This window comes from Tiliqua scincoides, chromosome 8 (genome assembly GCF_035046505.1).
Source record: "Tiliqua scincoides isolate rTilSci1 chromosome 8, rTilSci1.hap2, whole genome shotgun sequence".
NCBI lineage: Eukaryota > Metazoa > Chordata > Lepidosauria > Squamata > Scincidae > Tiliqua > Tiliqua scincoides.
Window position 1 is genome coordinate 8,542,560 of NC_089828.1, and position 69,583 is coordinate 8,612,142.

The window sequence follows — 69,583 nt, forward strand, 5'->3', positions numbered from 1 at the left end:
TAAACGCAGCCACGTGGTTTCGCTTGCTTTCCATAGGGCTGAATAGGGGCCTCCTTCTCGGGTGTTTTTTGGGGGCTGCATTGGGACCATTCAGGTGTCGTTGGATTCCTCTCAGCCAGCCCTTTCTGATGGACTATGGCAAGTATGCCTACTTGCGAGTAAACGCGCGATACGGCTCACTTTCACTTTCCATAGAGCTCCATGCATTTTTTCCTTCCGGTTTTTTTGCCATAACTTTTGAAGGAAAGGAGCGAACTCAACGGGGTTTTTTGCATTGTGTTCTACTGGTCATTCCGCATCCAACGGTGTGTGGCATGACGTGGTAGCTCCTAAAGGCGTGATTTTAGTGCATCACCCCCCCCCGAGTGCGTCACCCTGTGTGGCCTGCACCCCCCTAGCAACGCCACTGCTGAGCAAGCTGTGAAAGTGTGTGTCCCTTTTTGAAGGGAGCTTTTTAACTATCTGGCATCATGTTAATCAGAGGTGCTCATGTAGAGCCCCCACTCTGACCATGCACTGTAGCCTCCAGGGTCCCTGTCATCCCCCCCACTCTTGCCAGGGCCAAGGTGGCTGATGACCCAAGAGCTGAGCATTCATTCAAACAACTCTTGTCACATTACACCTGCCCCACTCCTGCCCTTTAAGCTTTCCAACCTTCACCCCACTTGAGCTAAAGCTGCTTGGACTGAAAAACAGCTCTTCTCTGAAGGGATGCTCTCTTTCTAGCTTGTCTCCTGGGACAAAAAGGCGCACAAGCTCTGCCAGCCTGTGTGCAGTGCTGAAAGCGAAGCCCCTGAACGCCTGTCCCCTTGGCAGGCCCACCTTCACCTCCTTGGCAGGCAGAGTTCTCTTGTGCCTCTGGAGGCTGCATCTTCTCGGTGAGGCCCCAGGCCAGTCTGGCCTCTGTGGTGTTGCTGAAAGGCTCCACCTGCTGCCAGCCACTTAAGAGATGAGCAGATGAAACTGGTGAGTCAGACTCCCTAACACACAAACCCTTATTTTGTAGAGAGCAAAATGCCAACCGGCTGTGACTACCGCCTGGGGAGCAGCTGGTGCCAGCAGCCTCTGCTTCTTCAGTCTGGGCAGAGGCTGCCTTTCCAAGAGGCGGGAGGGGGCAGAAGGTTACCACTGTTATGGGCTCAGGATTGAGTCCACCTAGCAGCTGCCCTGTGTGAGCCCCACTGAAGCCAACTGGGGTGGCTTCTGCACCCCCACGCAGGAGACAGGCTAGATAGCCAGAGCAGTCCTTGGAAGTTCCGTCCACGCTTGTTTGGGTTGTTTAGCCTCACTTCACTGAAATGAAGCGACAGCAGCGCATGTGACCACTAGAATGGGAAGCGGGGCGCCAGGCTGGGGCAGCTCTTGCTTGCATCCTGACTAAGGGCATGAGCTCCTGACCTCCCTACTTTTGCCTACTTCCGTTCTCACCAGGATTGAGAGGGCACCTTATTCTGTTCCAGAGGGGTTGTTGGGTTTGCCCATTGCAACAAAGGTAACCAAGAGTCTTGGCAGGATCTGAAAGGCTGCCAGACTGTGGTGGCTGAGTTTCTTGGGCTCTAGTCAAGGGTCAGCCAGATCCAGCAGTGCTCGGGGCCCCAACCTGGCTGAGCCCTATTCGCTGCGGTACCCAGGGAGCAAGGGGTGATGTTGGTTGAGAACTTGGCTGCTACACCAGACATCCCCGTCTGTAAATGGAAGTGCCCCCTGGAGCCTTGTCATGAGATTCCTAGCAGATGCTTGCATTGGCTGGTAGGGAGGAGGCGCTGCCATGTGGAAACAGGAGGGGGGAGCCTGAGCAGGGCTTTGCCACGGGCCCTCCAGTCAGCTGCTGTTGCCACTGACTCTGCTGCACAAAAGCTGTGCAACAAAAGTCTGTGACCCTTCAGGGTGCTGCCAGACTTCTGGGTGCTCAAATGCAGTGGTGGCCCATCTAGCAAAAGGGCTGCTCTTCCTGGGCCGGGCCTCCAGCTGGGACAAAATGAAGCCCCCTCTCCAGTTGCCATTGTCAGCCCTGCAATGACAAGAGGGAGAGGAGCTATTTCAGGGTCATGCTGCATCTGGCATGCAGCTTGCCTTTTTTTGGAAGCTGAATCAAAGTGCTGACAGGGCAGGAGCTGGGCGCCCCAGCCTCCACAGCCAGCCATGCGGCAGCTGGGAGAGGGGCCGCTGAAGCCTACCTGGGCTGGCAAAGCTGTCATTCCTGGGTGGGTGGGGCAGGCTGGCCTTCCCCCTGCAGGAAGGGCCTGGGCCAGGAGCCAGCAGGGGACACTCCAGAAGATGGCAGGTAACACCTGGTAAACTGCCTGCAGTCAGAGCATTGCTCTTGCGGGGGGGGGGGAGGGGGGGGTGTGGTGAGGGAGGGAGGGACTGTGTGGTCACCACAACAATGGGAGCACAAGGTAATGGTACTTGTTTCACTGCCTCTGCTCCCAGCTCTCGCTCCTGTAAAATGGGCATGTGTTTCCTCCAAGAGTGCTGAGAGATGTTGAGCGTCTGTCTGGTTCAGACTTTAACAGCCGTGCTTCAGCAAATGCACAAAGTGGGGCTAAAAGCAGGTGTCGGTGTCAGACAGGGAGCAGGGCAGGAGGTCATTTCAGGGATACTAAAATACGCCACCATGCTTAGCCGGGACATGAAGTGTGGCTGCATCCGCTGAATGTGCTCCTTTGATTTGGGAGGACCCGAAGGGCAGCTGGATTGCACTACAGCAGCTCCCACTTAGCAGGAGTACCTAGAGTGTGGGAGGAGCGCCTGGTGGCCGGTAGTGCCTTTCTGCCTGCAGGTGGATGGTGGCTGAACTCCTGTGCCGGCTTTCCCTGTGGAAGCCTGTGCTTCGAAGCAGTTGTTGATGGGCATCTGTGTGTTTGCATGAATTCCCTTCTCAGTCAAAGAAGAGTTCTGTGCGGTCGCCACAACAATGGTGCAGCTGGAGCAGAGAGGGGCAGTGCTGTTTCACTGCCTAGCCCGCTTGAGGGAGTCCAGCATGTTTTTGAGGCCAATTTGAAGGCAGAGTGCCTTGCCCAACACCAAACCACCCTTGGCCTGTCCCAAAAGAAAGTGCTGAGCAACAGCGCCACCTGAAGCTTGTAAAAGGAAATGGTTCCAATGCTACTGCAGCACAATCAGGCCAGAGGCACATGCGTGGTCTCACTTTTCCTGTGGACACCTGCCCCATTTGCAGGAGGCTGGACCTGCACATGGAAAATGATGATGCTTAGGAGCAGCTGGAGATGGGGCTGAATGATCTGTGAAATCCCTCACCATTGGATGTAGGAAGCTGCTTTCCACTGGTCCAAGGAGCGCCAGAGTTCTAGAGAGAAGTCTTCCCAGAACTAACTGCTGCCTGAGATTGGGAGCTGTGGCCTTTCTACATGCAATGCTGTCTCCCAAGCTACTCTGCCAGTCTTTGACCTCTCTCAAGCCGTAATCTCACCATCTATGCTGCATGGGAAGTGCCTCTGGGCAGGAGATACACCATATTTGCTTGCGCAGTGCAGCCGTCACAGGTCTATCTCTTCTTGTATTGCTGGAAATGCAGTGCTTCAACAGTCTGTCAGGGACTCAAGAGCTGTTGACACACAGATGCATGAACTAGGCTGATGAGCTGCATCTTCCGTGATCCTGAACCATCTTCAAGCCACCCATTTGTCTGGTCAGTTGCTTCTCACTGGCCACTAAAAGTTGCAACAATATGTGCTTAGAAAAGAATTTTAATATTTTTTTCTCTTTGAATGTTTCAGTGTTGGCTGTTCAAGAGAGGTAACTCACTTGGATTCAGGGACTTATTCCCAGATAAGTGTGTGTAGGATTGCAGCCTGAGCCACCTTGAGGCATTGGCAAGAAGGCAGAATATGAATGTCCAACTCAGGACACAATCCTAACCCTTTATGTCAGTGCTTTCCAGCTCTGACATAAGGGCAATGCAGCTCTGAGGTAAGGGAACAAACATTCCCTTAGTTTGAGGAGGCCTCTGTGAGTGACACCTAACTGCAGGATGCAGCACATGTCCCACTGGCACCTCTTATGCCAGTGCTGGAAAGCAATGACATAAGGGGTTAGGATTGTGGCCTCATTAAACTCTAGGAGAGAGGAGGGCCATGGGAGGGAGGTTTGGGGAGATTTCTTTCTAGACAGCTTTATAAGTGGGTGCTTGTGGGCTGGGCAGGCCTTCACCTGTCCTTCCTTCCAGCACCATACATGTCACATGGGCTGGCTAATGCAATAGGAGTGTGGCTGACCCTTGTGCTCAAAAGCCCTGCACCTCCGCTGCCCACCTTGCATAGCCAGCTCAGGGTAGTTCTGGGAAAGGTGCAATGGTGCTGCTGCCGGGAGGAGAGCAGGTCCCTGTCAGTTCAGCTTGGTCTGGTCCAGGCCAGCCTGGCTGAGAAAATGCAATGAACTTCAGCAGTGCTTGCAGCGCTCTTGCTCTGGAGGTGAATGATTGATGGAGCCTGCTGTTTATGGCTTTCCGGCCATGGAGAGGAAGTGGAGCAGGCGGAGGAGGCTCAAGATCAAATGTATTGGGCAGCCTCGGAGAGGTCATCTTAGGTGCCACCTCAAGTTCAGAAACGTGGATTCATAACTTCTTTATGCCTTAAAACAATCACACTCTTGTGCATGCTGGGGCTAGGGAGGCATCAAGATGTGGTAGAGTATCTTGTGGTTACCCTATCAACAGCAGAAGATGGCAAGCAGAATAAGCAGATAAGCAGCAAACTTTGTTTTCTAAATCATTTTTTCTCTGAGATTGCAGAATCTGAATTTTTCTGGTGCCAAATGTTTGTTGCTTGAAATGTATTGCCTCACTGTAAGGGACTGAGGCAGCTTATGGGCAACGACAACTTTGAAAATCAACAACTGGAGCATCAGAATGGAAAATAGTGTAACCGGGCCACCCGATGAAGTATTTTTTTTGGCAAAACGGAAGCAAGAGGGCACACGGCAGAGTGGAGACTGGAGGGAGCCACCACTGAGAAGGCTCTCACGTCTTGCCACTTGTCAAATCTCCAAAGGGTGGTGTGTGTGAGAGAGGCTTCCCATAGGGTGGTATGGGGTGGGTGGATGTGTGGAAAAGAGGAAGCTGCTTTATACTGTCAGGCCCTTAGAACAGCCTGGTTGCTGAATCGGGCCTGAGGGGACATCCTGCCTCCCAAAGTGGCACACAAGCAGGAGAGAAAGGCAGCCTCCTCTCCCACTGCTGAGCCCCTGCAACTTGCTAATAGAGCCACCTGGTTCCATATCAGCAGTGCTGACTGACGGATGCTCTCTGGAGCCTGAGGCAGAGACAGACCTTTCCCAGCCCCATCTGGGTATGAAGCCAGGGCTGTTCGGAACATGGAGCAGGCACCTTGGCCCTACTCTGTACGAGGGGATTTTTCGTGGCCCTGTTGATAAACCTGCCACATGAAGCTGCTGGTGTGTGGCCCCTGACTCTCTGCTCTGTACCCCACATGCACTGGCAGTGGGAAGCAGCTGGGTGTCCAGCAGCTGGGAGTCAAGCCACACAGGCACCAAAAGAAGCCTTGAGTAGCTCCAAAAGGACAGTTCCTCGGTCGTCAGACTCTCAGCCAAGTCTAGGCACAACACATCACAGCCTTGGGCCAGAGCAGCAGCCTGATCCAGCCTAAAAGTGTCATTGAGTCAACCCTCCAGGAAACCGGAATGCTGCGAGTCAAACAGGTTGGACAGCACTCTGAGAAACAGCTAGAGAACTCAAAGTAAGTTCAAAACATTGTGGCTGTATGACCCATAAACAGATGTTACTTCTGGGGGGGGGCTTGTGGGAGGAGTCCATCACTCAGAGGCACAGCACCTGCACTGTAGAGGGAAGATCCCGGGTTCATTTCCTTGCAGTAGCCCAAGTCGGGGGGGGGGGCTTAGCCTGAAATCCCAGCAATCTGCTGCTAGTCAGTGCAGACCAGGCTGAGCTCAACAGATCAGGGCCTGAGCCAGGGCAGGCAACGTCATCCGCTTACATGTGAGCGGTAGTAAATTCAAGCTGGAAAAGGTAAATGGAAAATCCTTGAGAAAACCCGATTGAACAGATCAAATTAATGGGGAGGGCCATTAAGCATTTCAGTTACACATCTGTGAAGAGGGGGAAGCAAGGGCTTGATGGGATTCTGACGTTCATTTACGGACTGATCAGAAGAGCTTGTAGGCAGGCAATTGGGAATGGCTGAAATAATTCTGAGCAGTGCTGTGGAAGATGCTGGGCTGCTCTCCTTGGGCTGTGGTCTCCTGGGAAAGCAGAGAAAAGTGACTTTCTTGTGACTGACATCAACCCTTGTTGCACTGGTAGCTTCTAGTGGATTTGTGTTGAGTCTCATTGATCCAGATTGACTTGGCTGTTCTACTCTAATTGAATCCAACCAACATTGCAGACCAGGCGCCCTTAAATGAGCAAGGGGATTAATTTGTGCAACATGCAGCATGGGGAAGCCACCATGGAGGCCCACAAGCCAGCCACACGTTGCATCTGAGCAGTTCAATGGAGACATGGAGGACAGACAAATGTCTACTGCCTGGCTCCTACTAAGTGAGGGGGCCTAAAATGCCTGCACACACCTCTTCCCCAGTTCCAATTTGGAACGAACATGCCACATGGAGCATGTTTTTAAGCATGTTTACTCAAAAATAAGTTCAGTGGGGCTTGCTCTCTGGTAAATGTGCTTAGGATCACAGCCTTCAGTAGGCTCATGGCTGGGTACTGAGGAAATCAGCTGTAGAGAAGGGGGGATTGTAGTCATTGCAGTGTGTCTGCAGGATGAGAGAGGCTGCCCCATTCTGCTTTCTGGTACAATTCTGACAGGTCCCAAGGGGCCCTGGTTGTCCTTTGCACGAAGGCAGCCTCGCCTGAGCACAACTGGTGTCTAGCAAAAGAAACAAAGGTTGTGTTCTTGCTGGTTGACAAATAATTCCTTCAAATATTGGGAGTGACTTTGCGAAGTCATCTGCCCCGCCCTTTGTTCCTGCCTTCTAAAACAACAATTTGCCTGCTTTTGTGGAACAAACCCAGCTGGTTTCCAGTTCTGAACTGGAAATACTTGCCTTTCCACTGTTGCTTCCCTGAGGAGCTGCTGCTCTGAAGACAGGCAGCTGCTTGACGGGCTGAAGGGACCTTCCCGTCACTGGCTTGTGCAGATTGCAGGCTCTTTCAGTAAAGCCCTCTAGAGATTCCCTCTAAAGGAGGCCAACAAACCAAGACTTGGGTGTCCTTCCAGGGGAACCTGCTGAAGGGGTGTGCCTGCTGCCCACCCTTTTCAGTAGGAAAAGGGGGCTTTTCCTGCAGCCTGGCAAGAGCACCCCTCCCACCTTTGCTGAGCTAGGGATCAGGGGCAGGGAAGAGGCCCTTGTGCCTAGCAAGAGGGACACTCCAGCAGCGAGTGTGAAGAGTGACCACAGCTACTCTCCTGGCCTCAGACAGAGTTAAGTGGCAGCAGACAGCTGTTGCCACCATGAGGAGCTGCACCAGGAATGCTCCCCACCTCATCCCACACTCGCGCACGCCCCTGGCATATGTTAGGGAGAGCAGATGAGCAGACAGGTCCATGAGGAATGGCTGCTGCCTCCTCCTGCCTGACAGGGCTCATTTGTGCGCAGTCCCCTTCCACACAACTCTTCAGGGTGCCACAGGTCCCCTCCTCTTCTCCACCCACTTGCTCTTGGCTTCTCATGGAAGGACTTCCAGGAGCCTCTCCCTGTGGCCCAGCTCCTGCTGACTCTGCCCTCATATCATCGAGGGACAGGCAGGCATGTCAGGGTCAGCTGCACACTGAATAGGGTGGGGGCTGCAGCCTCAGGTGCTCTGCATGTGGCTCAAGAACACTTTTCCTCCTTCCCTTAGCATTTCAGTGGAGTCACCACAGGCAGAAAAGTTTCTTTTGTAGCAAAATTGGCTGCCCACCTTGGAAAGGTCTCCGGCTGCCATTTTAGGATGCCCGCTTGCTCCTCACACTGACGTCAAGCTGGGCTTGCAACAGTTCCAAGAAAGAGACTCGGCCAGGCTCTGGCCAAGTTTGCAACACCTGGACATTTCCACTTGCTCTGATTTGCTGTGCCGGTGCCCACCAAGTCTGAGGAAAGCATGCCAGTGCTGCATGCTTGGAGGAGAGAGTTGGCTTCCAGGTGCTTCTTCAGGTTGACACTGGGAGGCAGCGTGTGGCCAGGTCCTTCCTCTTGGCACAGGGCAGCTGCTAGTCTCATTTGAGGGGACAAACTCTGCCCAGGTGGTCATTCAGGGAAGCCAGCCTGCCTCTTGTGGGATGTCTGAGGAGACTTTGGGCTGCAGCCCTGCAGAAACCAGGAATCCAGGTGTTCCTTGACCCATTCAAGACAAAGTGGGCTAGGAAGAGCTCTGGCAGAAAGCCTTGCAGTAGCAGTCAAAGCCCACCAGTGCCTGCTCTTCCTTGTTCACTGGTAGGTCTCTTGCACTCAGAACAGCTGCACAACAGGCAGAAGTGCAAGCAGGGACTTTTTCCTTGCATTGCTCCATTTCTAGCAACCATCAGATGCACTGAAACCCCACTTCAGTCTCCTCCCTGCCTCCTACTCCCTATAGGCTTGACAGTGGAATCACACACACACACACACACACACATATGCCCGGGTGGAAGGGTGTCACGATGACAGCATGTGCATTTGGGCATGGCCAAAGCAATCAATGTGCATGGGGCGCAGGGCTAGCGTTGAAAGCCACCTGCAGCCTTCAAGGGGGTGGGCTGGTTCTGAGTGCACGGAGAGCAGCTGTGCTGCTTGCCAGGTCACTTCTGTCCAAGGGCACTCCTCTGTTCTTAGACAGTAAGAACATGAACAGTCCTGCTGGGTTGCAACCAAATGAGCAGAGAAATTGCTTCCAGCCCCCAAGCAAAGGACCTGCTGACAGGAAGTGGTGGTGGTGCAAGCGCATTCCTTTGTCAATCCTAGAAAAACATTATTTTATGTGCAGCCGAGAGCAACCCATCCTTGGCCCTTCCTTTCCTGACTCATCCAGCTATTTAATATCACCCCCCCCCCCGGAAGAGATTGCTAAAGGCCTGACTTGTGAAAATGGTGTTGGCCTTGTTGTGCAATTTGACAGAGAGCCTGCTAGTTCCATGCAGTGGCAGCTATGCATGAAGTAGCAGGAGCGCCTTCCCCTTAACAAGGCTGAGCCCTTCCTCATTCTAGCCTTTGCCTGCTCCATGCACATGGGGAGATGGGCAGAGGAGCAAGGCTGTGCCATTGGAGGGGGGCATCCCCTTGATGGCCCAGGTGATTCTGGGGGTGTGACTCTCAGATTTGCACAGTACTGGCTGTTTCTGGGGTGCTATTGATGGTTGTCGCCCAACAGAAGGTACAAGTGACTGCTTCATTTTCTTGGGGGAATTTACATAACACTGTGAATTGCTAACCTTCTGGGTCCTGTTTGCCTGTGAGCTGCCTTCATTGTCCAATGGAAATGTGCCCACGGGTCCATTTTCTTGTTCTCAGAAGAGCACTGTCCTTGTTACAGACTGAAGGAACTCTACACATCCTTAGAGGTCCTAAGCCATAAACCTCTGCTGGAAGTGGGGGAAGCTGGCAACAATGGTACCCATATGCAGAGCTGGCCCATCAGTGAAGATAAATAAGGTGGTTGCCACAGGCGGCACACCCACCTTCATCCACATGCTTGCCTCTGAGTTGGAAAAGAGGGAGTGGGACAGAGTGGCAGAGAGTGGTGGGCTGGAGATGTTCCTTCTTCAATCCTCCACTCTCCTCCACGCTTCCTGTTCTGCTCCATTCCCCTCATCCAATCCAGGGAGTGGAAAGAGCAGAGGCCGACACTTCACTACAGAAGGCTGGCATGATTTGCAGCCGGCCAAGGGGCTCCCTTCTCACCTGCTGCCATAGCTCAGGCTGCCCCAAGCCGTGTGCCTGCTTCCCCACTTGCTCTCTGCTCCAGGCGCGCCCCCCCCTCCAGTCCGCCTGCTTCCTTGCAACTGTGCCACCCCTGCTTCCTCGGTCCGTGTTTCCCTGCCTGAGTGCTGGTGCTGGGTTTCTAAGGACACCATGTCCTGCTGCCCATCCTCTCTCCCCACCCACCTATTGCACCAGAAGATGTCTCAGTTCTTTGGGAAGGTTTTCTCTTTCTCTTTTCAGCCGCCCAGAAACTGCTGGCATTGAGGGCAAGTGGGTAAGTGTGCGAGAGTAAGAATTATATTGCATTCTTATGCCTCTTCCTGGCATGCCCTCTTCTCTCACCTGTAGCCTTGCCTTTTGCCTCAGTTCATGTCAGTCCACTGGGTTGCCTCGTGAGCTTCTGCGTGTGGTCTTGGCACTTGCAATCAGACACACACCCCCCCCCCCGTGTGCATATTATGTGTGCCTTGGAACTCAGCCAATGACAGGAGAGGGTGATCAGCAACCAATAACCATGCTGTCTGAACAGGACCTCCATGTTCAGTGGCAGTCTATCACTGGACACCAGTTCCTGGAGTAGCAGAAGAATCCTATATCTAAATCCCAGATGCTGGAAACAAGCAATGGACGAGCTTCATGCTTGCTTGTGGGTTTCCTGGAAGCATCGGACTGGTGAATGTGGAAAGGGGCAGGCATTGGATGGACCACTCTGGGGGACCCAAGATGGCTGTTCCTACATTCAAGCAGTAGTCCAAGGACCTCTTGCCTGTCCTGGGGCTCAAGTCTGGCATGCAGGGCTTGCTCAGGATATTTGGGGGCCTGCAGCTGACGGAAAGTGCTGCTCCTTCCCCCCATTAACTACCACCTCTGGCCCAAGCCCCTGCCTCCACCTAGAGTGGGAGCCTCCCCAGAGTTGTGCTGTGTTTTCTCCTTCTCTCTGTTTGCTTCTCAGGCCCCAGAGGGACAGCTTTGGACCCAAGTTTAATGGCTGAATAACACTCCACCATTGCGTGCCACATGGGGCCAAGTTGTGAAAAGTTACTCATTAACGCCACCAGTGTTTGCCCAGAATCCTGAGTCTTCCTGCAGGTGCCTCCTGCCTCATGAGCCCCGGCCATCTACTCGGGGCTGGGGCTAGAGCCTCACCTCTGTGGGGAAGGGCAGCAGGCAGGGCAGGCCCCCCCCCCCCAGACAAGTGCTGGAGGCTGCACACCCGCCCGGCAGAAACATTATCTTCCGGCACAAACTCCACTCGCTGCTTCTGAGGTGGGTGTGGCTGCACGTCTTGTAAAATTCCTTCTGCTGGGTGGCCAGAGCTGGAGCACACCCTGCTGCCTGGAGCTCAGAGCTGGGGAAGGCAGCCAAGGAGCCCTCCATACAGGTCTACCAGGGAGCAAACCTCTGCGGTTGCCTCCCGCAGCAGGAAAGGTATGTGTGACTCGGACAAAAGGGGAAGTGGGGGCAGCCCTGGATGTGAAGGGGGGAGGGGGGCTGTTTGGGCTGGGGAGGCTCCTCTGCCAGTCTTGCTGCTACCTGTGTGCCAGGGAGAAAAGCTACTGCTCTCCCAACTTCTGGCTGGTTCCCCCCTGCAATTTGGGAGTAATGTTAAAGACAGACCAACTGGCAACGCAGGCAAAGAGAGATTAGGGTGACCTCTCTCCTGCTGTGGGCCACCAACCTGTTTCTTGACAGCTGCAGCCCTTTCAGGGCTGAGACGTGCAGGTGGTTCATGCAGGGCTGACTCCTTAAAACAACAGCTGTGCGATGCACAGCAGGGCTGACTCTGGTTTGCTGGTGGCCCCAGGGCAAAGCCCTGTACTGGGCCCCCATGCTGCTCTCCTACTTGTCCCTCCAGGCACACTGAGTGCTCTTCCTGCCACAGGTGCTGAGGGGTCAGTCTGGCCAGGTGGACCCTCAGAGGAGCAAAGACACTCAGCCAGGGCCTGCCCCAGCTGACCTCTCTTGCTGGCCTGATGCCAGGATGGAGACACCTGCATTTGCGCAAGTCACACATGGGCCCGTTTCATCCAACCTCCTAGAAGCACTTAAATGTTCAAGGACCACTGAAACACCAGGCATCACCTTCTGTACTGGTAGAGCCAACCCTGAGTATTGGTCGGCCTATTATGGCCATCATGTTGAGACAGGATGGAAACCTGCTCCCAACGGCCAAATTTCAGGGCAGCTGGAGGCTCTGCTGCTGACCTGACCTCAGCAAAGACTCTGCTGATGCATGGCTGCAATGCCTCAGGTCCTGGTGCTGGTGAGTGGGAAAGAAGCAGGCCCTTGTCAAACAGAGCAGACCAGGGTGATCACAGGCAGTGAAAAGGTGTGCCAGGTGCCGCAGGTCCTCTTCTGCCTTGCAAAATCATTCTGGGCTGAATCAACACCTTCCTTCTTCTAGGGTCACTTCTGCAAGGGGCTTGCAGCCAGAATCTGAACCCAGCCAGAATCTCCTGGCTGGGTTCAGTAGGAACTGTACAGGGTCAGCCTAGCGATGGGGCTGCCTGAAGCAGCCATTTGGAGTGGCTAGTCGGCAGGAGTGGTAAACAGACATGGGATGCCCCAGGCCCCACCTCTGCCTGGTGGGCAGACCACCCCTCCATCCTCCAAGCCACTAGAATCAGCTCCTTGATCCTCCTGCTGCTTGCTGAGAGTGACTGGGGAAAGAACTGGGGCAGCAGCAGCCCATCTCTTCCTCCAGCGCTGCTGGAGACTGGGTGGGGATTGGTGTGCTGCCAGCACCTCCTTGCTGCCCCTCACCCATCTGGCTGTTTAGGAAAGCAAAGAGAGGGGTTTGTGGTGACCTGGAGCCCATCCCCTGTTCTTGAGCTCTAGAGCAGCCCCCTTCTTCTATGCCATCCTGCTTGAAGATGGTATGAGTTGAGGGTGCTGGCAGATGACTTTACGCTGTGGAGCATTCTGGAATAGTCTCCAGCACCTGCAGCCTGAGCTGGTCACTGGTCCCCTCTGGACTCTCACACCCTCCTTCTGCTGCATGTAGACCTGGCAGCTCAGCTGCAGACAAAACCCATCATTTTTCTGAAACAGCACATGCCCGTGTCTGGCTCCTGCCACTTCCTCTGTGGCTTGAGCAGGAGAGCTTCCTGTGGATTTGTCTTCCCTGGTGTGGAGCAGCTGGGGCACGTCCTGTACACAACAGAATAGTTGTTGGGTTCAGCTGAACCCAGCGTAGCCCTCAGAACTTCCCTTGCAGAGGAGTCTGTTGGCCAAGGCCCAGTGCTCTGTGTGTTGCACTCCTATGGCAACATTGCTGCTGACAATTGTTTGAGCTTGCTCTCTCTCTCTCTCTCTCTCTCTCTCTCTCTCTCTCTCTCTCTCCAGTGCAAGAAACGCCTCCAGGCCTTGGCAGCAAGTGGGGAGGCATTTTGAGGCAGAAGGCAGGGCAAGCCTGAACCAAAGCATCGATGGAGGCTTAAGCAAAACCCATCTCTCTGCAGCAGCCACATTCAACACAAGAAACTCTCCAGCCAACTGGCCCCGCTCAGACTCCAAACATGCACACCATGCTCAGCCTGAAGCTCCCCCAGCTCCTCAACACGCATCAAGTTCCCAAAGTAAGTGAGCAACACTCTCAAGGGTCCAACTCCAATGCCAAGAGGTTAGCCAGTGTCTTGCTTCCATCAAAGCTGCCCAGGAGGCACTTGTCACAGGGAAGCCACAGCCCCAAGCCCTGCCTTCATGGGGTTTGTCTTCCTCCACCGCTCACCTGCCAACTTCCTTTGAACACATGGAAAAGGTCTACCCTGCCCAATACTGAAAGGGCTCATGCTGTGCAAGCTGAAGGGCGGCTTTCATGCCAGCCCCCTGGCTGTTGGGATCACCATCCTTCTTTCGCTCACTTTTTACAGTGTCCTGATGTGATACCATTGTCTGGGGTTTTCAAGGTTGCCCTCCTGTCCTTTTAATTTCAGGACTTCCTCTTTGCAAGTTCAGCTCTTGTTATTGCTTCCTTTGATCCCAGGTGGGTGATTGGAGAGTAAGTGCAATACAAGGTGCTTTTTTTTTTTTGCCTCTGAAGACCTAATGGCTTTGGACCAAGGTGCCTCAAGGATGGCCTCTCCCTAGTTTATATGGTGGAGCCCTCCTGCACATTTCATTGCCTTCAAAGATTTAACTGGTGGTGACAGGCAAGAGGGCATTTTCGGTGGTGGCATCCAGTGTGTTGAACTCCTTGCCTCAAGAAGATAGATAGATTCTGTGTGTGTGTGTGTTGTGATGGCATCAAAAAAGCATTCTACTGTAGTTACATTGCTTTTTGTGATCTCTTTGTGGTTGCTCCTGTTGTTGGTTTTTGTTGTTGTGTTTGCTGATGATTGTTTTTGTTACGTTTTTAATTGAAACTCACTTTGGCCACTTTCACTTTTGGAGAGGAAAAAGGGGATGGACATTTGTATAGTTTAATAAATTGGCATCTGAATACCCTATGTGCAATTCGATCCATGTCTGCTCTGGTGTGGTGAGTAAATGAAGGTTCTCAATTACTTTTTTAAAAAATTATTTTTCTAATAGAGAGATTAATAAATAAAAGGGGGGGGGAAGTGAGGGAAAAATCACTCATTAAAGGCTCTCTTCCCAGCAGGAATAGAAACTCATATAGGGCAATTCAGAGAAGCTGTCTACGAAGCAATTATTTAGTTGTCCCCCAACCAGGATTATTGGAATCAATAAAATGGGCTGAACCTGTCAGCAATACGCTTTTATTTGAAGTTTCTAGGAAACGTTGCTGAATAAAACTTACTTGGGAGTAGACACTATAGAAAGATCCTAGGAAAGATCCTTCCTAGGGGAAGGGCACTGCTTGATAACATGATGCTCCATTCCAGGGGGGAACTCAACACTGGAGGAAGTGTGAAAGATGGGAGGGCGATATGCTAGAGCAACTCCTCTCTGCCACACTTCTGTTTTTGGAATCCAGGGAGCAGGAGAAGGAGGAGTGATGAAGACCAGCAGCAGAGTTCTCCTACAATTGGTTGACTGAGGCAACGGCTTCAGTAGGCCTCCCTGATGGGCCAGACCTGTATTTGACTTTGTGGAACTAATGAAGTGATCCTGCGGCCCATAAAAGTACTGGCTGCAAGACACACACTCCTTGTTCAGGTGCCCTTGTGCCGCAAGCCTCTCTGCTGGTTTTGGATACATCCGGCTTCCAGAACGATCCTTAGAAAGGAGGTGCTGAGTGCCTCACTGTAGTCTACAAGTGGCAGCCAAATGAGTGAGAACAAGAGGAGATGCAGCCTCTGAGGGCTGGCAGAAGCCTTGGCCTGAGAGGTCTTGAGAATGTCAAGGCTAGAAGCAAGTCTTCAGTCGCAGGACAATTGCTGAGTCTTGGGCAAGGCCACTTTGTATTCCCCTACTGGGGAAAAAAACCAACCCCCCAAACCCATAATGCTTTAGTGGTTTGTACTGTTGAGTGAGAAAAGGGATCATTGAGCTAAGCAAATGGAAGGACTTGTTACTGGTCTGCACGGTTAAACATTTGTTTTTTTTACTCAACCTGTAGGCTTCTATTAATTATATCTACAAGTGGCCTTTGTGTACGAGACCCCAGCATCCAGAGGAGTCCAGAGCTTTTCTCTTTGCGATTCTTGAAAGTCAGTTCACCTGTGTGCATTCCTTGCTTGTGTCTGAACTTTTTGCCTTCTATTCTAAGCTCCATAATTGTGGTGGTGGAGACACCTGGTGGACATTTGTTAAGCAACAAAAATCCAAACAGGTGCTTCGGAACATCTGGTTTGACAAACTCTAGTTTATTTCCCTTGGTCACTTTTAACCAGCTGCAGAGGTGATGTGGGCTATTGGTCTCTCCAAATCCTGTTCAGGTTCACACAGCAAGCATCATGGAACTTGTGGTGTTCTCCTTCCAGAGTAGCTCAGCAAAATGCAAACTATATTGATTCTGAGCAATTCAATTCCTCTGCCATTATTTATCCTTCTTTTGCAGGTTTTCCAAGAGCAGGGCATTCTTTTTGGGTACCGACACCCAAGGAGTTCTGCAGCAGACTGCCTCTGCAGTGTCTTCCAAATGACAAATGAAACTGTGAATATATGGACACACTTTATGGCTGCCTGGTGTGTGAATATGTATATATTGTGTGTGTGTGTGTGTGTGTGTGTGTGTGTGTGTGTGTGTGTGTGTGTGTGTGTGTGTGACACAGAGAGAGAGAGAGAGAGAGAGAGAGAGAGAGATTTAAACACAAATCTGTATTTTCCAGTATTTCTTACCTCTCTTGGCTTTTGACGCATGCCAGGTTACCAACTTTGACTGAAGCAATTCTTGGATATTAATATGACCTTTTCCAACATGATGTTGAAATCTCCAGAACATCATGTCTGTTCACCTGGAGATTACTGCTGATGCTTGGAGACTCCAAGCCAATTCCAGAGGGAGGGCTGCCCTACATTTGGGGCTCTGCCTACAGGCATTTGAGTAGCAAACTTCCTTGGGTTTTCCCAGATGTTAACTCTCCCACCCACTCTAGGCCTGACTCTTCCTGACTCTTATGTAAGGACAAGTGTAACCTTATTTCAGGAGCAGGAGAGTGGCCCTTCTCCTGCTTTAGAAACTAGAGGAAGGGAAGCATCCAAAGGTTTATGGCACAGTTTTTGCTGTAGGAAAGGAGGGGAGCTTTGCTGGGATTTGACCCCTTTCTGAAACGCCTCTTCCTCCTCACCAAAGCTCCAAATTGCCACCTCCCTTGCAACTGCCTTTACCTCTCAAGGATGTCTAGCTCGGATCTCTAATGCTGGTGGCCTTGTACAGCATAGGCAGTCCTGTGTCTCCAGGCATAGAATCTTGTCCCCGAAGAGGCCAATGGGAGGTGGTAGACAAAGGAGGCTGCTGTGGCCAGGAGCTGACTCAATGCTTTACATTCCAGGTACTTCCTGTGGAAGCTGCTGGCCTTGCTCTATGCCCTGGATGTATGGAACGACCCCTTCGCCTGGCCTCTCCTCGCCTATGCAGTGACCTGCTGCATCTACCCACTGACATCCAGCATCGCTCACACCTTCAGCACCATGTCCAGCCGCGCCAGGCACATCTGCTACTTCTTTGATTACGGCGCTCTGACCTTATACAGCCTCGGTGAGGATGCAAGTAGCGCACTGCTGTCCACACACGGGTGCCACCTCTGTGGCAGGAATGTTGTATTTTCATAACACTCCAATGGCACAATTTTTTCACTAGGAAAACATGCATTTTCCTTGCAGACAGCGCCACATCTGTGGCTGTGAGTGCTCTGTGAAATACCGTTGTGGCCATGGGCATTTTAGGTGTGTATTTGAGACCACCTGTGCTGACATCCCAGAAGAAGTGCTGTTCATATGGTGTTAAAGGGAAACGTGCCCCCTTGGAAGGATCTTGGACATCCCACATGGCTGGCCTCCCTCCTTCCTTGGACTGTGCGGTCCAGCTTCCCAGTCAGGATATGCGCAGGGCTGGCCAGTGTTCAAAAGCAAAGCCTGAGTTGGTTTTCACACTGACAGCTGTGCTGCGTTTTCTCACTGGACAGGAAGACTCATCAGGAGAATAGTTTTTCTTTTTTACAAATGTGCTCTCTTAGCCTGTCTGTCCTGTGGGGGCTCCTGGGCTTGAGTGGGAAACACCTTGAGTGGGAAACACATCTACAGTTCAGGTTCTCTGGGTTAGTCGGAATCTGAAATGTGGAGTCACCGTGACTCTAACGTGGGTCATCTGACAAGATTCTGGGGTGGGGCTCTTGTCTCCCCCCAGGCTCTGCAGTTGCTTACTCTGCCTATGTGTTCCCAGAGGACTGGGTGGGCAGCACCTTTCACCAGAACTACATCTTCGTCGCTGTGCTCAACACCGTGATCAGCACCACCCTTTCCTGCTACTCCAGGTATTGTTGTCTCCCTTCCCCACATGCTCACATGTCCCTAACTGGAGAATTGCAGCATATTGTACGGTGGGGCAGAATGACCCAAGCCAGACAAGAGCAGGAGAGCAACCGTTTCACAAAACACACAACCTCGTTTAGCAGTTGTGGCCTTACTGCTTGTGTAAAACCATCAATGTTGTGGTATTTTACGGAGCTTCATGTGTGTGGGTTTATGGATGACTAGAGGGAAAGTGGTAGTTAAACCTAAGAAACTCGGTGTTTGGGCTGGGCAACGTCTGGGCTTCTCTCTCCTCTTTCAAGGAGGGCTTAGTGGCCCACAGACAGAGGTTCCAGGTTGAATCCTTGGCTGCCTCTTCAGTTAAGGCCCTTTCCTGGTTGGGATCTTGCACAGCCTCTGCCAGTCAGGAAAAAATGGGCATTAAGGACATGATTCTGTCAAAGGCAGGCTCCTTTGTGCCTACCTGCCTTTCACAACTTAGGGCCCAATCTTATCCAACTTTCCAGCACTGGTGCAGCAGCAGTGCAGCCCCAAGGTAAGGCAACAAATGTTCCCATTTCTTGAGGAGGCCTCTGTGATTGCCTCCCCAACACAGGATGCAGTACACACCCCACTGGCACAGCTGCACCGGCACTGGAAAATTGGATAGGATTGGGCCCTTAGATGTTCACGTGGTGGTGGGGGTCTGGCATTCAAATGAAATCTGGGGATGCTGAAGGTGGGCATGTGTGCCAGGTGACCAGAGAGGGAATGCCTGTACTTGTTCCCTGCTATGCATGCAGGCTGAAGCGGGGAGAGGTTTTATCCAATCCAGCTCTGAGCAGAGCCATTTACAAAGGGACAGGGCTGTGAACAGTCAGAGAAATGAACTGGAATTAATCATATTAAATAATAATCATCCACCCATGTGAACATGGCTTGCTGTGTAACCTGAGGAGGCCACAAGAAAGACAACCTCTTTTTTAATTTTTTTTTTGGGGGGGGGCAGGGGGGTTGGTCAGATATGTTGTTTCTCCCTCCAAGCTTTTGAACTTATTGTATGTAACCAACAGGCTCGGCCTTCCCTATATCCATTATAACAGCAGCATCATAGAAAGGTAACGCAGGCATCCTCTCCATGTTCCTAGAATGTGTCCATACTCTAGAGTTGGTTGCATGAGCTGCAAATCAAAGTGGTGATTTCCCTTGATTAATGACACTTGGTGATCACGGCATAACCCCTCCCCCCATCCACACAAGTACTTAATTGGGAACAAATCAGACAATACCAAGCTACGCATCTAACTAATGATCACAGCATTGATTGCAGGAGAGAATGGTTGGCAACCTTCAGTCTCAAAAGACTATGGTATAAGCCTACAGTACCCGGTATTCCCAGGCGAATATTGGCAGGTATTTAACATTGCAAAAGTACGAAGTTCTGATCTTCACACTTTTGAACAGAACTGTCTGTGTCCTTTCCAGTCCTCACCTTCCCAGAGCTGCTTTTCACACATTTGTTTTCCATGCATTTCTCTTCCCCCACCTGTCCAAATAAATCGCTCTTGATTAGATGGTTCAAAAGTCACATATTGGAGGACCAGCCGATCTGAACTGCTGTTAAAAAGTCAATTTAGGGTGGACATGAAAGTTGCTGACTGTGGAAATTTTAAGGAAATCTTACAGCACCCAAAGAGGGAGCTGCAAGTCTCTTCAAGATGCTGGTGTGGTGCAGATGGGAAAAAACAACAACTGCCCAACGTTTCAATTTCTTTTATTCCAGTTCCCAGCATTTCAGCTGGCCTCTGATGTTTCCTTGGCTTTCTAAATTCAAGTCAGTTCTGCTGAACAAAGATTTCAGAACAGTCTGATCCACAACCAACACAAATGTTTTAAAAGAAGCTTTTATGCAGGACATGGTAGAGGAGCCCATGCCTATACTGTGTGGGCCTGGCTGTAATTCAGCGGACTGGTGCCAAGGCACCGCCTTAGGCCAACTTAGATTCTAACTAGGAATTTGGGGCCCGCCTTAAACACTACATTATGTAATCAAAGAAACTTTGATTTAGTCATCATGTTTTTAATCTTGGCTAATCTTGGGAAGAGGATGGGCTCTTTGTTAAAACAGAAATAAACTGCAACTGTTCCCTCTGGGCAATAGGGCCAGACCTGCCTCCACATGCAGCAGGGCAAAGTGGCAGAGTTCCCAGGTGGTAAAACAGGCTCTGTCATCCACATCACAATGCTGGTGGTGGGTCATCTTTAGGAATACTCTTGTGGACAGAAACTGTGCACACCTGAGTAGCAAGGTGGGCAAGAACTTTTCTTCCTGGTTTTATTGCAACAGAGAGGCGTTCAGGTAGGAGTGCCCTTCCAAAGGCTATCCCCTGCCTGATACGATATAACCTATTTCATAAAGTCATTCTGCTGCATAGGCAGACTGGGATTGATATAATAAGATATCGGAAACCTTGCTAATGTGAGGCAAAACCACCAACCACCACAAATGTTCTTAGAGTAAAAATTGTATACTTTGCTAGTTCGCTGTATTAAAAAAAATTTTTTTTTCAGGTTCTCAGAAATGGAGCGACCCAGGTTCAGCAAAGTCACCCGCACAATGGCCTTTGCATATCCATATGTGTATGACAGCATCCCTCTCTTCTACAGGGTATGGATCTATAAATCTATACATTTTTTGCCCAGTTTGTTATGTTTGCATTCTTGTTGGCAAATGGTTGCAATATTGGTTGTGTTTTCAGGACTGAAACCAGGAGTGCTTCCTACTGAGGAGCCGATTCTATGCCACCTGAGACAATGTGCTCACAGCAAAAATCATTGATTTTCAACCATGGAGCCCAATCCAGAGTGTACATGTGCGCTAAGATCTGGTGACTGTGGGCTTCCCTGTTCATTCTCTAGGGCAGCGGTTTTCAACTGCTGTGACGTGGCACACTGGTGTGCTGTGAGGCTGCCTCAGGTGTGCTGCAGGATCAGAGGAGGCAGGCAGCAGCTGCGTGCCGCGTGCAGGAGAAGCAGCTGCTTTGAGCCTCCTGCGGCAGGCAGCACAAGCAAGGGAGCAGCCAGGGAAGGGGCTGGTCACACACAGCAGCTGAAGAGTCCACTTGGAGCTTGCTCCTGCTACTGAGCACGACTCAGGCTGCAACCTGATCCTCACTTGCCTGGGAGTAAGCCCCGTTGGCTACTATGGAGCTTACTTCTGGGTAGACATGCATAGGGTTGGGCACAAAGGAGGTTATTGCCTGCCTGCATGCTGACTGGCCAACCAGAGAAGCCTGGAGGAGCCAGGAGGTGGGGGCTGCGAAGTGAGTGAGAAGAGGGAGCCAGAAGTGGGCATGAGTCTGCTGAGGCCCCCAACCTCAGGTTTCAGGGTCTCTGAAAGTCCCTTTTCCTGGCCAGTTTGCCTGCAACTCCCCAAAGCAACCCTCCCTGCACTTTGGGGCTTTTAGAGGAAGGGCGCTGGGCCACAATCCTATCTACACTTTCCTGGGAGTAATTGACTATAATGGAGCTTACTTCTGAGCAGGCATAATAATAATAATAATAATTAATAATAACTTTATTTTTACCCCGCCTTTCTCCCCAAAGGGACTCAAGGTGGCTTACAACAGGTTAAAACAGATTAAAAACATAATTTAAAAACAGATAAAAGCATATTAACACATATAAAAACAGTAGTCTGATAAAAAGTAGTCAGGTAAAAAGAGCATAGAGCAGCAAGTCATAAAAGAATCAGGCCTGTAACCAAGTATTTAAAAAATATTAAAAGATGTTAAAAAGGCTGAGAACTCAGAAGGCTTGTCTAAACAGAAGGGTCTTCAGGCCTCACCGAAAAGTCTCAAGAGGGAGCCATTCTTAAGTCAAGGGGAAGGGAATTCCATAGTGTTGGTGCCACTACTGAGAAGGCCCTATTTCTTGCCGCCGCCCCACGTACCTCCTTAGGCAGCGGCACTTGTAAAAAGGCCTTCTCTGATGACCTAAGTGGACGAGCCGGATTGTACGGGAGTAGGTGATCTCTAAGATACCCTGGCCAAGAGCAGTATAGGGCTTTAAAGGTCAAAACCAGCACCTTGAATTGGGCCCGGAAACGAATGGGCAGCCAATGCAGCTGCTGGAGAAGCAGACCTACAGAGTCAAACCACCTACCTTCAGTAACTACACGGGCCGCCGCATTCTGCACTAGTTGCAGTTTCCGAACCGTCTTCAAGGGCAGCCCCACATAGAGCACGTTACAATAATCTAACCTCCATGTCACCTTGGCATGGATCACCATGGCCAGGTCTGCACAATTCTAGTACGGCCACAGCTGGCGCACCAGTCGAAGCTGACCGAATGCATAGGATTGGGCTTTTGGTTGCACTCTTTTTTCTCAAATACGCAAGCAGGCAATTGGCCCTTCTCTCTCCTCTTCTCCCCCACCCCACCCCCTTCCCCAGGAATATTCCCACCCCCAAAAAAATCTCACAGTCACAGTTAGCAACTCTCTTACTGTCCCTCCCCTCACTTGTCCGCAACTTCCAAAGATACAGAATCACTGCCTCACATTCTCTCTCTCTCTCCCCCACCTCCAGTTTAATCCTGCACTTGTTTCAATCATGTCTCCTCACTGCCCCTCACCCACTATGTGATCAACCTGCCCTGTCTTTGACAATACTTTCTGGCACTTTTGATAAGAATTTGAACATAGGATTTTTCCTCCTTTTCAGAAACCACGTATGCTTCCCTCTCCATGCTTCTTGTCAATTTTTTTTATCATGTAATGATTTAATTGTATTAATTTTATTAATTCAAGATCAACTGTAATGTAGTAATGTAAGTAAACAACTGGTAGTGTGCCTTGACAATTTTAGTGCCTTGTCAGTGTGCCGCGAGCTGAAAAAGGTTGAAAATGGCTGCTCTAGGGGGAGCGAGAGGAATTCCTGGTGTGGGTGGACTGGATGGGGAGCTCCTTGGTATCTGCCTTTCTCTCCCCTGGCAATGACGCCTGAACCTTTTTCCCTTTCTGTGCCACAGCTTTACTCGTGTACAGCAAGGGCCTGCACGGAGAACGCCTTCTCAATCCACTGTCTGCACATAGTCTTTGCCTGGCTGACCTGCTTCCTTTTTACTACACACCTGCCAGAGCGGCTGGCACCTGGACACTTTGATTATTTCGGTGAGAGCAAAATAGGTCACTCTTCTCATTGTGGCACATGCCACTGAAATGGAGGCTGCACAGCACGAGAGTTATGCACACTGCAAGAATCCTGCTGGGCTGAGCAAAGGATATTCTAGTCCAGCCTGTGGTTTCCCATAGTGGCCAAGCCGACACTGAAAGCAACTGCAGTCTCCTGCCCTTTGCCCTCTGATAACTGATACTCAGAGGCAGCCACTGGACATGAGGTGCCTGGTAATGAGCATGGCCAGGAGCCAAAGACGGAACCCTCCTCTTCCTCTGTATAAGTGCCCAATTCCCATCTAAACGAGTGGCCATCACCTCAACTTGTGGCAGGGAATCCTGAAATCCAGTGTGAGAAGGTGGTCTTTCTCCTGCCCACTGGCTTCATTGGCTCTACTGTTATGAGCAAAGGGCTGGGGGAAAGATGACATACACCTTTATTTCTACAGTGTTACCAACCCTGCTCTTTCACATGCACATGTGTGTCCTATACGTGTCAGGCACACACATTAACTGAAATTGAACCAAACTGGGGGAATTATTGGAGCCAGAGATGAAATCCAGGAATGTCTGACAATCTGGGGGCCATTGACATGGATGAGTGGCGCAAACAACACTGCAGTGTCTTAAAATTAGGCTACCAGTAACCATGACACTGAGCTCCTTTGTTGTTGTTGTTGTTGTAAAGGTAGTTTATTAAAGAATATAGGCAAATGGGAAAAGGCACATTGACTTTGCTTAAAAGAGTAGTTACAACATTTTATATGGTTATAGGTAGAAAAGATACTTGCAAATAGCTGCGTTTGGACAGCAGGAGTTAGCTGGAGAAGGTGACTGAATGAGGGTGGACTAATATGTCTTTTCTCAGGAAAGAAGGCAATTTAATAGGCAGCTGTGAAATAATAGAGGTTTTTTGGAGGCAGGCGGGGGGTGGGGAGAGTACCAATCCTTATTCTGCTGGGCAGATCTTAGAGTACAAAATCCTGTCTAAGCAGCAAGGGCAGGGCTGCACAATTTCTGGTTTTAGGAGAGAGAAATGCAATGATGAAGCTAGAAAGGTAGCTCATCTGAGGGTGAGGCCAGCTACCAGGGCAAGAGGGTTCAGCAAGAGGCTTCCTGAGTGTAGGACAGTGTTGCCAAGCAAAAATGTGGAGTCTTTCAGTAGGAAAGTGCCACCAAAAATGGAGAAGGCTTCTGTAGAGAAAGAAGCTCCAAAAACAAGCAGCAAGGACACTCCTAGAGAGTTTAGGAGTGACAAAGTTCTGCTTCCAGAGCAGAATAGTTGGAGAACTTCTCATAAAGGAAAAAGAAACGTTTCTCAGTGGACAGAGAAGCTGGCGGCATACCCAAAGATAAGCTCCTAAGGTTTCCTGAACTTGATTGAGTGTGCCCTTCTAGGAGCACACACAGGTCTGATTGCTCGCTAGTTGGAGATGTTCCAGGGGGACAAAAGACATGGCAGGGTGTGCACTACACCCAGTATAGGATATACTTCTTGGCCTAGGAGTATGAAAACATTGTCCAGGTGGTCTGGTCACTGGTCAACTGAAATGTAATTGAAAATGGAGGACTTATAATGCACAGCAATTTTGTTGGAACACCCAAATTTGCAAGACCCTGGCAGGAAAGCAGGCATAAAGATATCCCACAGGCTCCAACCTTTAATGGTCCTCAATTAGCATGATTTCTCCTAAGAGTTCAACCTGATCTCACTATTTGCATGCAAAATCCTGCAGGATTGCCAGTCAGAAACCAAAATGGAGTTAGTTTGGACTGCACCCATGTTGGTAGAAGGTGTTCATAGCAACACCAAGCTTGATGAATTGCAGCAGAACCTGGTAACGTGGAAACAGAAGGAAGCCTGTTACCTTGAGTAGATCTAAGATGGGAATACAGCTATTGTGATAAATAGTCACTGATGGACCGCTTCCGTGATGGGGTCACTCATCTGCTGTGAGATACAGGAAGCTGGACTAGATGGGCCTATGGCCTGATCCAGAGGGGCTGTTCTTATGTTCTTATGAATCTGTCAAGTTCCTCTAGGAACTTCCCTGCCCCAGCCACTGCTCACAAGAATATGGGAGCTGTGTAGAAAACAGTCATGCTCCATTCTGTTCAACAGGGCTGGGGCAGAAGAGACTCTCAAAGGAAGTTGCCTGTTCCACTGGAAGCATTCCTTGACATCCAACATTTGTTGTTTTCTTGCAGGGCACAGCCACCAGCTCTTCCACATTTGTGGGATCACTGGGACATACTTTCAAATGGAAGCTCTTCTTGTGGACATGACAGACCGACGTGAGCTGCTGCTGGCCTCCTTGCCAGCTCCTTCCTTCACTCAGACATTTGGGTCAGTGCTGGTCTCCACCATCATCGGCCTCGTCATCATTGCTGCTTTCTCAATGACTCTCTATTCTTTGCCAAAATGTTCCAGGAAAAGAAGCAAACAAAGGGACTAAATATTTTTTAGAAATACAACTAAGTATGCTTTTGTTAATACCAAAGGAGCAACACCTGCAGCTATGTTTCTGCTTTGACAAAGCAGACAAAGAAACTACTGTTTCTGCTTTGTCAAAGGCATGGTGAATACCCGTTGAGAAGTGACAATCAAGGGATTTCTGTAATGAGTGAGATTTTGTATTACAGTTCTTCCATCTACGCTTTGAAGACAGACACCATTTGGGATACGGCTTTTAAATTGTTTGTTTTGGTTTAATTATTTAGAACACATTACAATAGCGGCAAGTCTGGAAAACTTTGATAACACAGCCATTGAGGTTTACAGTGACAATAACTTTGCTATCGATGTGCCTTGTAATTGACAAAACAGAAATCCCAGGTCTCCTTCCATGCAAAAGAGATTCCTGCAGCATCAAAGCAGATTCACTCCTTTTCAGAAGCTTGAGATGATGTCCTATTTCTTCAGCACAATCTCACTACATATGCCATGGATGTCACTCATTTCATATAGTGGGCCGATCAGCTTTTATGGCACCTGATGAGGGCCAGAAGTGACATCACTAAGCATTAAGTAGATGATGACCAGAAATAAGCACTTTAATCTCACAAACCAGTGTTTCTCAAACTGTGGGTTGGGAGCCACCAGGTGGGTCACAAGTCAGTTTCAGGTGGGTCCCCATTCATTTCAAAATTTATTTTTAATATATGAGACTTGATGCTCCCATGGTATGTGACAGCAGTTGGGGAAATGTTACAGACCTGTACTTTGAACAGGCTACTCTCTATATGCTTTTAACAATGATAGTAAATGGGCCTTACTCCTGGGTAAGTGTGGGTAGGATTGCAGCCTAGGATTGTTAAAATGTTCCTGCTTGATGATGTCACTTCCAGTCATGACATCACTTCTGGTGGGTCCTGACAGATTCTCATTCTAAAAAGTGGGTCCCCGTGGTAAATGTGTGAGAACCACTGTCATAAACTAACTAGCTGCCAAAGACAAAAGAGAAAATGGGCAGATGTTGATCATGTTTTCAGGATATTGGGAGAGCCTGATTATCACACAGGCCACCCTTTCAGAGGCGCTGCTTCTGCCACAGCATCACTTCACAGCTCAAAAGCTGAGAGGTGCTTTGCGAAGTGATGCCTCCTCAGAAGTGCCATTGCTGAAGGGGCAACCTTGGTGATAACTGAGTTCTCCCAGCACATCAGCAGCATCGCCCTCTCTCATCCTCTTGGTCTGCACCTTCCCCTGTAGCATTCCTTGTCTTCTGAGGTCTCCTTCCGTCTTTTCCTCCTGGAGCCTTGGCTGGAGCAGTGCTGCTTAAAGGGCAGTGCTGGGAGAGCCCAATTATCACAGACCACCCTTTCAGCAGCATTGTTTCATAGCTCAGCAGCACTCTACCAAGTGACACCTCAGCAGAAGTGGCAGCCCATGTAATAATTAGCACCTCCTCCTTTCCCATTGTGTTTCCTGCCTTCTGAGGCATCCTTCCATCTTTTCCTTCCAGAGCCTTGGCAGGGGCAGTGCTGCTTAACCCATTTCTGCCCAGCCCACAGGTGTACACATTTGATCCCTGTTGCATATAAGCAACTTGGGCAGAAATGGCTTAAACAGCAGTGGGTGAACCCAAATATCACATAAAGAGCTTGCGGAGGGGGAGCGCATCTGGCCTTATGCTTGTCACCCCTGGTCTATACCTTCCCATGCAGGAATTTGTAATGAAATGCTATTTGGTTTCCTGAAACTTGTATAGAAAACTGTATTTTTGTAAATACCTCCTTGGAGGCTATTGTCATACAAGCACTTTTTGGTAACAATAAACACAGTTGTGGGATGTGTGTGTGTCTGGACTCAGCATGTCTCCATGTTTTTAGTGAACTAGCAGTGACTACATCCAAGATTTGGTTCTTGGCTGCAGCTCCTACCAAGAACATGTGGTGGGTGGGTGGGTAGGGAGGCAGAGCCTCCCCGGCGGCTTCCTTTGGAAAGTGCTGCTGCTGCTGCAGGAGGTGTGCAAGCACTCTCAACCCACGCTTTGCCTGCAGCTGGCACTTTCAAAAGGAGTGGGGGGGAGGCTCTGCCTCACTCTGCCTCCCCACCCCACCCACCCACCCACTGCATGTCCTTGGCCCTTACAGGCTGCCAGGGCCCTCCATTCAATCCACTGAGGGGTGTGCCCTGGCTGTCTTTCACCCAGGCTGTAGGGCAAAAAAAAGCCACACATGTGCAGCTTAGAGACTTGCAGGACAGCAGGCAGCTACAGCCTGCACCTGCCTGCTGTCCTAGAAGCCTCCAAGCCACAACACGTGTGGTCCCCTTTCTCCTACCGCCTGGGTGAAAGCCAGCCAGGACAGCCTCCAGCCACCTTGGCCTGGGCTCTCCCTTTAACTTCTGTGGATAGAAACTCAGCTTGGGCCTAGTTGGCTTGAGTAAAGCCTGAGCTCGAGTGGCTTCCCCGTTACCATGGAGACGGGCAGCCACTGCTCGCCACTCTCCTTTTATGACGTAAAACACGCGACGGCGGGGGATGAGCGAGGGGGCGGGCCTGCAGGGCGATAGGTCGGGCTCCCAGCTCCGCCCCGCCCGTGCTGCGCCCCAATTGGCCAGATTTGAATAACAGCAGGCCTCGCGCGGTGGATGCCGGGAAGCGGGAGGGAACGTTCAAATCGAAGTCTCAGAGAGGAGAGCGGTGGCGGGATGAAGGCGGCAGGGTGAGTGGGCCAGGCAGGTCCTGGCTCGGGGAGGGGCGCGAGTGACCCCCCCCGCGCTGGGGCAGCTTGGGGGGTGTGGGAGGCTGGGCTGGCCCTGAAGATCGGTGGGGAGGGGGGCTCTGCCCCCCCGCCCCGCCCCGAGCTCTGGGGCAGCTTGGGGGCTGCGGAGCAGGCCGCTTGAGAGGTATGGGGGGGCTCAACCGGCCCTGAGGGTTGGGGGGGCTCTGCCTGAACCCCCCAGCAGCTCTGGCGCAGCTTGGGGGTGTGTGGGAGGCTCGACTAGCCCTCAAAAACGGTGGTGGGGCACTGCCCCAAGCTTGGGCGTAGGCCGTTTGAGAGATCTGGAGGGGCTTGACCACCCCTGTGGTTCAGTGGGGGGGCTCTGCCTGACCTCCCCAGCAGCATTGAGGCAGTTGAGTCCCAGCGCTGTTGGGGGGGGGTGAGGCGGGGGGCTTCTTTACACAGTATGGCCCCAGCCTGCCCCTTTCCAACAAGGCCCTCTGGCAGCAGACCAGGTGCTCTTGCTTGGCATCTGTACTGGGTGGCAGCCCTTTAGGGTGGCCCTGGGCACCCTGGTTGCTTGGAGACATGGGGGGTCTTCTCTGTGGGGATGTCAGAGCAGCAGTGGCAGTGGGCTTGCTTGTCTTGCACCGGCATCTGTCCTTGGGTTGGTCAATCTCATGACTGTTAACTTCTCTTCATTCTCAGCAGAACCAAAACCCCGAGGAGGCAGGCACTGAAGAAGCCCTCCAACAACAACAGCAACTTGAAAGATCCTGTGGGGGTAAGTGGCTGATTTGGGGCCAGGCTAGCTCCTGAATGTGATAGTTGCCGGCCTCTGTGTCCGTCGTGGTGAACTTTGGCCTTAATATCACGTGCTCGGGGTCTCCAAGAGGAGTTATATCAAATCGTTTCATATAAACTATGATATATAAGACTATGTAGGCTTGCACCAAATGTGAATGCTGGTTTTCGCGCTCCATGCAGACATTTTCTGAGATGCCAATAAATGTCTGGCTCCCTTCCTTTGACTCCCAAGCTCCCTTTTTAACCTCTGGCCCAGGTATGATATAGCCCCTGTGCTCCCTTCTCATGGTCCCTGATGAGATTGGAAAATGTAAGATCTGAGGAAATTTTGGGTGCCCCTTCTTTGGTTCTTGGGCAAATTACCCCCTTTACCCCACTCTCATGGGCCCTGTGTGTGCCTTCCGATATGGATGAGTGTTTCTGTAAGAGCAAGAACCGGTTCAACTCGGTAAACAAATTGGGATGCAGTTTAGTGTTTCCCATGATATCCTTTGCCTCCACTTCACATACCCCCATCCTATCCCCATTGCATGCTCTCTTTTTGAAAACAGGCTGTATTTATGGGGAGCTCAATATCTTTTTTTTTTTACAAACTCTCAGGCAAATGTCTTTGATCTTTTAATGCAGGGGTGTCCAAAGTTTTAGGCAGGAGGGCCACATCAGCTCTCTGACACTGTGTCGGGGGCCGGGGGAAAAAAAGAATTAATTTACATTGAAAATTTGAATAAATTTACATAAGTTTTCATAAATGAATATATTAAAGACAAACTTATATGAATGAGTGAAGGTCTTGCAATAGCTCAAGGCCTATCAAAGGCCTTGCACAAAGCAAGGCTGGCCTTTCCTTTGCTGCCGCTACTGCATCACAGACGTGAAACATCAAGCATTGGAGGGAGCCCTCATCCCACAGCTCACTCGAGAGGTCAAACAGTCGCCCTCACGCTGAGAGAAGTTGCATTGGGCCAGTACGGGCTTCAACAAATCTCCGGAGGGCCAGAGGCTCATTGGAGACTGGGGGCTCCCTGAGGGCCGCATTGAGAGGCCGCGAGGGCCGCAAGTGGCCCCCGGGCCGGGGTTTGGGCACCCCTGTTTTAATGTAACTAGATGCCCTTTTGTAGAGCTCGTCTTTGAGAGTGTGTAATTGTGGGAATTGGACTGATGTCAAGCATAGTCAACTGTACGTAAAGTTTTATATAGAACTGAAATATGGAGTTTAGACTGTTACAAACCCTAAATGACAACACCCTTATTTTCTGACTCGAGAGAAAATGGTTTGGGGGTTGTGCACCTTAAAACGCCACTTGAGAAGCTGTTGGTGCTCAGCTGTAGTTTTGCGAAGGAGCTTTGATATGCCCCTAAAACTGCCTTTCAACCTTTTTTCATCTGAAGTACAATTGCTTAGGAGAGTTCCATTACAGAAGAGAACATGTTTGCTTTCTTGAATGGAAAAAGGGGTTCATTATTCTTACAATCTGACTCTGCTGCTAAACGATGGTTTTCTCCCCCCAGGTATACTGCCGGGTGCGCCCAGTTGCTGTCCCAGACCAAGAGTGCTGCATAGAGGTGGTCAGTAGTACAACAGTCCAGGTTCACCCACCTGATGGATACCGCCGTGCTGGGGAGTATAAAGAGGTAAAGCTTGCTGGAAGCAGAAGTGGAAAACAGATGCTAGTGAGGCATAGTCTCCTAAAATGTTGGTTCAGTGGGGATCAAGGTTGTTGTGGGCTCGGGGAAAGATTAATAATCGTCTGGTGGAATAGCAGAATGTGCTGCTACCGCACAGATGCTGTTGTCTTGTATCAGGTATAGCATGGTAGAGCAGAGATATTGAAGCAGCTTCACATTAGAGCTGAATGGTAGGTGAAAAGGATAGGTGGAGCAGTCCAGGAAGTGGAGACCAAGTTTCACTACAGTTGGGTATGGGGTACCTTCTGCCTTTTGGGGCGAGTAAATTTAACAATAAAATAATAGCTGCTGCTTCATAACCACTTGCTTGCTTCCTTTTTCCTCAGGTTCAGTATTCATTTAAAGAAGTGTTTAGCACCGATGTTGCTCAGAGACAGGTATTTGATGTGGTGGCCAGACCTCTAGTGGAAGACCTCATCCATGGCAAAAATGGTATGCCCTGGCTCTTGGTAGCATTTTGGGCTCTCTGTAACGTCCATGCCAAGACTTCTTTTCCAGTTTCATTCCATTTTCTACTATGCTTGTTGCTGGAACTGTCCAAATCCTTAGGGTCTCCCTTAATCAGTACTGATCCAAGGCAAGACTGAAGATGTCTTCAACACAGACCACGTTATAACAATCAGTACATTTGGAATGTGTTCTTATGTGGTCCACTTTCCTCAAGAGATGCACCAAAATCCTGTTGCTCTGAGGGTAGCAGCAACCTGGTGTTTCATTTGTGCCTAACTTATTTAATCAGCTCCCCAGTCAGTGGATCTAATTACATAATTGAAGGAATATGTGCAGCCTAAAAATATTCTGCTGCTGCAAAGGCCAGGAAGTATACATACATACATATCCAGCCTTTCTGCCCCGCTAAGGGCACTCAAGGTGGCTTACAAATAAAACAATATTAAAACATTAATATATGCAATATATTATACAATATAACAATACAATGCAATATAACAATTAAAATACATTTCATAAAGCGTCAGCCCCCCAGTATCTGCATACAAAAGCTTTCCTGAATGAAAAGGTCTTAAGTATATCCGTACATACTGCAGAAATGTTTGCTGCATTGTTTGAAATAAGTCCTCTGCCCTTCTCTCCCTCCCCTCTCTTTTCTGTTGGATTTCAGCCACGGGGAACATCTTTCCCTTCCGTGGAAACTGTTCTGCTTTAAGACTGCTCCTTATTTGAATGGGTTTTCAAATAAAAATGGAGTGATTCAGTGTGCTGTACCTCACTGGTCCAAAGTGTGCCTCTAGCACAGGGGTGCTCACACTTTTTTGGCTCGAGAGCTACTTTGAAACCCAGCAAGGCCCGGAGATCTACCAGAGTTTTTTTTACAATGTTTGCGCCATCATAACGTATAACATTTATGTGTACAATGTATGTTGGTGTACCTTGAGCCCCACTGAGTATAACAGGACTTACTCCTGAGTAGACATGCCTAGGATTAGGCTGTGAGGCTGCAATCCTAGCACACTTACCTGGGAGTAAGCCCCATTGAGTACAATGGGCCTTACTCCCGCCGTTTCCTCCCAGAGGCACCTGAAGGGGGGGGTCGGCACTCCGCGATCTACTCATTTTGCCTCGCGATCTACCAGTAGATCGCGATCAACCTATTGATCTAGCATGCTCTAGCATGTCTTTTGGAGGACTTTGATTCAATTGTATTAACTGCTAGCAACTGACTGGTCATTAGGCGGTAGAGACATAAACCTGTCGCCGGGCATAAGAGCGCCTGCTCAGTGGCAGTTGCAGCTTGTGGTCAAGCCCTTTCAGTGTTACTGATACTGATTCTTCTTATTTAACTCCTAGGTCTCCTTTTTACATATGGAGTTACAGGGAGTGGAAAAACCCACACAATGACTGGTTCCCCTGGTGATGGAGGGCTTCTTCCTCGTTGCTTGGACATGATCTTCAGGAGTATAGGACCTCTTCAGGCTAAGCGCTACGTATGTTTTTTCTACCAAACTGTAAAACACCAGCAGTCATGATACCAATTGCTTTCCACTATCCTCCATTGAAAGCAGGAGGGAAGCCATTTTTTTTGTAGTGGCAGAAGGAGCTTGTTAGGCAACAAAACGCTTCCAATTTTGTGGCAAAAGGCAAACGGAGATGAAAGGTTTCCTTTGTCAGAAGTAACAATAGAAGCTCGACAAGGGTCTCAAACAATTGCATATGCTACCAAAGCCTGGTTCATCCTGAGCTAGGCTCTCCATTATCTGGATGTTGAAAATTGTCCTTTATTATCATGATGAGGTTGTCTTCAGTGCTCACGCTGGTCAATCATCCGTCCTTGCAGAGAGGTTTAGTCTGGGATGGTAGAGACTGGTTGTTTTCCTTGTTGCCTGGTTATTCATGTGATCGTACTTGCTCCCTCTTATTGATGGAAATTCTTGCCTTCAGGTTTTCAAGCTGGATGATAAGAATGGGGTTGAGGTGCAGGGTGAAGTTGATGCTTTGCTTGAGCGCCAGAAAAGAGAAGCTCTGACAAATCCAAAAACTCCATCTAGCAAGTGAGTAGTGGGATGGGAAAGAATGCTGTGACCTGGGCTTAGGTGTGTTTTGGGGGGGGGGTACATTTCCACTTGGAAGGGGCCCCAGAAGACGGTGCTTGTATGTAGAACGTCTTGGGTTCAGTCGCTGGCATCTGCAGCTAACAGGGCTGTGAAGGATTCTTGCATGAGTTACTGGAAAAAGGCTGCCAGTCAGTGGAGGCAGTATTATGCTAGTTTGACCAAGGGTCTGATGAGAAGGCAGTTTCAGGTGTTCAACTTCTGTCTCTTTTAGCAGGCGACAAATAGACCCTGAAATTGCCGATATGATCAACGTACAAGATAGCTGCAAGCTGGAAGACGTTGATGAAGATAATGTCTACAGTGTGTTTGTCTCATATGCTGAAATCTATAATAATTATTGCTATGATCTTCTGGATGAAACCGTTTTTGATCCCATCAAACCGAAGTGAGTAGAACTTCCTTGAGCTTCCTGAAGAACTTCCTTGAGTCTTTGAATCTGACAGCCAACCAGATTTAGTCCAGTAGCAGAGTTGTGAAGTAGTAGTTTTAGGAATTTAAAGTTAGGTGGACAGAGGGTTCTGGATCTGTCTTGATGCTACAAAAACCACATTTGCTACCAGGGCAATGGGCTGCAGGGGTGGGAGAAGCCATAAAGCCAGCGCTTCCCTCCTTTTTCCTGATCTGTTCTTATGCTAGGGCCAAAATTGAGAGAGACCATCCTTAAGTCTTTCTCCCATTTAAGTGAGAAATTCCTCAGAAATGTGTCTAACAGTATGCAGTTGGGAGGACTGGGACATGGCCTGAACCAACAGCAGTCAGGTGAAGGGTTAAAAGTTGGGGGAGTTGGATAATTCAAGGAGGAAATGCATGTGGACTTGGAAAAATGACTTTGATACTGGCATTGCCCAGATATGGATCTTACCGAAAGTCTACACAGGTGATTCCATGCAGACTTTAAAGCAAAATCCCACAAAGCATTTTGGCTTGCTGGTCCTTGAACATGCTTGCTTGGGAGACAGTTTTTCAGATGCTGATAACCAACAAGGCAGCTTTGCCAAGATTCACTGCGAGGGAGCCAGATCTGAGACACACAAGCATTCTTGGGCTAGTTCAGTGAGGTTTGGTGGTTTATGACTTCCTTGGAATCCCTACCTGCCCTGTAACCTGGTTGACTGGGCTTGGATGCCTTGCTAGCCAGTTCATGCAATCCCAGCAGGTGGGCTGGATGAGCCTTTTTGTTTTGGGGAAAGGAAGACAGAGAATCCCCAAAACTGTGTCTGCCTTGCCATGCAGTCTTTCTGCAATGATGCTGATTTCAGGGAAGCCTCTTTGTTTAATGTGCTGAGGCTTTTCCTTAAGGGAGGAGAACTTGTTCAGCACAGATGGTATAAAAACCATCTTCAAAGAAGTCTTGGAAACTTCTGGGTCTCTCAGTAATATTTCTGCACACTTGGGTGTTGCCAAGATTGGCATCGTCCATCACTGGATCGTAGAATCTTGTTTAGTGTCACTTAACTGCTTGGCAAGGGTTGGACACAACTGAATGGATAATTCAATTCAAACTGCTTGCCAGTTCTGAGGAGCCATTCCTGTGCATTCAGTGTAGATAGTGGTTCCCAAACTTTTTAGCACCAGGACCCACTTTTTAAAGCAACACTCTATTGGGACCCACCTAGGTATGCCAGATTTTTAAAAAAGAGTTCTAGAAGGAAATACTTTATTTATTTATAAGTAATAATAACCAGAAAAAAGACTCTCACATTTATCTCCCTATATTTACGTATGTTTGCAAACTGCAGGAACTCAGCTCCTTGCCGGGTAGTTAGCTATCTTGCACACCGCAGGAGCTGACCTCTTTTCAAGGTAATCGGCAGCTATAATATCTGATTTTTTTGAATAGCCTCAGGACTTGAGAGAATTAGGTATTTGATCTTTCCCTCACCCTTTGGCTATCCACCAAAAATCAGGTTGTGACCCGCCAGTGGGTCCCAACCCACAGTTTGGGAACCAGTGGTCTACGTTGTTGGGAACATTCCAAATGTGCGCAGTCTCTGACTGATTGGCAGTCTAATAATGCTCAGGGATATCTCCAGAAGCACAAGAGCAGGCACTCTGTGGAAGGTATCTTTGAGTAGGGAGGTGACTGCTGTGAGCTCTTAACGTTTTTGCCATCTTCCTTGGTAGGTGGAACGGCTGTGGCACTCCCCTGCGGAGCACGGACTTTATGTAGGTGCACAGACTGCTTCCCGCTTGGCAGTAGATGGCTGACTGGCTTCCACCTAGTGAAGCTGGTGTTGTGTCTGCTGTGGCTTGGACTTTCTGCTCCCCTTACCCTGATAGTGTGCATGTGACAGAGTAAACATCTCATTTGCTTGTTAAAACCTGACTCTCTTGTGCTTGCCTTTCTGAGTAAGCTCATGCTGGCTGAGAGTTTGTTATGTGGCCAGTCTCAATGTGTCTGCCTTGTAGCCACTAGCCAAAAGTGTGGTGCTGGGTTTCATCAGGATCCTCTCCGTTGCAGGCTTCCTCAGTCCAAGACGCTGCGTGAGGATCAAAACCACAACATGTACATTGCAGGGTGCACAGAAGTAGAAGTCAAGTCTATGGAGGAAGCTTTTGAAGTCTTCTGGAGAGGTAGGAGGCAGGCATAGCTCAGGATTGTAACGGCAGGCTCTGCATTCGCTAACTCTTGTCTGACTGGCAATTTAGGACAGACTTAACAGATGTATGCCGATACCCCTACCTCTGCCACTAGTGGGCTGCATCCTGATTTTTGGTGGGTCATGAGACTGACAATCTGATAGCTGACATGGAAAATGTCTTGAACCCTATCAAAACCAAAATGGAACCGCATGTGTGCATTTACTTGTGAGCAGATGAACGTGCCTTGGTCCACTTCAAAGGCAGGCCAAGGGAAACATAAAGCAACCAGAATAGTTATGATCTGTTGTACAGACCTCAACAAATACTCCAGAAGCAGGGGCCCCCCATAGTGAAAAGGGTAAAACCAGAGGCTTGAGCGACTGGTAAAGTGAAACTCTTTTTAGTCTTGTAAAGCTAGATGGGTCCCAATAGAGTAGGGGTGGGCAAACTTTTTAGCAGGAGGGCCACACCATCCCTCTGACACTGTGTCAGGGGCTGGGGAAAAATGGATTAATTTGCGTTTCAAATTTGAATCAATTCACATAAATGAATACATTAGAGACCGAGCTTATATGAGTGGATGAATTTTGCTGGGCTTATTAATAATAACCCTGAGAACTATAATACAGGCATGCAAAGGAAACGCATGAGAACTATGAACTATTAATGTGAGTGGTGGAGCTGTTGTCTTGAGCCACCAATACATTAATAAGGACTAGGAGGGAGAGAGGAAAAATTCTCAGAGCCACCTATTATTGATAAGGACCAGGAAGGGGAGGGGAAAAACATCTCAGCCATTTCTGTCTCTCAGCACCACCACCCCACGCTAGTACACTCAAGCAGCACATGGAGACAACCCTATTTCTCTCTCTCAGCGCTCCCCCCCACAACTCCACAACAAGTCGGCACACGTTCCTTCCTATACAAAAGTCCCGCACCTTCTTCTGTCTCCGCAGCATCATCCCCGCAACCCTGCAGATCCTTCCAATTCAAAAGTCCTGTGCCTTCTCCCCCTCAGCATCCACCTGCCCCAACACAGAGCACACTCACTCCAGCAGCATTCACCAGTCCCAGGACTTCTCACCCTTATCCGACACCTGACCTCAGCTGTGGCTTCCCTGAACTCCTGTTTGGATGGGTGGGGTTTCTGGAGAACTCTCTCAAGAGTGGGAAAGCTCTGCTGGGCCTGACCTCCCTCGCTGCTGCCGTTGCAAAGAGCAAATCACATCAGGCCAGCGAGGGCTCCGTCAGGTGTCCAGTGGGCCGAGTGCCCATTGGAGATGGGGGGGCTCCCTGGGGGTCCGCACGGGCCGCAAATGGCCCATGGGCTGGGTTTTGGGCAGCCCTGCAATAGAGTGTCGTTTTAAAAGTGAATTCCAGTGCTAAAAAGTTTGGGATCCACTGGTCCAGGGTGTTCCACAAGTGGTTGCACCATAAACTTGGTGAAGGCATTATAGTCCTGGTGGTCTTGTTGTTGATCCCCTGGGTGAAAGGATGGCTTCTCTTAATAGGTCAAAAGAAGAGGCGCATTGCACATACGCAGCTGAATCGCGAATCGAGCCGTTCGCACAGTGTCTTTCTCATCAAATTGGCTCAGGCTCCCCTGGATGCTGATGGAGACAACGTCCTACAGGTAAACATAAGCGGGGGCCAACAAGAGCCTGCCACTGTCTCCCCTTGGCACCCTTATCCTAGCCCATGGAGTCACTTATTCAACCCATCGCATGAATTTGTCAGGTGGCTGTTGCGTGCGATGCAGATCTGAGGACCTTGGCTGCAAGCCTTCCAGTGGGAACCAGGGCTTGAGAAACCTCCTCGCTATTCCCAGCATAGAGATGTGGAACGTTCCTGGCAGTAAAGCTTCCTAATGAAAGCCATGGCTTTTCCTTGTGTCTCACAGGAGAAAGAATTAATAACCTTGAGCCAGCTCTCTTTGGTTGACCTGGCAGGAAGTGAGAGAACAAACCGAACCAGAGCAGAAGGGAACCGGTTACGTGAAGCAGGTAGGTGCTGTGTGGTGGCGGTGGGGACTGTCTCTGCTGCCGCCGCTACCTTTTACCTGTCCTGGTTTTACCATACCTTGGTACAGAAGCCAGCTGCCTTCTACCTTCAGTCCCAAGACCCAGAGCCCTGCTTCAGAATCCCTAATGAATGCTCATGAGAACTGCCTGGCGGCCAGAACTTGGCATTTGACCGTATTCTGTCTTGTAGGGAATATTAATCAGTCGCTCATGACACTGAGGACCTGTATAGAAATTCTGCGAGAGAACCAAACCTACGGTACCAACAAGGTGTGTGACAAGTCACCGCTGTACATTTTCAATGCTCTGCTCTTTGCCTGTTGTGCTTACTAAAATCCTTTTTTAGATGGTCCCCTATCGAGATTCCAAATTGACCCATCTCTTCAAGAACTATTTTGATGGAGAAGGAAAAGTGCGGATGATTGTTTGTGTCAATCCAAAAGCTGAAGACTATGACGAGAGTCTGGTAAGCTCACACAGTATTAGTCTTTGTGGTTAAACTTGTTAACAGTGCTATTCTGGGCACGTGTACTCAGATGGAAAACCCATTACATACTCCCAGGAAGGTGTCTAGATTTGCCTGCTAACTCTGGTGGGAGGGCCACTTTGGCATTGCATAGAGTGGGCAGTAGATGAAATTTTTCCTAAAATGAAGTACAAAGTGTTTAAGCACATCTGATTTTGGGGAGGGCAGTTTGGTTGGATTTTGAGCCTTTTTTGGGGGGAGGGAGTCATTCTTGATTCATTTAGCTATGTAAAGCATTTTGAACTTTTTTTGTTGAAAAGCAGTGTGTATATATATATATATAATTTCATGAATTCTTAATATGCTTTAAAAACTTATACTAAAATAGCAGAATGACGCTTTAAGACAACATTTTAAAAAGCAGGACATAACATTCTAGTCAACACTCATTTCAACTAGTAGTCCAAGTCTTCCTGAAACAAGAGTTCCAAGGTCTTCTCAAAACAGGCCTTCATGGGGAACGCTTCCCACCACCTTAGCACAAGCACTCCCAGGCTAGGTCCTGCCTCTTGTCCCTACCTGCCTGACCTCATGGTTGGAGCAGGATGGAGAGAAGGGCCTCTGATGCTGGTCTTAAGCACCAGGCGAGCTCACTTAGGACTAGGAGGTTCCTGAGGATGAGGAACCATGACATGATCCAGCTTCCTCTGAGTGGTGTGCCAAATGCGCAAGTGGAATGGCAAATGTGCATTTTCAATGGGTGTGCTATTTGCCTATTTGTGTGGGTTTACAGAAGGCTTGGTTAGGGCAATACTTTCCTACTAGCTTATGGATTGAAGCTTTAGGCCCTGCATAACACCCTAACATCATATTCTTGTAGCAAGTCATGCGATTCGCAGAGATTACACAGGAAGTGGAGATTACAAGACCTGCTGATAAGCCGCTATACGGGTTAACTCCTGGTCGGCGATTTAGAAACCAGGCCTTCACTGAGGAGCTTTCACGACAGCTAGAGATCCGTGGTGGCCCCATTGATGGAGGTAAGCGCTGAGAGGCCTTTTCTGATTGCTTGATAGGTGATAGAAAACCCTAATCTTCTTTTGATGCCTTTTTCTTGCTCAACCCATTTCCTGCCAGTGCCATGTCTGCTTAGCTTTACAGGCTGGTGTCTACAAGATGCACAGTTGGGAACTTGAGAGTCTGAAATGGGGGGGTTGTTACTAAGTACCCCTTCTGTGCTGCAAAGTGTTAGTGTGGTGGGGGGGGGGAATGAACTAAGAACTAGTTAACGCTGCCCACTCTGAACAGGCTAGAATGTAAACCTGCCCCACTAACTGAACAGGTTTTCAATCCTGCAGATAAAGAGCAGACTGTTACAGAGAGGTTCTTGCAGAGTTTTCCCCCAGTGCCTTCCTGTGAACTTCTGGACATCAATGATGATCAAACTCTTCCTCGGCTGATTGAAGTGCTGGAGAAACGCCACCGCATCCGGCAGATGTTTTCAGAAGAGTTCGCCAAAAATGGTAATCCCCTGGAATCTGTTCGGCTCTTCCTCCTGCCCTAATCAGATGCAGGGATGGCGGGCCGCTGACCATGGCCCTCTGGGAGGGAGAAAGCTGGCCTGTTGAGATAATCATAATTTTGTCTATTTTAAAAATGTACATCTCGCCTTTCTAGCATTGGGGACTCAAGTTGATTTATGAGAATCATAAGAAAAAATTATGACTAAGAAAATAAGAGACCCCAGTAACAGCAAAGTATCGGCAGAAGTAACAGAATAATTCGCAAACCCAAACTTGGGAGTGGGGATGTGTGGGGACTGGGTCTCCATGTGTTTGTAATGCACCCATTTCCTCTCCAGCTGGAGAATGCATTGAGGTGGGGTTGGTGACAAGGTGGGATGATTTCTTCCCTAAAGTCAGGGCTTTTCAAACTGGGGTGTCGCAACACCCCAGCCTGTGGGCCCTGGCCTCTACCCCCTTAAGGGGCAACCTGGAGGCAGGGGGCTGCAGGGACTTGGGTGCACTTACCCAAGCCTCCTGCAGCCTCCCCAGGGTGTGGGGAGCCCGGTGCGAACCTTTGTTAGGGCTCCCTGCAGCAGTGAATAAGTAAGTGCTCCCAAGCTCCCAGTGAATTGGTAAGTGCTCCCAAGCCCCTGCAGCCCCCTGGGCAGCGCGATCCTGGGGATCGCGCCGCTGCCTTCCACCCACCCCTGCTGCCTCCCCCTGCCCCCGCAAGAACTTACAGTGGCTCAAACTCTCCTGGAGAGTTTGAAAACCACTGCCTAAAGTGATATTATATTGCTCTCCTTTCTTTTGGCTGTTGGGTTTCTTTTTAGCGCTGTCACCTCTAAACTCACTTTTAAGGTTTTTAATTAAACCCTAATTTAAATAAATCTTTGGGGTACAAAAGATTGTATAAATATTTTTGATAAGCTCCTTTGCAATGAACTACTCTGCTGGAAGGAAGCGTTCTCCAATTTAATTATTAGCCCTAATTTATAGTGTGTCTTCTGGAAGAAGCACTTAGTCATTCTTGTCCATCATCGCTATGGTTGTTTTCCCAGTTGACAGATTGGGTTCAAGCTTGGAGGGATGCAACTAGTCTGCACTAGGGCATCAGCCCAGGCTTTCCAGCCCAAGTTCACTGGTCTCACCCAGCTGCTTATAAGTATTCATGTGTCCTCTTTCTGTTGCAGCACTTGCGGTGAAGAGAGTCCTGCAAGACATGGATGCCAACATGGCATCCAGAGAGAACTACTTGCAGGCAAAGATCTCAGAAAAAGACAAAGCAATAATAGGGCAGAAAGCAGAGGTTGAACGCCTGGAAAAGAAAGCAAAAACTCTGGAATACAAGGTACCTTTTCTAGAACTTGTTTTCAGGAACATGTGCCCTGTTTGTGGAGGCCAAGCTTGAGTGCTACCGCATCTCATGTTAACTCTCTTGCTCGTGAGAAACATCCTTTTAGATAGCTCAGGTTTCTTTTTCCAGCATGGGTAATGCCTGGTTCTTAGAGTTCAGTATCTCTCTTGAAATACCTTCATGGCTAGTACTAACTGCTGTGCAAGCACTTGCTGCTTCATGGGGGGGGGGGGTGGTCGATGTCAGGCTGCAGAAAAGAAACGGTAACTTGCCTCACCAGATTGAGATCTTGGAGAAAACGACAGCCATCTATGAAGGAGAGAAGCGCGACCTCCAGCAGGAGCTGGAGAACAAGAGCCAGAAGCTGCAGCGCCAGGCTTCCGACAAGCGCAGGCTGGAGGCACGGTTGCAGGGCATGGTGACGGAGACTACCATGAAGTGGGAGAAGGAATGTGTAAGTGCTGCCATCTTTGCAGGCTGCCTGAATCTCAAGGCAGAAGTTCTCTCTCCTGTTCCAACTGTTTGCCATAAGATGGTGCTGGGGCCGATTGTACTTGTGTCTTGTTCATTGGCATGAGAGCTGGTAGGAAAAGGTGGTTGCCGCTGCTTCCTGTGGAGAACTGGGCACTGACTGGAATGTCCCCTACTTTAGAGCTGGTTCTTCATTCTCAGCTGAACAAACCAGATGATTAGGCTCACTTTCACAGAGGAGGCCCCACCAACCTGCCTCAAATTCAGGCCTTTGTGTGGGTCTCACTGCCCCCCGCCCCCTGCTGTCTTCTCCAGCAAGGAGAAATGCCTTTGCTAGAGCTTGATTGTCCCACCCCAAGGGGTGATCAGGCACTGAGCAGCAGCCCATGACATTCCAACTCTTTGTGCCCTTGCTCCCTGAAAGAGAGGCATTTGGGGCATTTGGTGGGCCGCTGTGAGATACAGGAAGCTGGACTAGATGGGCCTGTGGCCTGATCCAGTGGGGCTGTTCTTATGTTCTTATGTAAAGAGCGAAAAGTCTGTGCTGCTTTTGGACACTGGCATGATGAGAAGTAGCTCCTCAATTCTAGCTCCTCCAGTGGGACTGACACAGCCTCCCTAGCATCCTGGTAGTTGAGGGCAACAGACTCCTTGTGGGGTCAGGCACACAACTGGTCCAGCTCCTTCAGTGTTTTCACAGGTTTTGGAGTATTGTGTCCTGGAGCTTGTGGGTGTTTGTCACTGAAGCAACAAGTGGCTCTGCTTCACGTGGCCCACTTGATGAAGCGTTGATCCTCTCCTGGATAGAAAAGTGTCCGTTCTTCCTCTTTCCCACTTCATCTGGGGGCCCAGGAGATCTTTTCTGTAGCTAGGAGTTGTTGTCTGACCTTTTCACAGTTTCTGGCCATTTAGCAGTGTGATGCAGAAAAAGCAGGCAAACGAAGCACTCTGAAGATAGAGCCTGTTGGAATCCTCAGCAGAAGGTTTCTTGCCTGTGTCCAGCTTCTTGTGTTATAAAGCAGGTTTTTTCTTCAGCTAGAGCTTTTTCCAAGACCACTAAGAGTAAACTCTCCCCTCAGTGGGTCTGGTTCCTCCTTAATAGTAGAACTAATGGTGAAGGAGCACAGGTGGTCCTTGTATAGGAATTTGGAACACATTGACAAACTTCCATTCTAGTTCAAAGATTTGTCCCTCATCATCTTTCCTTGGCTGGTGTAGGGCTTGTTTTGAAAATCCTAATTCCAAACAACCCTCCCTTGTAGGAGCGCCGGGTGGCCGCCAAGCAGCTGGAAATGCAGAACAAGCTCTGGGTGAAAGATGAGAAACTAAAACAACTCAAAGCTATTGTGACAGAACCCAAGAGCAACAGACCAGAGAGGCCTTCCCGGGAAAAGGACCGGGAGAAAGTCCTGCCAAGGTCACTGTCTCCACCGCCGATCCCTGTAAGTTGGTTACAAGCCCTTTGGGTGTGTTGCTATCCAGACACATGTGCCTGAGAGTGCAGGTGGCTTTTCTGGGTTGGGCACTGTAGCCATCAAAGGCCTGTGTACCTTTGCCTGTCCTTCCTTCCACATTTCCTCCCCTCCTGATCTTGGTTAACCCAAACTGGAAGAACCTGGGGTTCCCTGCAGGCTTTGGCCTGTGTCCAGGCCACAGGATGACCTGCTCAGGTGTCTTGCCTCAACTCTTCCTCTGTTTCTGACTCACTAACCGCACCTCTCTTCAGTTTTCCAGTCACTGTGTCCCTCAGCTCCCCAACCACCACCAGCTGCCTCTCGCAAGCCAGCCACAGCTGCACAGGCGCTCCAACTCATGCAGCAGCATCTCTGTGGCCTCCTGCATCTCGGAGTGGGAGCAGAGGACACCTACTCGCAGCAGCAAGCCCCCTGGTGGCAATGGCAGCATATCCAAAGCAAGGAGTAGACTGCAGGAACCTGGGCAAACTAGGCAGTGTCTTATGTCAGACAGAAGGCGGGGCATGGCCTGGACTGGAATCGTTGAGTTCCCCGGCGGTAGAGAGACGCTAGATGTAGAAGAGGACCCATGTTGCAGGGTTAGTGCTGCTCCCGGGTAGCCCAGACAGTGCAGTAGCTTACATGGGATGTGTAGGAAAGACGTGTCTGTGTTGCAGCAGGTGGAGTTTCACCTGCTGCTGCACTGAAGGAAGGCTTTGCTCACCTGGCTCCTCCCAGGAAGTGTAGTTCACAACGGTTCCTGGAGCTGAGTTGAGTAAGGCTTCTGGGGTTCTGCTCCATGTTCAAAGATAGCTCTGAACCGACCTCTTCTCCATTGCCAAGTGCAGGAGTACTTGCTCTTCAGCTCTGCCTGGGCCTGTGCCGCTTCCTGGCTCCACTGTGGGCAGGGAAACATGGGGGTGTGGGTGATTGTCCTTCTACACTCACCTACCAGATAGCACCTGGGCAGGCACTTGGTTGCACAAATGCAAAGTCCACCCTTTAAGCTGCAGATCCAGGAGATGAGAGCCAAAGTGGCAGTCCCACCCTGACACTGCCTCTTCTCCTGTCTTTGTTGTCTTTCACACAAATGCCCTGTAGCCCCTGAACCGATTCTGACCCTGATGCTGTGTTGTGACTTACAGTGCTGTCAAATGGACACTTATTAGTTCAGGGATTGTTTTAAGGACACGCCTGAATCTGTTGCCAACCAGTCACCAGCATGCATCCCTTTGAAGCTTTCTTGCATGTTGCCAGGTTACGAGACCAGATAGCGTCACCCTGGATGACAGCTGTAAATTGGAAAACACACAAAGTTGTCAACTTTTGTGGTGCAAAGGCACCAAATTCATGAAGTCATCATGTCATGTTCCAGTTCACACTGCCTCTGACCTGGGGGGCGGGGGGGGGAGGTCAGGCTTCACAGCCAGGGCAGAAGGGGAAGAGGTGCCTGGTTTTAAAAAGAACAAACCTCTGTATTCACTGCTTTCCAGGGATTAGAGCACAGTCCTCTTACCTCTGTGGCCTCGATTTTACGCTTTAGGTGATTTGGCCTCTTGGAGGCTTGGCAGACTTTGACTTGCAGGAGCTGTCTTTTTTTACTAGAACTTCCCAAGTCCACTGACTAGAGCCAGGTGCCAAATGGTGACTCTGCTGGGGGGGGGGGGAGATGCTCAGAATTTAAGGGGTGGAATCCCCCTGGACATGTGCACAGGTCAGGAATTTGCAGTATACTCCTGGCTTGCTCCCTGACTTCTTTCATTTCTGCAGCAGAACTTAAGTAGTAAAGGGAAGCCTTTGTTGCTGCTATTCAAGAATTTGGGGATCAGAAACAGTGGTGCGGTCTGTCAGAGTAATGCTGAACCACCCAGCAATTTCAGAGCTTGGTTAGTGAGCGAGCCGGAGCACTCTGCTCTAAAGTGAAAATCAAGAGCAGCTCAAGCACTCGCCTTAGGATTCAGAACAAAAATCTGTTGAATTTTGTTCTTGGAAGCTGCTGCTTTTCCCTCTGACCTGCATGTCTCATAACCTGCATGTGAGCAACTTTGTTTGTTACTCCATATTCAAGCTGGTTGTTTTCCTTTCTCACCTGTAAGATCTATGCCTAAATTTAAAGGTAGCCCTTAAATGTAACAAACTGCAAGGAAGAGCCCTCCCTGCATTGTATGCAGAAGGTCGCAGCCCAAATCCCTGAGTTCTCCAGCTAAAAGGGGAAGCAGTTGCTTTGACTGTCTTTGTGTGGGGAGGTTCCTTCTCTGCTTGAGTGTGGGCAGCTGCTGTGGGCCTCAGAGCAGGGCACCGAGCTAGCCGAGCCACTTGTGTGGCTAGGCTAAACAACAGCAAAACACAAAACGGGGGGGGGGGAGATCACCTGCTGACTCCTCTTGCTTCCTTTGCCCTGCTCAGAATGCTCCGCCAGTTCGTCTCCGGCACAGACGGTCTCGCTCGGCTGGGGAGAGATGGGTTGACCACAAGCCATCCTCCAATGTGCAGACGGAAACAGTCATGCAGCCCCATGTCTCCCATGCCATCACAGTGGCTGCAGCAAGCGAAAAGGCATTGGCCAAGTGTGACAAGTACATGTTGACCCACCAGGAGATGGCATCTGATGGGGAGATTGAGACCAAGCTGATCAAGGTAAGGGGCAGGCAGACACCTCAGCATCATGGGAGGCAGCAGTGGGTGCATTCTGGTGTCCATCTTGCATTGAAGAAATCCAGGCAAGCCCTGTAGGAAACAGCAGCCTCCATCCTACTCAAACACTCCATGCTGGTAGCAGGGCTGCTGTTCCAAAATCCCATGGACACTCCCGAGGTTGAATGATTTTGGAGGCTGCCTGTTCCACTGCCTTCTGTTTGGGTGAAAAGAAGCTGGTGGAGTCTGCAGACCTGCCTCCAAGCCTATGCTCTGCCAGCTGGTGCTCCTGTGAGAAGAGCATTTCCTACATACTGTAGAACTGGGGAGTAGTGAAGCTGCAGGGGAAGCCCCAGCCCAACTCCGCTCTTGCAGTGCAGAGTGTAACTGCTTCTTGCTTCCAGGGTGACGTCTACAAGACCAGAGGTGGTGGCCAGGCGGTCCAGTTCACTGAAATAGAGACTCTGAAGCAAGAGTCTCCCACTGGGTGAGTTCATCCTAGCCCTGATGAGCATTGGTCCTCTGGTGTCTTGCTTGCAAGGCTGCTGGAAGTGGGAGGAGGACCTGGATAGAGGTTTCCACAACCAGCCCTGTGGCATTTGCTTGAGCAGAGCGCCTGCTAGTGGCCTACCCCTCTGAAGCTATTCTGCCCACTTGAGACTTGGAGAAAGCATTTCCTTTGTCAGGGTTGCTGGGAACCTTTCTATCAAACATACCTTTTTTGTCTGTTCCAAATGGGAAGCAGCAGTAAAGGGTGATACTTAACCTAGGGACTAAATATCACATCACAAAGGACAACTGATATCCTGATGATGTTTTTTGCTACAAAATAAAAGGTCCCTCAAATTTGAAATCCGATTAAAATATTGTGAGCCTAACAGCAGCCTGCTTGGTCTGTTCTTGTTGCTGCCTTCATTTGCGATCCATTTGCTTAGCTGTTGGGGCAGTCTTAGGGTTCTTGGACAGGCGCCTGTGTGAATGAACAAGTCCTGAGATGACCACTTGCTGTGCTTAGGGTTGGATGGAGGGTCCCTAGGCCAAATATCTCTGCTTCTTCCAGGCGTAAGCGAAGATCCTCTCCGTTGAGCCCTTCACCACCAGATGAGGCAACAGAGTCTGAATGGACAGATGTCGAAACAAGAGTAAGTTCTGAGGCATGATGCCATGTGGAGCTGGGGGGAAGGAAGGGTTGGTGTGCTACTTTGCTGGCTCTTCACTGTGGTGTGTGTGTGTGTGTGTCCCTCCAGTGTTCTGTTGCAGTGGAGATGAAGGCAGGCTCTCAACTGGGTCCTGGATACCAGCATCACGCACAGCCCAAGTAAGTCCTTCCCCTCTTCCTCCCCAGAATGAGTCCTGGAAGAGGCTAACTGTTCATACTCTAGCCTCACTCAGCTTGGCGTGGTACTGAATGGAGCACCTGCCTGGGTCTTCAGGATGAAATGGGACTGGGAACTTCCTGACTCCAGCTTTTGGGGTGGTCGCAGCAGGTTAAAACCTGAGGAGCAAAGTTCCAAGTTGAGGTTTGGCCTCTTGCAGATAGGTGCTGGCCCTGCTGAGGAAGTGACTGTCCAGCTCAGGGGAAGAAAACTGGCAGTCTCACAAGAGATGTTTACAGGCAGGAAAGAGGGCATCAGAGGTAACCAGAGATTACAGTAGGCATTTGGAGTCTGTCTTCTAGCTTTGGGGAGGGGCAAGGTGTGGTACAGAGTAGAGAAACCTGCAGGTTTGCACCCCGAAAGGCCTAGACAGACTGGGTGGTTTGAATTCTGCCCCTGCCTGGCCCACCTCCCCTGGGTCCCTTCCGTTAGGGGGAGGTGGAGGGCTCCAGGAAATATTTGTGTAGTCTGTTGAGCCATGAGTGGCAGAATGCTGAGAAACTGGAGCCCCTGTGGGGAAAGCAGACCTGAGCCACTCTCCACAAATGTGGGTACAGAAGCAGCTGCGTCCTGTCAGGCATATGTGTCAATTTCAGGACTAACCTGCCCACTCCCTGGCTTCCCGTTTCTAGTGCACCCAGATAAACAAAGGCTACTTATTTGTGATAGATAAACCCCTTATCGTCTCTGTCTTTGCAGGCGCAGAAAACCATGAGACCTGGATTTCCTCTGGGGTGGTAACTGTGTCAAAGGGATTGTGGTTTACTCAAGGAAGGAGGCAGATGTGCAAAATAAAAGTTATCTTGTTTTCTGTACCCTGGTCTGAACTGGGCCTGAGCAAGCTGGCCTTATTGTTACTCCTGTTAGCTCTTGATGGGCAGCTCTGAAGGCTGCCTCTTCTGTCTAGCTAGCACACACCTCCCCCCCCTCCTGTGTTCTAGCCCCATTTCCTCTTCCATATTTTAGAAGACTTTGTATTAAACCTGTGCTGCTATTTATTTAGCTGTCCTCACGCACTTTAGAATGTTGATGGCAGTCCCCATGTGGACAGCTCTCCTCAATGTCCAGGTGGAAGGCTGGTCTGTGCTTGCCCAGGAACCTTTGCTGCTCTGCACAGAGGGTGGCAGCAGCTGTCATTGTCAGCAGAAAGGATGGGGGAACTAGAAGGGCCTGCTGCCCTCTCTGCTGTGTGTGATTTTTACTGGCAGGGTGACTGCATGGCCCTGGAGGAAGAGGGCAGCTTTCATATGTTGTAAACACAAATAAAAATTTCCTTCACAGTATCTTAATTGTGTTCTTGCTGATCTCCTACCATGTGTGCTGCCTGCCTTCTGGAGAGGAAGAGTGGGAGAAGTCTGTTTTGCAGGACTAGCCCCCTCCTAGCTATGCTCTCGTCCTCTGAGAATTCTGTTGGCAGATGGTCCAAACCAGGCAGGGAGATGTTTTGCTCAACAGGTGCCATCAGCCCACAGGAGCTGTTCCCATCTCCAAAAACAAGCCAAACTCCCCCCTGCATCCCTGCCCCACATGCTTGGAATCCTCATGAAAAACCCTCTGCCCTATACAATGTATAGAATTGTAGCCCTAAAGGAGGAGCCATGGCCAGTGGCCCAGTAGGTCAAGGAAGGCACCAGTTGAAAAAGTTTGGGAATTGCTGGATGAAGTTGAACGCCTGGCCCCTTGACTCCTCAGCCTTCTGTGGCTAGCTTTCCTTTCTCAGAAGGCCAGAGCAGGGCAAAGGCACACTCTGGTGTCAGGAATGATGTGTGGTCATCAGGTAAAAAGGCATTAATGTGCCAGCATCAGGCACAAGCCCTGCTATGAGTCGGAGCCTGGGGCTTTGTGCTGCCTGGGAGCTGCTCTCCATGGTTCCAGGCAGAGTCTTTCCTAGCCCCCTGTGACCTCTATAGCCAAGTCACTTTTTGGAGCACTGGATGGGCTCATGAGCGGCCAAGGCTCCTTCCCCCTGCCTGCTGGTCTCTTGCTCCAAGGACAGGAAGATCTGCAGTTGTGTGGCTTCTCTCCCCCCTTCCCCCCCAAAAAAAAAAACCCAGCTCGGTTGCGGCACTGCAATCTCTGCCTATCCATCATTTCCATCTCCAAAGTAAATGATATTCCAAATACAGCAGCAGTAATTAACTTTATCTTGTTGACATGGCTGTTACAACAAAATGTCAACATTGGCTCTGCCAGCGTGGTGGAGTTGCTATTTGCACAAAAAGCCCGGCTGCAGCCCAGAGCCTGGGTTCAGGAGAACGGCACAGCTGGGAGCGGAGAGCCGCTTGAGAGGCTGAGCAGCAGACTGGTCACGGGCACCTTCTCTGGGAGAGGCAATGGCTTGTGAAGCAGCTGGGCCCTGCCACAGCAAGACTGCAGTGTCTTGGTGCACACAAATCAGCAGTCTGGGGTGAGGGTGCAAGCGGGGCTTGTCAGGGCAAGGCACGTATCTGGGAAGGAGCGTTCTGGTGTGTGTGTTGATAGGATTGCTTTGAGCTGGAGCACTGGTGGTGTGGCTTGTCTATTTGTGCCACCTTGAGGGCATCCCCTGAGGGAAAAGAGGCATATAAAGATCTACTCTAACCAGCCAGGCAACAAATTCTAAACCTAAAAAGAAAAATCCACCTTCCAGCAGAGCTCCATGGAGCCAAGCTGGAAAATGTGTTCTGTTTGCCCAGGCTTTGAACCTTTGTCCTGCTGCTGCTGCTGTTTAGAAAAATATTGACTTTGTGGCACCTACATTTTGTTCTTGCCCTCAACGCAGCCGCTGTTAAGTGCTTTGGAAAAAAACACAGCACGTGTTCCAGGGGGATTGGAAAGGCTGCAGTCAAACACTCTTGCAATGGGCGAGTCACTGTCTTGGCCTCAGTCCTCCAGTGTGGTGTTTGGCTGCCTCTGCATTTATTAGGCTCCAGTCAGAGAGAAAGCTGCAGGTCACGCAAAATGAACGCTGCAGCTTCAGAAGTGCTCTTCTCGCCTTCCAGGGAGCTGTTTGCTCCAGCTGCGCACGTGTGTGTGGTTTGTCCCTGAAAACGTGACAGCCCACCTGGCACATCTGTGGGACAACCCATGTTTCAGCCTGGGTCTCTGCTGCTTTCACCGAGGCCAGTGGCTCCTAGAGTCCTCTCATGGGAGGCATGTTAGAGCTGTGAACTGAAAACCTGGGACATGCTTCCTTCATGCCCTAGAAAAGTGCTGCTGTCAAGGCATGTAAGGATGTGTGATTTGGCAAGGACCCCCTGGATGAAGTTGGTGGGCTAGAGCTCAGTTGGCCTCTGGGATGGGTCGATCCTGGCTGCACTGCACTTGACTGATCTGCAGCTGGGTTGGGGAGGCATCTTGGAACAGTAATGACAACCAGGGCTGTCCAGGTGACGAGAGCTGGGAGGGAAAAACCCTTCCATGGGCAAATGTGCATTTTTTCTGTGCAGGAAAAGCCAGCTGCCATGTCCTGGGGAAGATGTGGTTGGCTCAGAGATCTGAAGACTGTTGCAGGTTCAGAGAAGGGCGGTAGCAGCAGCAACGCCTTCGCAGTGTGGTTACTACTCCCTGTTTCTTCTCCAGCAGCTTCCTGGACAACTTTGAGCTTCTGCAGGCCCCCACATACCACACTGTGCTTGGAGGCTTGCAGCAGCTCAGCAGAAACTGAGAGTTGGCCAGGAAGTTGCTGCTCATTGATGCCCCCTTCAGGTGGCACTCAGGTCATATGCCCTGCCTGCCATACCCTAGATACACGACTGCTCCTCAGACCTACCAAGAATAGATGCCAAAAACTTTGTGCCTCTGTCTCCGCTGTTGTTTTAAATGGAACATGGTAAAACATCGTAGACCAGAATCTGGTGTGCAGCTAATCCTTCCCCCACCTGTATGCTGAGCTCCATTGGCTTGGAGGTCTGTGGGAAGGGCCTGCCCTGCCCTAAAGCAGGGCTAGAGAAATCTTGGGAACCTGGTGGCTCAAAATGTGATGCTGGCACCTGAAGCTATTGCACTGGTACAGCCACGTTGGCCCTGTTGTGTAACGCCTCTTCAGCTTTATTGCTGGCCAAGGATGACCCCAACGGCCTCTCAGCTGCTTTCTTTCTAAAGACACCTGCCTTGGAAGAAATGCAGTAGCTACTTCCCCAGCCTGTGTGTGTGTGTCATTGCCCAGAAAAGCTTTAATTGCCCTCTCCAGGTTCTCACCTCCACAGCAGACCATCCTGCAGAGGCTCCCCCCTCCCCCGCAAAGGGAGGGGGAAGAAGGTCAGGTGGCCACACAGAGCCTTGATGTCTTTCCACTCTCTGGAGGCAATGGATACCTATGGACACCAGAAGATGTCAGTGTGGGGCCACGTTTTGAAACGTGTGTGGGAATAATTTCCAGTAATCCGTACTGTATGAGCAGATCAGGGAGACACAGGCGCACACCTCCCTCAAGCCTACCACTGAAGGCCAAGTCCAGGGCTTGGCCAGTCATTGAGGGGGAGCACTTCACCCCCCACGCCTTTTGACCAGGTGTAGTGACTGCTTCGGCTGCACTTCCAAAATAGCACCATCGCCAGCCACCACACCTTGGCAACAGTACTGTTTTCTGACACTTAGGCACCCCTGCCAGGCAGCCAGTGTTGTGGGCAGGAACAGAAATCACCAAGAGCATTTCCACAGCCAGCAGTGGTAACACGAACTGGGACTCCCCCTGCACAGATGAGCAGCTGAAGGACAGAGGCCTGTCAGTATGAGGGTGGGTGCGCAGGGGGACTTCCCCAAAGACTGGAGTTGTGAATCAAGCCAGGCCTACTGAGACCCAGGAGCTCCCAGGCTAAAGGTGTAGGGGCCTCTTAAGAGCCCTTCTTAGGTGCCAGGCCTGGCCCAAGCCCTCCTGGTGCCTGAGGCAGAATGCCCCAAATGGCCCCTCCTTGACAGTGATGTGGCAGCCTCTGCTTCTTCTCCCCTCGGAAGAACCTCACCCACCAAGAATGGGAGAAATGACAGCCTGGCCTCTCACACTTCATAGCTGGGGTCATTTGTGGGAGATATTTAGATAAGTAGTCTATGTGGCTCCCCTTACTTGCCTGCTGAATAAGGGCAACGCTTCCTCCTTGGCATAGGTTATTCTTAGCCATTGGCCACAAAATTTAGTGATTCACCCATTTTCTCTTAATGAAGCACATTTGTAGGTGAAGTCCTGGACCTCCAGGAAAGCAACACCTTTTGCCTTCCAGGCACGTGGACAAAAGGCTTGCCTCTGGCTCTGATCATGGGAGATACAAGAGTTTGGTGGTTTAATCACCACATGCAACTGACTGGATGCTGTGAACAGATTCATAGAGAGAGGTTCGGGTGGGGGGGATGTTCAGCAACTGACTGTGCATGACTAACATTAATTATGTTTCATTTCTTATGTAGATGAAGCAATCAGCTGTATAACACTAGAGATAATTCTTGTGTCTGGACTTGTTTTTTGACCTTGAAAAGGCTGCGCAGCGTAGAAATCAGCATTCGTATCTTAATTGCACTGTGTGACCAGAGTTGACGTTAACACAAAAAAATGCAGCAGATAAGAAGAGGGCTTGTGGTGCTGTGCAGACTTTGCCTCAAATCGCTGCTTTCCACTAAACAGCCTGCAACCTGTTTGACCTCCGTGCTAACCAAACTTTATCCTCAGTAGTCTCAATATTTGGAATAGGGGGGGGGGGGGAGAGAAGGTCAGGGAGAACTTCTCCATATTGGCCAGGAGGGGGCACCACTAAACCTCCCTCTTAGTTAGTGGAACCAATTACTCAGATACATTCTCTGTTCTTGGTTCTGCCCACCTGACCCCACCCTTGAAACTGCGATACGATCATGGCGCAGTGTCTCTTGGCTTGCTGCTGGTAACGCATGAACCAGTGGTGGGAAAGCTCCATTCAGTGCACTGGAGCAGCAAAAAGAAGATGTGTGAGGAAGAGCTGGTACAGAGTTAAGAGCTTGCTTGGAGTACAGCCTCCCTCCACTCCTCCTCCTGTGCAATGGGATGCCAACTCTTTGGTTAAGACAGGTCCTTCCCAGCAGGGGGCTGTTTTTCTTCCATGTCAATCAAAGAAGCTCTGCAATTTCCATCTAGCCATGACACTGTCACTTTACTTGACAAAGCTGTACAACATTTTGTCTAATAATGCAAGAGCTGAGACCTGCTGAGAAAGCCTTCTCACGATTGGCCAGGCAGTGCCAGCCTATCAGCTTGGACCTGAGTGGCTGGCTGGCTGGCTGCCAAGCCAAGCCACTCTCCCTGTAATAGAGAGCAGGTAAACCAAGCTCTTGACAGGTGACTCTCGACTGCAAGCTGGCAGGAAGTGTTTCCAAGTGAGCCCATTTGTATTAGCAGAAGGAACTTGGAAGGGAACACATACTGCTGTTTTTCCAGGGAGATCTTTCACCAAAGGTCTTCTTGCCTGGTTGCTCTTTATTAGCTTCTTCCTGTGCTTGCTTTAAAGGTCTGGCATTACTGAACTAGAGAGGCTTGCCTTGCCTTGCCTTGCCTTTTGATGGATTATTTTGGAAGGAGGGGATAGCTTGGAAAATTTCTATTTGTCTACAGAGAGCTAATGCTTTCTTCTGTCACTAGATGTCACTATTGGCAGAACAGATCGTTCTTCTGCCACTTGGGCAGGAGGTCTGATCTAAAGGGTAGAGCCTCTGTTAGCTCAAAGATAACATCCGAGGGTCACCAGTTTGAGGCCACTGGCACCTTGAATGGCGAGACCTTGAAGCAGCTGACAAGCCAAGCGGAGCGATTCCACCTGCTCTTGGTGTGAGCAAGAAGCGTCTTGGCTGCCCTCCATGTGAGAGATGGAGCTGCTTGTCAGCCTGTGTGGGAAAACTGGAGGCCAGAAGTGAGACCAGACCAGGAAGATCCATTCTGAAATGTCGTTGGTTCTTGAAAGAGAGAACCTCTATGATTGTAAAAATCCCCTGGAGGGATTTAGAAATGCCTGCCTGTGTAAACCACCTTGAATAAAGTCAGAGGAGTAGTCTGATGACCAGAAAGGCAGTATATAAATACATTGTTGTTGTTGTCATCGTCATCCCTGTTTTGCTACTGGTGCCATTTGTCCATTAATGCAGAGCTCTGTAAACTGGTGTTTTGACAGCCCTGCCCAAATAAAACCACTCAGTTATTTCCATTTAGTTTTTTTTACAAATAGAATGTATGGAAGCCTTACCTAAACCTATGTAGTTACAGAAATCAGGCCATACACACTGATAATTTCAGTGTATATCTTCAGCACCTAGCCTAGACGCCTTTAAAAGGGGATTGGACGAGTTTCTGGAGGAAAAATCCATTACAGGGTACAAGCCATGATGTGTATGCGCAACCTCCTGATTTTAGAAATGGGTTAAGTCAGAATGCCAGATGTAGGGGAGGGCACCAGGATGAGGTCTCTTGTTATCTGGTGTGCTCCCTGGGGCATTTGGTGGGCCGCTGTGAGATACAGGAAGCTGGACTAGATGGGCCTATGGCCTGATCCAGTGGGGCTGTTCTTATGTTCTTATGTTAGCAAGATACAAAAGAGTTAGATTTGGGTTTTTAAAAATTGCTATGCATTTAATATTTTTAAAAGTTCAGGTGAGCCCTGCTGGGTCAGATCAGACACCATGAGTCCTTCCAACGATGCAGGAGATAATCTGCCCACCAGGATAATCTTGTGCACCTGAGAGTTCTTGAGTGACCTTCTTTAAGTGTGTGGAGCTGCATCCCCATCTTTCTATGCTTCCAGGGGTGGCCAGTGTTTGTCTGCATCACCCAGGATCACCAGGTAGTCTGCTGCTAATCGGTATGTGTGACTTCTATTTAGCTATCTTGGCTAAAAGCCACTGCCAGGCACACTGGGTGTTTGGATTAGTCTAATGCTTTCCAAAACCTCGTCTGCACTAGTGGCCATTGCCAGAACTTGTGGCAGGGAGTTTCAGAGTTGTGTCAGAAATAATTCCCTGCTGTTTTACCTGCTGCTGCCTGTTCATGCTTAATGACCACAATGTGCTTTTCTTGATCCTTTGATGTTTCTCATTGTGAAGAGTGCCCCTTCCACAATGGGTAGAGGTGTTTGTTTTCAGTAAGATAGGATGGCAGACTAGGTTTTACTGAACACAATGGGTTTACATTTCCGAGTAAGATGAATAACACCATTTTCAAAAACCTCTAACAATGGGACATTTGTGTGTGTCCCCAGTCATCTACCAACAACACATGACATTTTCAGACTGATGAATGAAAAGCAAGAAAGAAATCAGCCTTCATCCTTCTCTATTAATGCAGTGTCTGTAGGGGATGTTTGCAATGTGTTCTTTACCCAGCAGCAGTTCATGGGGAAAGGATGTAATTCTGAGGAATAAGCAGAGTCTTATGAAAGTGGCTTGATCCATGCACAATTAAATATTCATTAAGTACAACTAACTAGATACCATCTTGAATGTAGCTGGCACCCTGCCCTGCCCCACCCCACACACCTAATAAATTCTATGAAGTGCCTTGTGGCTTGGAACTGATCTCTAACCTCACCCCACTTCCAGGCAGCCCTTCCCACCTCCTTTAATTTTGATAAATTTGCCCCTCCTCTCTCTGCGAATGTGCACCTCCTTCACCTTTATGTTTCAACATTCTGAGAACATGTGGGAGTTTTTAGACTGGGGAAATGACAGAATCTGGGTTAGGCATGGGAAAAATAAACAAGTAAAAGGCTCAACGAGGAATGCAGGCAAAAGGAAAATGTGATTCTCTGATCGTTCTTTCCCTGTCTCTCTCTTATGCTCATGAGCTTTGCCAGCTAACTACTTTGGCAGCACACACGAGAAAGAATAATAATCGAACCTCTTTTGAAAGTCAAGACAGAGCCGCTGTAAATATTTATATAATATTTGATTACATTGTGAATTTGCTCCTTGATTGAAAATGTTTCCTATGGACAGGCTGGCTGGAAAATCAAATTAGTATGTAATTGATGTTTTTGGGATTTGTGTTTGTTTTAAACATGGCCTTCTACTTTGGCTGTCAGCTGTGTGGGCCATGCAAGCAGCATGGGACAAACCACAGTGGATCTGATCTCTATTTTAAATTGTGCTGCTTTGGAATGGAAGATAAGGAGTTAAATTTGAAGGAGCGCAGTTCACAGTGTATGTCTTCTTTCTTCTCTCCCAAGTAAGAAATGAGGTGTTTGGAAAAGCAAGCCCAGGTTATGGATCTGTGCAAAATGCAATGCTGGCACACAGCTAATAAATATTTGGTGGTTAAAAACTTACACCCAGTGGTGTAGCTAGAGGGGGTGCAAAGCGCCAAGTTTTGCAGGGAGCCTCACCACAGCATGCAAGTGATCTCTTCCCCTCCCATTTGGAGCCATTCTGGGCAGTGGGAGCAAAACGGAGATATTTGCCACCACGAATTCGTGAATTCTGCAAATTAGTGCTTTGCACCCCCTCTAGCTATGCCACTGCTTACTCTCCACCTTTCCCAGCTAAATCACTGATAGTAACCATTAAAAAGCAAGCAATGAATTAAAAAACACCAGTATAAAAAAATGGAAAGGTGCGGACCTGCCAGAGAACCAACAGAAAGCCACCCACAGAGGGGGAGGCATTTGCCTGTTTTGCTCCCACCACCTAGAGTGGCTCTGGAGGGGGCGTGCTTGCATGCTGCAGTGAGGCTCCCTGCAAACCATAGTGCTTTGCACCTCCTCTAGCTATGCCACTGGGACAGGCTGAACTTGGCTATTCCCAGACGAAGTGCACCGTAACTCAATGCATGGGCAGGATGCGGGCTTTGCACCCATGTGGCAAGGCGAACCTGCTTCCAAGGGGGCCGTCATTTTCAACACGCCACTGAAAGAGTGAAAACAGACTGCCTTCTAGATCAGGGGTCTCCAAACTTTTTGGCCAGAGGGCCGCATCAAATATCTGGCATGGCGTGGAGAGCCGGAAAAAAATTTAAATATAAAATTTAAATAAATAGAGATGGAACTTAGATGAGTGAATAAATGAGCTCATTCATTCAACCTCTCTGGCCCTCTGAACACCCTCCAGGCACAATCAGAGCACAGTTCTGGTCATGTTCAGTTGAGTGGGCCAGAGGCTTTCAGGGGGCAAGAGGTTGGCCACGGGCCGGAAAGAGGCTTGCTGTGGGCCATATCTGGCCCCCGGGCCAGGGTTTGGAGACCCCTGTTCTAGATCATAGGGGTTGGGTTTCTTCATCCATCACACCAATAATACCATTTGAGACAACATAAGGGGGAAGCCTCATGGGGGGAAGCCAGTGCATGTGGAGAACATGACCTCCTGCTGGTCATCCTGATTTGAGGTTCTGTTTCCATTATGTTGACATGTCAGTTGGTTCTTGGAAACTTACTTTCCTGCTGTGACTTTCAGAGCAATGCAGGCGAGTGAAGGTGATTGGGAGCTTTCTTGAGATCCAAAGTCTCGTTTTCACAACAGCTCTGCCTGAGAAACAAGCTGTTCAAAGCCTGGGGCCGAAATGCTCAGGTGTCATTAGCCCTTGAATGAGACCGAATGGTGCTCCGCTGAGTAAACTGTCTGTTTGCTTTAGAGTCAATACAATGGAGGGCCAGAAGGTTGGATGAATTGTTTAATGTATGCATGAGTTACTTATTAAACCACAGTTACAGCACAGAGCACTGCTATTCCCATGCTCCTAGCCTGGAGAGGCAGCAATGAGCTATCAAGCTTCTTTCTTTCTTTCTTTCTTTCTTTCTTTCTTTCTTTCTTTCTTTCTTAATTTTGCTGGTCTTCCTCAAGACAGGGTTGCTTCTGTGGGACAAGGGGATTGGACTGCATACCAAATCTCACCCACTCCATTGAATGGAGGGTCATTGGGGCCTCATGTCTTCTGGGTGGGGCTTCCAGAAAGTATGGGGAGTATTGGATAAGACCCTCCACAGCCCTGACCTCTGAACCCCATGCCCTATAACAGCTCTGTCAGGCTCTGGGGTACTGTACTCTTGTTCAGGCAAACTCTCAGTTGTGCTTGGATTACTGGGGGGGGCGGGGCGGTCAAAGGGGTCTGGCCCACTCAGCTCCTGTTTTGGAAGGCTACTGGGGAACCATGCATTGGCTACAGTTGAAAGGGGTTTATAGATCTGCCCTCCCTCCCCCCGCATTCTCTGACTCTCAGAGAGCTGAAGAGCTTTGACTTGGGAAGTATGAGCCCCCCTATTTAAGAACAAAATACCTCTTTATTTAAACATTGAACCTGTGGCCACCCCTTGCGCTCTCCTTGCAGTGTGCCGTCCAGGGCCACCCCTTCTTGTGATCTAGAGCTGCTGGAAGACTTGTCAGGGGACCCTGTTGCGAGACAAACCTGGCTCTAAGGTTTTCGGTAGCCCAAGGTCACCTCCCCCTGGCCTTCTGTGCTCTTTGGCCCTCTCCTCCCCTCATGCTTTCTAATGATTAACTCAACCATCAGCAAGACCTGTCAACTCACTGATCTTGTCTGATCTTGGAAGCTAAGCAGGGTCAGGCCTGGTTAGTACTTGGATGGGAGACTGCCTGGGAATACCGGGTGCTGTAGGCCTATATACCATAGTCTTTCGAGACTGAAGGTTGCCAACCATTTTTCTCCCACTGCAAACCACAATCTCTTGCAAAACTCACTTCACGAGTGTAAAGTGTCACAGGTCCCTGTTGTTTTAAATGTGACTTACTCTTTATATGTAGTTCGGGAACACCTGGCATCATCCAAGCGGCCTCAACAAGAGTGGGCTGAGAACGGTTCTCCTCCCAATGTGGGGCCAGTGGAAGCATCAGCAGTCCCTGGAGGAAACACTGCCGTGGTGTAGCTAAGGGATCTGGCACCAGGAGGCAAAACTTTTTTAACACCCATCAGGGGCCAGATGCTGAGAACACCCCCCAGGACTCACAAACAAACAAACAAACAAAAACCAGACATGAATGCTCAGGGATGCCAATGACTGGAGACGCGTTTGACCAGGACATGGTTGTCTAGGTTGCAAATACCCTCGTTCTGGGCTCAGCTTCCCTCCCCTCAAGTGACTGCAGGGCTTTGGTTTTTGGCTCAGGGTAGTTCAAAAAACCCCACATGGAAAGGAGAGGATCACAGCCGTCCTCATGGATTGAGGGCCCTGGAGGAGAATGAATGCCAGAGATGAAAGCTGCCCTATGCTCCTGCCTCCATGAGGGGATTCCCTCAAATTCCTGCCACCTTCCACAAAGATCAGTGGCCACATCAGAGGTCACGTGAAGGTTGGTCACATTCCTTTCCCGCTGTTTGCTCAGCCCTTTGGTTTACTCTGCTAACACGAGCCAGTACTTCTTGCGAGCCTCTGTTTGTGCAGCGCTAAGCCTTGTTTGCCGAAACACCTTGGAGAAGCCCACAGAGGGACCGGCTTTCTAAACACCCGGGGCCCATCTGTCAATCAATACCGCCAATCAGTTTCCTGATACAAACAGCCGGTGCTGCCAAAGCCAATATTTGTCCAAACTTTTACTGACTCTTACCTTTCAAGAAGAAAAGGGAAGCGTAGAAAGGCAACTAGGCTGACATTCGGGGCCTTGCAGGCTCTCCCTTAATGGTTAACTCGGAGCAAACGGAACGTCTGATTTCAGCCAACGGAAGAGACAGAAAACAAACAGCCTCTTTATTGCCACCCCATGTTGCTTTTTTACATCGGGGTCATTTGCATACCCCCAGCCGGCTGTTCCCTGATAAGCAGGCGGTTGTGGAAGAACAGTAGGCACAAGGGATGAGATCCGCAGGCAGTCATGTTTGAAGTGGTGCATTGACGCAGTTGATGGTGGCGCAAGCCCTCTGAGGTCATGCTCTGGAATGGGGACAGCCTGACACCACCCCTGACGCTGCCCCTCCTCGCGAAGGACATTCTCCTTCACCAGCAGATTTGGGAGTCCCATTAAGGGCCAGGGGATGGTCAGTTACTCAGTCATGCATTCAGCACCATGAGAGGGCCATTTTGGTGTTATGCCTCAGAGAACAAACCATCCTGGGACCATTGAGGCGAGTGCATGATGGAGTCTCAGAAGACCAGTCCTACTGCATCAGGTTAAGGCAGGGTCATCCTGGCCAGGGTCCTATTGCCACCTGGAGCAGCCAGGCTGACCCTTCTGGAGACCCTCCCTGCAGAAGACACTGGCGACAGCTTCAGACCTCTCCCTCCACCACAGCTTATCTCTCTTGGAGGTTTGTGGCATCTTGACACCTGAGGCTTCATTTCTGATGAACATTCACAAATGCACATTCCCCTCCTGTGTGCCTCTGCCTCTATTCCCCTCCCTCCCCTCTGTTGTTTCTCCTTTCTTACAATTTACAATGTAAGCCTTGGGGGGGGGGCATCCTGTACAGTGCCATGTAAATTGATGACATCAGAATCAATAACAATCATCTGCTGAAGGAACTGGAGGAGAACATTTGTACTGAGAACCAAAACTGAGCTGCCAGCGTTTGGGGATGTGGCGATAAATAGAATATCCTCATTAGTCAACCTCTTGCTTCAGGAACGGAGAGTCCGCACTCGGTTCCTTCACGAGGTTGCGCCAGAGCTTTCCCTCCCAAGGGACTTTTTATTCCTGCCCAACTCCTTGGCTGGCACCTCCTGGAGTCTGGAATGCATTAAAGTGATTAGATCTCAGGCTCCCCGAAGAATGACAATACCGCTTGCCTTGTAAAGGCATTTCTTTATTATATCAATTTTTTAATTTATTTTTTTATTTTGCAAAGAGAGTTTGTAGCAGGCTCAGTTCATGTTTAATTCATTGTGTTGTGCAAAGAAGACGGCAAAGAAAAAGGAATAACTGGGCCAGATAATGATCTGCCGAGCGGGGTTTTTTAACATCACATTTTGGAAACCAAATATATCTCTTTCAAGATAAATGTCAGAATTATTTTAAAAGCTTTTCTTTGCAGGGAAGGCGGCTTTCACTCAAGGGGGTATCAAACAGTCATTTTCACAGGGAAAAGACAACTTAATTGGGTCTGACTGGGGGAGGAGAGAGTGAGAGTGAGAGAGAGAGAGAGAGAGAGAGAGAGATGCCTTGAGGGGGGAAGTGGGGAGAGGGATGCACTCATTCCACACTGCTGGAGTCCTCTCCAGCACTGAAACACGGTCAGGTTGGATGATACTCGCTCAATGCACATAACTGGGCTTGTGTGCTTGTTTTTATTCTGCTGAATTGGGAGCACAGCACAGGGGAGGGAGCTAATTTTCTGCCCCTGTCCAATTCCAGCTCTCTCTCTCTCTCTCTCTCTCTCTCTCACACACACACACACACACACACACACACCCCTTGACACCTCTGCTGTTTTTTGCCTACATGAAAGAGCTTTCATTGCTGCCAATATAAGGTTTTTTCCCCAGAGCAAATTGCCCACCCCTACTGTTGCTTCCCTGCAACTAGTGTTCAGAGGTAAACTGCATCTGAACCTGGAGGTTCTCTATATGGCTATCATGGCGAACAGCCAGGACCTCCTTCTCCTCCCCCCTGAAATCGTCCGGAGTCCTTTTAAAGCCATCTAAGCCCACGGCCTGATTGAGTTTTTGTGCTGTGTTTTGTGACGTATATGGTGCTTCATACACAAATCTTAACTGAACTCAAATCAAATCTGAAATGATCTAGCTTTTTAAAAAAATCATTTTATGCTGTGTTTCATGTATTCAGTTTTGTAAGCCGCCTTGAATTTTTGGAAAGGCAGGGTATAAATGTTTCAATAAATAAATAAATAATTATAATCCAGTAGTGCTGCTCATGCAGCTACATACCAGGGTTGGTTGAGTCCATTCTCCCAGCCCGCCAGGCAGAGCTGTTTCACCACTGCAGTTTGACAACCCCACACAAACGTTACTTCAGTGATGACCCTACAGAAGACCATCTGTGTAGGTGATGATGCCCGGACCTTGGTCTCCACTCAGGGGCACAGCTACCCTTGTCTGGCATGCAGAAGGTTCTGGGCCCAATCCCTGGCAATGTCTCTAGATAATGCAGGGGTTGAGCCCAGTCTGTAGGTCCAAAGAACCACAGTCAGACAGTGTGTAGACAGCCTTAAACTATACAGCCTGATGATCCAACACAGGGCAGGCAGCTTTGGATACTGATATTCAGGTGTTCACCTCCAAGAGATAAGACAGTCTGCCGGGAGGCACTACTGGTAAGGCCTTGTGGAGCACATGCCAAGGACCGTCTGTGGATGAGCTGCCATGCGCCACTCACTGACATGCCTAAAGCCTCCTTGGAAAATCTTGGATCACATTTTGACATGTGGCTCTAGGTGTGCAAAGCAAACCTGCAGCCCTGGCATGAGCTGTAAGAGCCAAAGCCTGGTTTGCAAACCAACACCTGTCCACACACAAGGCTTTTGCTCTCTGCAAGCAAAAATTGGGCAGGAGGTCAGCAAGGGAGCTGCATCAGCTGCTTACAGCTCATGGGACAACCATTGCAGAACTCTCTCTGTCCCAAACCCTCCTACCTTTGAAGCCGTCTGTTCACTGATGCCTCAATCAATAAAGTAATATGGCCAGAAGATGGTGCTAGAGGAAAAGGGATAGATTGGATGTCCTTTTTTGCCCCCTGAAGCTTTCCTCACCCAAAGAAAGGCTCTGGCTCCACAGGGGAGGCCCCAGTAGAAATGTGGGTTTGGGAAAATCTGCTACAATAAGATATATATTTAACATAAGAACAGCCCCACTGGATCAGGCTATAGGCCCATCTAGTCCAGCTTCCTGTATCTCACAGCGGCCCACCAAATGCCCCAGGGAGCACACCAGATAACAAGAGACCTGCAAGGCCTCCTGGGAATTGTAGTTAAGAACATAAGAACAGCCCCACTGGATCAGGCCAAAGGCCCATCTAGTCCAGCTTCCTGTATCTCACAGCGGCCCACCAAATGCCCCAGTTAGCACACCTGATAACAAGAGACCTCATCCTGGTGCCCTCCCTTGCATCTGGCCTTCTGACATAGCCCATTTCTGTTGCCAAAACCCTCCTGCCACCACTGAAAGAGGGGCCTTTTTTTTATCTTTCCCGCAAACTGGTGGATGGATGTTCCTTATTGGTCAAAGTGAAGTTAAGGACTGTTCCAACTCTGTCTGTCAGGGCAGGAGGAAGAAAGCAAGTTGTGTCCCTGGCCACTCTTATGCACGTTAACCCCATTCAGTTCAGTGGGGCTTACTTCCAGACAAGCCTGTATAATATTGCAGCCTTGCAATTCTAAGTATGTTTACTCAGAAGTAATTCCCACTGAGTTGGATGGAACTTACTCCCCAGTAAATCAGCTTGGGATGAGAGCCTTTGAGTCAAACGGAGATGCATTACATTGATCGTCCCACAGCCACAAAATTAATCCTGAACACAGCAATAGAGCAATCCCTGTGGGGCCACTGAAGAGTTCCACGTGCGCCGCGTCTCCAACTCACAATGGGTCTTGCGCTTCATAATGCTCAAAGTCCTTCTTTATTAAGTGGGCCGACAAACCATTCCTAACCAACCATCACAGGGAGCATCTCCCACCGGAGCTTAAGCAGATCCGTGCTGGCTGATGGGAGGCTTCTGGGTCCAGTTTAAACTGTGCTGACAGTCACCCATAAGGCTCTGAGCAATTTGGGGCCTGGTGGTCTGAAGGACCACCTTCTGCCACCACATGGTCTCAACAGAGATGCTCCTGAGCTCCTGGTGCTCCTTTCTCCTCCGCTCAGGTCTCTGAGGAGACCATACAGGCCCACCCACTCGCAGGCCCCAGTTCTCTCACATTGCCTTTCTCATCCTGAGGCCTTCTGGGCTTGCTTCTTAAAGAGGCAGTATGCAACAGCCTTACCACATCATCTTCTGACGTTGGCAGGTGCCAATCCATGGAGGTGCGGCTATGAGCAGGGATGGATGGGTGGCTTCTCAAAAATGGTTGTGTTTCTCTTCTTGACAGGTGGCAGTTAGCAGCACCCCCAGTGATCTGGAAACGATCTGGCATCTGGGAGGCATTAGGCACAGGTAGCCTTGATACCTTGCAGCTATGCGGTGGGAGTCAATTTTCCATGATTTATCCCATGGGACCACCATCATCCTTAAACTAGGATGGCAAACACATGGACAGGGCCAATTGTACAGAACTTCCCCAAAGAACTAGCAGTGGAAAAACCTGCACAGTGAACCACCCTGTGGCTACAGTCTTTCCATGCTACCACGGTGGGGTGGGGGGCAACTATGTAAAAGTGGCTCCTGTCACAGTGCTGTCATCCAGAAAGGGCACTTCACACCTCATAGGATTTGGGAACTGACAATGGTGGGTTTATTTTTGGTAGCACAAACACTTGGTCAAAGGAAACTGAGAGGCCTTAGAGGGGGGCCAAATGTTGATGTGGCATGAAAGTCTTGATTTGCCAGAGCCCAAGACACCACCTTCGCAGCCTGGCTCTCTTGGCGCTCACATAGGCCAGCCACCCCTCTCACCATTTGCACTTCCTAACTTGCAGACAGCACCTTGTGGGAGTCAGTAGGTTGCCTGTGGCCCTGTGTCACTGCAAGACATAGTGGTGGTGGACCAATTGCAATTGTTAGGTTGGCAGCAGGACAGGCACGAGATCAACAGGGAATGTTTGGGTGGTGGCTAGAAGATGGGTCAGCTTCATCCTCAGGCAGCAGGCTGGAGTATCTTGATTGGGGCAGGGCTTAAATGTACTTTGGGAGACAGGCAACTTTGCTCTGTGACTCACTGCTCCCAAACACAAGAGCCTGAAAAATGAGGACTGGTAACTTGTCACTGCTATAAACATCACATTGGGTCTGGCAACATGTGCTCACGTGTACGTACTTCATGTGCTACTCTCATGAAATAGAACCACAGCAGTGTGTTGGGTTGTCCTGTTTCCAAGACCAAAGATTCCACCCTTACCTGCCTGTCAGTTTGCTTTCCATGTGAGCTTGGTACCCCTGAGACAAATCCAGTACAATTTAGTCAGTACAGTCAGTACAAAAAGACTCTGGAAGTGTTCCCAGATTGCTACAGCTGCTCCCTGTTTTACACTCCTCCAAAGGGAAGATTATGGTGAGAAGGCCGGATCCAGCATGCCTTGGGATGTCTCTCTGAGCAAAACACCCCCCCACACACACACACACTCCAGCTCCCCTTCCTCTTGGGGGCATTCTGCTTGCTTGCATAAGAAGGCTCCACAGCACCAAACATTTGAGCCTTGGGGTTCTATGCACAGTCCACTGGGGATCATTCCTCTGGAAGCTCTGTGGCAACAGCTGGGAGATGTGCAGGAGGTGTGCCAGAATTCAATCGCAGGGGGAAGAATGCTGGTTGGTGTGGATGGTGTGCCACAAAGCGCTGTGACAATTGGTGCCCATGCCATGTCTCATTCTGCCCGGGTGCATGTCTTGGGGTTAACAGCAATCAAGGGGCTGGGAAAGCAGGGGGCCAAGGCCAGGACCTAGAGGGACTGGTGCAGAGGGACCCAGAGGGACCCAGCCAGCTCAGTCCCAAGAAGAGACCAGCTGACCCTGTCCAGAGGTCCTATGGTGCAGGGTGCTGCCTGCTCCCGCCTCCAGATTCCTTGGCCTGTCTAACTCCGCATAGACTGCACTGGCAGGCAGTTGCTCCCCAGGGCTTCAGGCAGGTCCGGGTCTGAGATGTTGCCAGGGATTGAACAGGCTGCAGATAAAGCTGGTGGAGGGGCTTAGCTACGGAGACACACAGCCTTATTCCTGAGGACTCCCCACTGCTTCCTGCTGTGGTCAACCAGGCACTTCCAGGGAGCCCAGAAGCAGGTAGGAGCCTTCAACAATTGGCATTCCAAGATACACTGCTTCTGAAACTGGAGCGCCCATTCAGCTACAACAACAACACGACAAGATAGTAACAACGATACACTGAAACTTCTGTGAAAAATACTCGCTACCTGCAGTCAAAAACTGGTGGGACCACAAAACTGAAAAAGTCCTTGAATAGGAAGATGCCAAAATATTATGGAATTCCTGACTACAGACAGACAAACATCTAACACGCAAGACACTGAACGCCTATAGTCGCGAAGAAAGAAAAAGCAGTCAAAATCATCAGTATAGCAATCCCGGGGATAGCAGAGTAGAAGAAAAAGAACTGGAAGGAACAACAAAATATAAAGATTTGCAAATAGAAATGGGAAAGTTGTGGCGGACGAAGACCAGAGTGATCCCAGGGGTGATTCCGAGTGATCCCCCAATGCTATTTCAAACCCCTTGAGGAGCACCTGAACAGCAGAGGGGCCACTGAAATCTCCATCAATCAACTGCAAAAAGCATCATTGCTGGGAACAGCTGACATCACTTATGGCAGCAAAACAGGATAAAAGGCAGGCATCCCAGGTCCTTGGGAAGGATGATGTCTGGATAAAACAGACCTGTCAATAACCCCTACCTGAATGTGCAGAAATATAATAATAATAATAATAATAATAATAATAATAATAATAATAATAATAATACTGAGTATTGTATCTTAGGCACTTAGACAGCAAGGCAATGCATGCGTCTGATTGGCTGATGTAATTGGCGACATCGCTATTTTGTGGCCTGTCTGTCGCTGTTTGTTGACACTGTGGGAAGGCACAGCCGACCCCTCACCTTGGGTTGTTTACTGGCGCCTGGAATGTGAGCACCAGCACTACGTCCAACAGCTGGACATGACCACCACCACCACCCTTCCCCCCTGTGTTTTGCCTGGTGTTCCTGTTGTGCTCCGTGTTATCTCAGCCCTGTTCTAATGCTAGTCAAACATGACTGTGAATAGCCCGACTCAATGGCAGCCGCGTCAGGCTGGAGAGTCAATATTAACTGAGCAAACACAGCAAACAAAGAGTTGCTATTTGTGTAGCCCTGAGTATTTGTGTGCTTTGCTGCCAAACAGGCCACTCAGAGGCTTTGCAGAGAGAAGAGCGGCAGATTCTCTTGCTCAGCAAATGTTTTTTTGTGGGCTGGAAAAAGTCTGCTGCTGTTGTTCTAAGGCTGCACGTTCACCGCCTATGGAGACTGGGCACGGCCCTTTTGTACTCACAGCCTGGTTGGCTCAAGCGCACCCAAAAGGTGGATTGTTTGGAAACACGGCCTTGAGCTGCCAGGGCCTGTCAGGCTGCACTGCTCGGAAGCGAAACGCCACCCCGCCAGCAGCCTGGGCCTTCTGCCTGCTCTTCCTCCCTGCTGGCCAGCGTGGGCCTCTGCAACTCCCTGCCATTCCCCCTCTCACTTCTGGCCTCCACATCAATATGCGCAGACAACTATAAATATGTTCATCAAGCAAATGAACAAGGCCTGAATTTTATGGGGTGCTTGACTGCATCCTCACTTGAGCACCAAATCAGAATTGCTCTGCAGGGGAGGACGCTCCAGCTGCGCAAGCCCCTTCGCCAGCCGAGGTCTAGTTCTCATGTTTGCTGTCCATTCTGTCCATGTGGCGAGGTTCGGATGGAAATGGCTACCAGCTGAGCCTGGGCGAGGGCTCCCAAGCAATGGACTGTGCTTCCTGGAGGGGTTCAATCTCCCACTTAACGGACCTCTTGGAGGGGTTGTAAGGCTGTCCTCTTTCACCAGACCTTTGGATGAACTGGTCCTTTTTTCCTCTGGCTGTTTGTTACAAGGAAGCCGCACTCTCCTCTGGACCCTCCTGCAGTAGTTCAGGAGTGGTGGTAAAAACTGGTCCTGTTGAAGCCCCAGGCCCAGTGAGGCAGACCAAAGACTTCCCTCCAACTGGGCTACTATGAAGAGGGAGCCAGTGCCCTCGTGCTCCAGATGAGACATAGCATCAGACCAGGCAGGGGCAGAACCACCAAATCCCCTGGGCTCGGCCCTGGCAACACAGACCTCCTTGGGAGCAAGGGGCTACTCGAGAGCAGGAGGCTCCTCAGGAGGAGGGGAACCAAACAAGGACCACCTGGATTCAGTCCCCAGGCTGCAGGTCTCCTGGGGAGGAGGGTCTGAGTTCTCACCAGAGCTCAGGTCAGTCACATGGTTGGAAGGGGTGGGACCGGCTTGGCTGGCTGCTGGGTTCATAAGGAGCCTAGCAGCCAGAGAGGAAGGTTTGTCTTCCTTGGGCTCAGGCTCCTGGAGGGTGGCCAGAGGAAGCTTCAGCCTCCCCAGTACCTTTACTTGGCCTGTACCTTAGAGGGGTGGAATGCACTCTGCTGTCTGGAACACCGCCCCACAGAGGTGGGGGAAGGCAGGAGGAGGCCAGACTTCTGGGGAGCTGCCTGCTGCATGGGGGAGAGTGGTGCAACAGCCCCACAAAACCTGTCCGCATGAGGCTGGGGGTCCAAGAGGGGAGAGGCCCTGACAGCAAGGGGCAGTACCTGAGCCATCAACCCAAACCACTCCACAGGGGGGTTACTACCTGCCAACAAGAAGCCTTACTGGACTTCCAGGTGCACAAAGGGTTGTGACCCTCACCCTCACCAAAATTCTTGGTCAACCATAGACTTTGAATGCTGACCCCTTGTGGTGTGACAAAGGAGCACAAGGAGTGTAAAACTGCTTACAAGAATAAATCCCACCTGCCAAGCCAGTGAAGGGTCTCTTTGGTCCATCCCTTGGAGGAGTAAGTCAGCACACCCTGCTTGCCACACCCCTTAGGCCCAGGCCACCCAGGGGGAAGGCGGGATACAGCCATGGACATCACAGGCCCTCACCCCCAGTGGCTCAGTGCTGCTGCAGCCGCTTCATGGGGAAGCTCCTGACTGTCTGAGCAGAGCCTGCTGGTCAGCTCTGGCTTTGGCTTTGGCCCTCCGCCCATTTCCTCTTCCCAGTAGAGGCCCACCTTGCATTGCTAATGTAGTGCTTTTCAATAATAGTTATTATTTTTGGCGCTTGCCTTGCTCTTAAGGGTTTTTGGGGGGGGATGATGCACACTTCAGCTGACACCAAACGAATTCATTGGTGCCATTTGTTACTCTTGCACATGTCCTGTGGCATTTCATTTATTTATTAGTTTTACTTTTGCATCTTTTTAAAGGCCTTGCTCTATTGCGCATGTAATAAATGGTGGTGTAAACATGTTTTTAGGCTTGTATGTGCACTGGCAAGTAAAAAAAAGGCTCTGGTGTGCTTTAAGATGGCAGTGTGGAACCTCACCAGCAGCATAGCATTCACGCCTGTCCACATTGCTTGGCGGGTGCAGGCATTTGAGCTATGAGAAGAAGTGGCAGAAAAGTCCTTAGACATTATAAAGAGAGGGGTGTGTGCGTGTGACTTGAGCCATCTGAGACTGTGCTCAGTAGTGTCATCGACTGGATTCCTGGGCTGAGTTTCATCAGGCTGCAAGAGTTGGTGTTTGCATCCCCTGTACATTTGCATGTCTCTTTCCTTCCCGTGGGGCACCGTGATGTCCATCTGATATGGGATGCCAGGAGTCTACCAGAGTGAGCAGGCGGAGAGTTCTCAGAGTGGGTCGGCTGGAGCATTTTTGCCTCTTCACATCTGTGCAAATTGGCCATTGTTTTGCTGCCCATTACTGGTGCGGGGGGGGGGGGGGGTGTAAATATGCGCATCAGCAGTGATGCGGCCTCGCCATCAATGGAGCTCATTTACGGTGCAATTATAGCAGGAGGCGAGTGCTGTTTGGAA

At 49.9% G+C, this 69,583-nt stretch overlaps 2 protein-coding genes across 7 annotated transcripts; both read left to right on the forward strand.

Annotated features, from left to right (window-relative positions):
* The first annotated feature begins 2,159 nt into the window (after positions 1–2,159).
* PAQR5 (progestin and adipoQ receptor family member 5) lies at positions 2,160–27,207 on the forward strand. 3 transcript variants are annotated; one of them, XM_066635676.1, is made up of 9 exons: positions 2,160–2,284; positions 13,228–13,460; positions 15,848–15,975; positions 16,782–16,987; positions 17,636–17,762; positions 18,813–18,857; positions 20,311–20,407; positions 22,771–22,912; positions 25,124–27,207. In XM_066635676.1, the coding sequence occupies exons 2-9, from the start codon at positions 13,401–13,403 to the stop codon at positions 25,369–25,371; spliced, it is 1,053 nt and encodes a 350-aa protein (XP_066491773.1). In that variant the 5' UTR covers positions 2,160–2,284; positions 13,228–13,400; the 3' UTR covers positions 25,372–27,207. The 3 variants fall into 3 exon arrangements, with proteins under 3 accessions (XP_066491773.1, XP_066491774.1, XP_066491775.1); XM_066635677.1 differs by having other exon boundaries at positions 17,672–17,762; XM_066635678.1 differs by lacking the exon at positions 18,813–18,857.
* Positions 27,208–28,055: 848 nt separating this feature from the next.
* Positions 28,056–47,931, forward strand: KIF23 (kinesin family member 23). 4 transcript variants are annotated; one of them, XM_066635457.1, is made up of 24 exons: positions 28,056–28,084; positions 28,796–28,868; positions 30,401–30,523; positions 30,904–31,009; positions 32,384–32,520; positions 32,975–33,084; positions 33,362–33,532; positions 35,272–35,313; positions 35,609–35,721; positions 37,242–37,363; positions 37,631–37,733; positions 37,942–38,021; positions 38,098–38,217; positions 39,098–39,257; positions 39,576–39,740; positions 40,916–41,073; positions 41,360–41,533; positions 42,813–42,992; positions 43,277–43,603; positions 45,411–45,641; positions 46,043–46,125; positions 46,699–46,780; positions 46,886–46,956; positions 47,714–47,931. In XM_066635457.1, exons 1-24 carry the CDS (start codon positions 28,071–28,073, stop codon positions 47,727–47,729), a joined length of 2,961 nt encoding a protein of 986 aa, XP_066491554.1. In that variant the 5' UTR covers positions 28,056–28,070; the 3' UTR covers positions 47,730–47,931. The 4 variants fall into 4 exon arrangements, with proteins under 4 accessions (XP_066491554.1, XP_066491551.1, XP_066491552.1 ...); XM_066635454.1 differs by having other exon boundaries at positions 28,061–28,084; positions 28,793–28,868; positions 33,359–33,532; XM_066635455.1 differs by having other exon boundaries at positions 28,061–28,084; positions 28,793–28,868.
* Positions 47,932–69,583: the final 21,652 nt, after the last annotated feature.

What these genes read in the sequence shown, in the direction of transcription:
- KIF23 (XM_066635454.1), top strand. An exon ending in CTCTTCAGGCTAAGCGCTAC is followed by an intron (nt 32,521 to 32,974) that starts GTATGTTTTTTC and finishes TCTTGCCTTCAG; the next exon opens with GTTTTCAAGCTGGATGATAA. An exon ending in TTTGATCCCATCAAACCGAA is followed by an intron (nt 33,533 to 35,271) that starts GTGAGTAGAACT and finishes CTTCCTTGGTAG; the next exon opens with GTGGAACGGCTGTGGCACTC.
- PAQR5 (XM_066635676.1), top strand. Translation starts at nt 13,401, where the DNA reads ATGCACACCATGCTCAGCCTGAAGCTCCCCCAGCTCCTCAACACGCAT. An exon ending in ACCCTTTCCTGCTACTCCAG is followed by an intron (nt 17,763 to 18,812) that starts GTATTGTTGTCT and finishes TGTAACCAACAG; the next exon opens with GCTCGGCCTTCCCTATATCC. An exon ending in AACAGCAGCATCATAGAAAG is followed by an intron (nt 18,858 to 20,310) that starts GTAACGCAGGCA and finishes TTTTTTTTTCAG; the next exon opens with GTTCTCAGAAATGGAGCGAC.